At 42.6% G+C, this 72,089-nt stretch overlaps 2 protein-coding genes across 2 annotated transcripts in view; one reads left to right on the top strand and one right to left on the bottom strand.

The window, feature by feature from the left end:
* Positions 1–5,543: 5,543 nt before the first annotated feature.
* Positions 5,544–45,863, bottom strand: LOC311116485 (CASP8 and FADD-like apoptosis regulator; the record flags this gene model as incomplete). Its single annotated transcript, XM_084191564.1, has 11 exons — positions 5,544–5,673; positions 6,003–6,365; positions 6,525–6,714; positions 9,187–9,265; positions 36,791–36,843; positions 36,962–37,028; positions 37,141–37,286; positions 39,547–39,688; positions 44,455–44,560; positions 44,707–45,011; positions 45,750–45,863. 11 exons carry the CDS (start codon positions 45,861–45,863, stop codon positions 5,544–5,546), a joined length of 1,695 nt encoding a protein of 564 aa, XP_084047690.1.
* A 26,163-nt stretch (positions 45,864–72,026) lies between these two features.
* trpm2 (transient receptor potential cation channel, subfamily M, member 2) overlaps positions 72,027–72,089 on the top strand; it is a gene marked incomplete at both ends in the record, with an annotated part of 163,926 nt that continues 163,863 nt past the window's right edge. The window contains one exon of the mRNA XM_084191567.1: positions 72,027–72,089. This exon is cut by the window's right edge and continues 104 nt beyond it. Within this exon, the coding sequence (XP_084047693.1) occupies positions 72,027–72,089 (63 nt within the window).

Below are 72,089 nucleotides of genomic sequence, written 5' to 3' on the forward strand. Positions count from 1 at the left end.
TGATTGGATTTTGGATTGTGCATTTTAACTGTTTTCTTGTATTCTATAAAATGTGTAGATTGTAAAATGCAGGGCTCCCTTGTAAAAGACACCTTGGTCTCAATGGGCCTCCTTGTTGAAATAAAGGTAAAATAAAAATGTCCTGCAGGGCAGTTTAGAGTGGCTCAGTGGTTCCCTTTCTAAACGTATCGCTCTTCTCACCACCATCTACTAGAATCATCTGACTGGGAGTCGACCTGGCAGCAGGAAGAGTGTACAGTCAGCTGAAACAGGGCCAAGGTGTTTATATTTCAGCATCATCCAGTCACACGGGGCATTGAGGAAGTTACTGACTCACTGCATCTTTCAGATGGCTCAGAGTAACGCATGGATCACACCAGGGGTGTCATTGCGTTTTGGTACACCAGAAGTCAATTCATTTCCAATGGAATGCTGCGTTTGCCTTGCAGCATTGCGTTGCAGTTGCAGTACAGTTTGTGTGGTGCAGGTGCATCAAATTGTCTGCACATGTGGTGGATGCAAGTGGGATGCACAGTTGCGTAGCTACGTTAAATGTTAAGCAGCAGTGATGCAATGACGCCCCTGGTGTGATCCAGGCGTAAAACAACCATTCCGGTATGCTTCACAAATTATTTTTTATATTTTACCCAATTCCGATCTTGTCTCAACTCCCCAACGGGCTCCGGAGAGGCGAAGGTCGAGTCATGCGTCCTCCGAAACAACACCCGCCCGCTTAACCCAGAAGCCAGCTGCACCAATGTGTCGGAGGAAACACTGTTCAACTGACGACCGAAGTCAGCCTGCAGGCGCCGGCCCGCCACAAGGAGTCGCTAGAGCGCGATGAGCCAAGTAAAGCCCCCCCGGCCAAACCCTCCCCTAACCCTGACGACGCTGGGCCAAACCCTCCCCTAACCCTGACGACGCTGGGCCAAACCCTCCCCTAACCCGGACGACGCTGGGCCAAACCCTCCCCTAACCCGGACGACGCTGGGCCAAACCCTCCCCTAACCCGGACGACGCTGGGCCAAACCCTCCCCTAACCCGGACGACGCTGGGCCAAACCCTCCCCTAACCCGGACGACGCTGGGCCAAACCCTCCCCTAACCCTGGCGACGCTGGGCCAAACCCTCCCCTAACCCGGACGACGCTGGGCCAAACCCTCCCCTAACCCTGGCGACGCTGGGCCAAACCCTCCCCTAACCCGGACGACGCTGGGCCAAACCCTCCCCTAACCCTGGCGACGCTGGGCCAAACCCTCCCCTAACCCGGACGACGCTGGGCCAAACCCTCCCCTAACCCGGACGACGCTGGGCCAAACCCTCCCCTAACCCTGACGACGCTGGGCCAAACCCTCCCCTAACCCTGGCGACGCTGGGCCAAACCCTCCCCTAACCCGGACGACGCTGGGCCAACCCCTCCCCTAACCCGGACGACGCTGGGCCAAACCCTCCCCTAACCCGGACGACGCTGGGCCAAACCCTCCCCTAACCCTGGCGACGCTGGGCCAAACCCTCCCCTAACCCGGACGACGCTGGGCCAAACCCTCCCCTAACCCTGGCGACGCTGGGCCAAACCCTCCCCTAACCCGGACGACGCTGGGCCAACCCCTCCCCTAACCCGGACGACGCTGGGCCAAACCCTCCCCTAACCCGGACGACGCTGGGCCAAACCCTCCCCTAACCCTGGCGACGCTGGGCCAAACCCTCCCCTAACCCGGACGACGCTGGGCCAAACCCTCCCCTAACCCGGCCAAACCCTCCCCTAACCCGGACGACGCTGGGCCAATGGTTAGCCGCCCTATTGTGACACAGCCTGGGATCGAACCCAGGTCTGTAGTGACGCCTCAAGCACTGAGATGCAGTGCCTTAGACCGCTGCGCCACTCGGGAGCCCCACTTCTCTACTAACGCACAGATAGTTCTGATTGGCCACACCTTGACTGTCTGATGGATGTTCTGATTGGCCACACCTTGACTGTCTGATGGATGTTCTGATTGGCCACACCTTGACTGTCTGATGGATGTTCTGATTGGCCACACCTTGACTGTCTGATGGATGTTCTGATTGGCCACACCTTGACTGTCTGATGGATGTTCTGATTGGCCACACCTTGACTGTCTGATGGATGTTCTGATTGGCCACACCTTGACTGTCTGATGGATGTTCTGATTGGCCACACCTTGACTGTCTGATGGATGTTCTGATTGGCCACACCTTGACTGTCTGATGGATGTTCTGATTGGCCACACCTTGACTGTCTGATGGATGTTCTGATTGGCCACACCTTGACTGTCTGATGGCACCTTCGTTACAGGTTCTGCATTGTCAGTTTGACCAAGGAGGAGGTGGAAGGCTTTTCAAACTGCATAAACCAGCATTGGTGCTATCTGATCAAGGTTTCTGGAGGAGGTGGAAGGCTTTTCAAACTGCATAAACCAGCATTGGTGCTATCTGATCAAGGTTTCTGGAGGAGGTGGAAGGCTTTTCAAACTGCATAAACCAGCATTGGTGCTATCTGATCAAGGTTTCTGGAGGAGGTGGAAGGCTTTTCAAACTGCATAAACCAGCATTGGTGCTATCTGATCAAGGTTTCTGGAGGAGGTGGAAGGCTTTTCAAACTGCATAAACCAGCATTGGTGCTATCTGATCAAGGTTTCTGGAGGTGGAAGGCTTTTCAAACTGCATAAACCAGCATTGGTGCTATCTGATCAAGGTTTCTGGAGGAGGTGGAAGGCTATTCAAACTGCATAAACCAGCATTGGTGCTATCTGATCATCAACAAGAGAGACAGTCATTCAACCATAACATTGAAATGGATTGTCTGACATTGGCATGCTGTGTGTGTGAATAAACCACTGGTTTTACATTTAACACCCACAATGCAATACTGTGGTCCTCTTGTCCATGTCTCTCACGTCATACTTTTGCATAAACAAATAGGGAAAGAAAAAACATCCATGTAACAAGAACATTAGTTAGCTACATGACATGAATCAGGGCGTGTCAGACATGTGGTTGAAACAAATAACTAGCCTATTCTATAACTTTGGGATCTCTTCCTTTTAACTTTTCCAAATGTCATTTGGACAACTTCCAAAATAAATCACGTCTCGTGGCCGACACCAGTCAAAACTATTTTAATCGATTGGCCTTAATATGTGTGTGGAATAGGCTACTTATGATTTGTAATTGAGAAGATAATTAGCAGCCTTGTCCTCCACAAGGCTAGCCACCGTAGCTAATGTGTGCGGAGACCGGAGAGAGTCGCCTACCTTCGGAGAGTTCCAGCTCTAGCTCCGCCAGTTTCTCCCGAACCTCCGCCGGGAGTGTCATTGCGATAGCCGGGGTCGGTTCCAACATCATCAGTAATCCGGTAGAATTCCTCTCAGCCATGATGTTCCAGTCCGGTCCGATTGGGCAGAGACTCCCGTCAGAGGACAGAGCGATGTGCAAAATCTCCTCAGGCTGCTTGCGGGGTGTAACGTTAGCAGGTGGTGGCTAGCTACTGCAGACAGATGTGCGGAAAAAGCCCTACCTCACGCTGGCACCAGACTGTCATTAGCTCGTTAGCTAATAGCTAGCTAACCCTGCTGGTCACGTTGAGGCTAAATCACGAAACACTTACGAATTCGGTTGATCCGGACAGAGGTGGGTTTCCTATCCACGTTGTCTGTGTCGAGCGGCTTGGACTGATAACTCATTAAACTCTGTCACACGTCCACAGCACCGCCGCCATTGTATCATAGTAACAGCAGCCCGAAGATGAAGCCCGTTCACGGTGCATGCATGATCACCTACATACCGGTACGTTTTGCATATTGGCTACACATTTTTCCTGCCTCTCTGTCATCACATGTAAAACCACGGAGGTTGGAATATTCTGGGGGGGAAATAACATCACAGACAGACTACAATACTTTTTGGCCAAACCTCTGAGAAATCTGACTGGCTGACACCAAAATTAACCTGGATAGCCATCTAGCGGTGGGGTGTAGGATAACGTTCTTCTTCTTCGATTAAATGTAACGGTGGTTGCATCCAATAAATGTTGCATTACCGCCACCTACTAGACTGGAGTAGAACTCCCTTATACTTTGCTTAAAAATAAATATCAATAAATCAACAAATACCCTACCATCTAACCCTACCCTCACTAAAACCCACCACCCTACTCCACTATTTAAATACCCTTCCATCTAACACTACACTCACTAAAACCCACCACCCTACTCCACTATTTAAATACCCTTCCATCTAACCCTACACTCACTAAAACCCACCACCCTACTCCACTATTTAAATACCCTTCCATCTAACCCTACACTCACTAAAACCCACCACCCTACTCCACTATTTAAATACCCTACCATCTAACCCTACCCTCACTAAAACCCACCACCCTACTACATTATTTTAATCTATGTATTCCTACTTCAGGCCAACAGTCTGAAAGGATGGGACACCACCACTCAACACACCCTGTAACTCTTCTGATGTCAAGTCTCGCACATCCAAAAACCTCTCTGCAGCTGCCACCACTACATCTATTTTCTGCGACTTACATTCCATCCCTGAAGTACAGTTGATAAATATTGCTATAAATGCTAAAAATCCAATCTTACTGAAACATTAATCACTTGTTGGTTTATCCCTCTGTACTGGTACAGATCTACTACTCCCACCACTCCTCTCAGGATCCCTCCCCCTTGACCCATCTTCCTCTACTTTCTTCACTGCCTCAGCATATGACAACTTCTGCACTACTCTAACCCTGGAAACCTCAACCTGCCTCTCTCGCATGGGACATTTCTGATCCCCAGCCCCCTGGGCACCCCTGCAATTAACACATACCATTACTTTCCCCCAAATGCTACACATTCCTTTGTCTCATGCCCTTCTGCACACTTTTCACACCTAGGAACCTCCCTCCTACACACTGCTGCCACATGCCCATAAGCTTGACACCTGTAACATCGTAATGTATTAGGCACAAAAGCTTGTACAGGATAACGTATACACTACCAGTCAAAAGTTTAGACACACCTACTCATTCAAGGGTTTTTCTTTATTTTTACTATTTTTTTTACATTGTAGAATAATAGTGAAGACATCAAAACTATGAAATAACACATATGGAACCATATAGTACCAAAAAAGTGTTAAACAAATCAAAATATTTGTTATATTTGAGATTCTTCAAATAGCCACATTTTGCCTTGATGACAAGCCCTTTGCCTAGGCTTGGATTCATTTAAAAATGCACAGATCTGAATTCACATTATTTTCTCAAATCATTCATCCATCCTTCAGTAAAAAGAAAAACATATGGCTTGAATAAATACATAGTAAAAAATACTTCATGTTTTTTTAGTGCACTACTTGCATGTTAGCTTCCCTGTGTGATGCGAGACAGTTGTCAAAGCTGCCAGTAGAGGGTGCTGTTGTAGTTGTCAAAGCTGCCAGGAGTGGGTGCTGTTGTATACTGTGCAATAGAATGTAGTTCTGCTCAGTGGTTATACAGTAGAGCAAACTATTTTCTGGCTCCTATAACATGTAGAGATTCTTCCTGAGTGTGTGTCTCAGATTAATGTTGTATCTGGCTCCTGGATTCCTTCTGTTGTGGTTGAAGATCACCCCATTCATCTCTGTATGGACATCCACTAGATGGGTTCTCCTGTAAGAAAAGCAAAGGAACCGTTACGTTCATGATTACACTATGGGCATTACTTTATTCAATGCAATACAAGCACATTTGAAATGTAATCTTTTATGCTTTTTTTGTCCAAATATTGTACCATTAAACATACTGCAAAAACAGAAGGCTGAAACCATAGAGATATTTTCAACCAGTTTTGCTCACTGGGCTGGAACAACAGGATGGCTCCTGTTCAATACCTCTGGCTGAAACATCTCTGTTTTCCTGTTCAATACCTCTGGCTGAAACATCTCTGTTTTCCTGTTCAATACCTCTGGCTGAAACATCTACCATGTTCTAGTTAGTACCTCCTCTGCCCTCTCAGAACCGCCTCTCTCAGGGCCTGCAGGTAGACAGACTGGTGGTGCTTCTCATCCAGCTGGCCCTCATCTGTCCAACAGTGGCTCCAGAAGACGTCTGCGTCGGTGGGGACTGACTCCACGCTGGGATACCCCTCACCCCCATCTGTCTCCACACTGAGAGGTTCCCCACCCCCGTCTGTCTCCAGATCCTCCTCCCTGTGAGCAAGGTGTCCCGTGGGCCTGGAGGAGCAGTCCTGGGGGTCTGACACGCTATAGGTCTGGATGAAGAACAGTTTGGGCTTGCCAGCTAGCCTGGGACAGCAGTCAGGGGTGAAGAGGTGTCGGACGGTGTCCAGACGCAGCCCGAGCCTGTCAAATAAAATGTACAAGAATTATAATAAGATATGCCATTTAGCAGACGCTTTTATCCAAAATTACTTACAGTCATGTGTGCATGAATTATTTCGTATGGGTGGCCCCAGTGGGAATCAAACCCACAACCCTGGTGTTGCAAGTCCCATGCCCTACCTGTGGGAGTCTGTAGCCAGCAGGTCGGTGGCAGTACCACGGCTGATGATGCAGCAGGCGAAGGCATCAACATCCTGGTTCTCCCTCTGTTGGGCAGCCTGCCTGAGGAGAGACAGGGTATCCCCCACACCCAGCCACTTAACCAGGGTCACCTTGAAGTGGAGCCAGCTGAACATCTCCTCCAACATGTCTGGAGGGAAGAAGAACATCATCACTGTTACTGACACACATCATCACTGTTACTGACACACATCATCCCTGTTACTGACACACATCATCACTGTTACTGACACACATCATCACTGTTACTGACACACATCATCCCTGTTACATCATCACTGTTACTGACACACATCATCACTGTTACTGACACACATCATCACTGTTACATCATCACTGTTACTGACACACATCATCACTGTTACTGACACACATCATCACTGTTACTGACACACATCATCACTGTTACTGACACACATCATCACTGTTACTGACACACATCATCACTGTTACTGACACACATCATCACTGTTACTGACACACATCATCACTGTTACTGACACACATCATCACTGTTACTGACACACATCATCACTGTTACTGACACACATCATCACTGTTACTGACACACATCATCACTGTTACTGACACACATCATCACTGTTACTGACACACATCATCACTGTTACTGACACACATCATCACTGTTACTGACACACATCTTCACTGTTACTGACACACATCATCACTGTTACTGACACACATCATCCCTGTTACTGACACACATCATCACTGTTACTGACACACATCATCAGTGTTACTGACACACATCATCCCTGTTACTGACACACATCATCACTGTTACTGACACACATCATCAGTGTTACTGACACACATCATCACTGTTACTGACACACATCATCACTGTTACTGACACACATCATCAGTGTTACTGACACACATCATCACTGTTACTGACACACATCATCACTGTTACTGACACACATCATCACTGTTACTGACACACATCATCACTGTTACTGACACACATCATCACTGTTACTGACACACATCATCACTTCTGTGTATTAATGGACCTAACCTCTGATCACAAGTGGAGTGAGTGATGTATCACGCTGTCAATGCAGATCACAGACAGCATGTACCATCTGTCTCTACAGTAGACCCAGTATGTACCATCTGTCTCTACACTAGACCCAGCATGTACCATCTGTCTCTACACTAGACCCAGTATGTACCATCTGTCTCTACACTAGACCCAGCATGTACCATCTGTCTCTACACTAGACCCAGTATGTACCATCTGTCTCTACACTAGACCCAGTATGTACCATCTGTCTCTACACTAGACCCAGTATGTACCATCTGTCTCTACACTAGACCCAGCATGTACCATCTGTCTCTACACTAGACCCAGCATGTACCATCTGTCTCTACACTAGACCCAGTATGTACCATCTGTCTCTACACTAGACCCAGCATGTACCATCTGTCTCTACACTAGACCCAGCATGTACCATATGTCTCTACACTAGACCCAGTATGTACCATCTGTCTCTACACTAGACCCAGCATGTACCATCTGTCTCTACACTAGACCCAGCATGTACCATCTGTCTCTACACTAGACCCAGTATGTACCATCTGTCTCTACACTAGACCCAGCATGTACCATCTGTCTCTACACTAGACCCAGCATGTACCATATGTCTCTACACTAGACCCAGTATGTACCATCTGTCTCTACACTAGACCCAGTATGTACCATCTGTCTCTACACTAGACCCAGTATGTACCATCTGTCTCTACACTAGACCCAGTATGTACCATCTGTCTCTACACTAGACCCAGCATGTACCATCTGTCTCTACACTAGACACAGTATGTACCATATGTCTCTACACTAGACCCAGTATGTACCATCTGTCTCTACACTAGACCCAGTATGTACCATATGTCTCTACACTAGACCCAGCATGTACCATCTGTCTCTACACTAGACCCAGTATGTACCATCTGTCTCTACACTAGACCCAGCATGTACCATCTGTCTCTACACTAGACCCAGTATGTACCATCTGTCTCTACACTAGACCCAGCATGTACCATCTGTCTCTACACTAGACCCAGTATGTACCATCTGTCTCTACACTAGACCCAGTATGTACCATCTGTCTCTACACTAGACCCAGTATGTACCATCTGTCTCTACACTAGACCCAGTATGTACCATCTGTCTCTACACTAGACCCAGTATGTACCATCTGTCTCTACACTAGACCCAGTATGTACCATCTGTCTCTACACTAGACCCAGTATGTACCATCTGTCTCTACACTAGACCCAGTATGTACCATCTGTCTCTACACTAGACCCAGTATGTACCATCTGTCTCTACACTAGACCCAGCATGTACCATCTGTCTCTACACTAGACCCAGTATGTACCATCTGTCTCTACACTAGACCCAGTATGTACCATCTGTCTCTACACTAGACCCAGTATGTACCATCTGTCTCTACACTAGACCCAGCATGTACCATCTGTCTCTACACTAGACCCAGTATGTACCATCTGTCTCTACACTAGACCCAGTATGTACCATCTGTCTCTACACTAGACCCAGTATGTGGACTCTCACCTCCATCACTGCCAACACAGTCTATGATGAGACATTCACCCCGGGGGTCTGACTGCAGCCTGTACTCCTCCACTGGGCTCTACAGAACAGAGGGGCAGGCACAGTATTGGAAATGCAGCATGTATGTAAAGGCAGCGTCCCAAATGGCACCCTATTCCCTATTTAGTGCACTACTTTAGACCAGAGAATGGCACCCTATTCCCTATATAGTGCACTACTTTTAACCAGAGCCCTCTGGGCCCTAGTATATGATATATATAATATATATAGTCCCTCTGGGCCCAGCTCTAAAGTAGTGCACTAAATAGGGAATAGGGTGCCATTCTCTAGTCTAAAGTAGTGCACTATATAGGGAATAGGGTACCATTCTCTGGTCTAAAGTAGTGCACTATATAGGGAATAGGGTACCATTCTCTGGTCTAAAGTAGTGCACTATATAGGGAATAGGGTACCATTCTCTGGTCTAAAGTAGTGCACTATATAAGGAATAGGGTACCATTATCTGGTCTAAAGTAGTGCACTAAATAGGGAATAGGGTACCATTCTCTGGTCTAAAGTAGTACACTATATAGGGAATAGGGTGCCATTCTCTAGTCTAAAGTAGTGCACTATATAGGGAATAGGGTACCATTCTCTGGTCTAAAGTAGTGCACTATATAAGGAATAGGGTACCATTCTCTGGTCTAAAGTAGTGCACTAAATAGGGAATAGGGTACCATTCTCTGGTCTAAAGTAGTGTACTATATAGGGAATAGGGTACCATTCTCTGGTCTAAAGTAGTGCACTATATAAGGAATAGGGTACCATTCTCTGGTCTAAAGTAGTGCACTATATAGGGAATAGGGTGCCATTCTCTGGTCTAAAGTAGTGCACTATATAAGGAATAGGGTACCATTCTCTGGTCTAAAGTAGTGCACTATATAGGGAATAGGGTGCCATTCTCTGGTCTAAAGTAGTGCACTATATAGGGAATAGGGTGCCATTTGGGATGCAATGTACGTGTGTGCATGTTACACACTAAAAGAAAACCATGGGCACATAATTAAACAACATTTATGAGAATTTCACCCCCCAAAAATACAGTATGTACAGTTGAAGTCGGAAGTTTACATACAGGTTGGAGTCATTAAAACTAATTTTTTTAACCACTCCACAAATTTCTTGTTAGCAAACTATAGTTTTGGCAAGTCGGTTAGGACATCTACTTTGTGCATGACACAAGTAATTTTTCCAACAATTGTTTACAGACAGATTATTTCACTTATAATTCACTGTATCACAATTCCAGTGGGTCAGAAGTTTACATACACTAAGTTGACTGTGCCTTTAAACAGTTATGTCACGGCTTTAGAAGCTTCTAATAGGCTAATTGACATCATTTGAGTCAATTGGAGGTGTACCTGTGGATGTATTTCAAGGCCTAACTTCAAACTCAGTGCCTCTTTGCTTGACATCATGGGAAAATCAAAAGAAATCAGCCACGACCTCAGAAAAAGAATTGTAGACCTCCACAAGTCTGGTTCATCCTTGGGAGCAATTTCCAAACGCCTGAAGGTACCACGTTCATCTGTACAAACAATAGTATGCAAGTATAAACACCATGGGACCACGCAGCCGTCATACCGCTCAGGAAGGAGACGTGTTCTGTCTCCTAGAAATTAACATACTTTGGTGTGAAAAGTGCAAATCAATCCCAGAACAACAGCAAAGGACCTTGTGAAGATGCTGGAGGAAACAGGTACAAAAGTATCTATATCCACAGTAAAACAAGTCCTATATCGACATAACCTGCAAGGCCGCTCAGCAAGGAAGAAGCCACTGCTCCAAAACCACCATAGAAAAGCCAGACTACGGTTTGCAACTGCACATGGGGACAACGATCTTACTTTTTGGAGAAATGTCCTCTGGTCTGATTAAACAAAAATAGAACTGTTTGGCCATAATTACCATCGTAATGTTTGAAGGAAAAAGAGGGTGGCTTGCAAGCCGAAGAACACCATCCCAACCGTGAAGCACAGGGGTGGCAGCATCATGCTCTGGGGGTGCTTTGCTGCAGGAGGGACTGGTGCACTTCACAAAATAGATGGTATCATGAGGAAGGAAAATTATGTGGATATATTGAAGCAACATCTCAAGACATCAGTCAGGAAGTTAAAGCTTGGTCGCAAATGGGTCTTCCAAATGGACAATGACCCCAAGCATACTTCCAAAGTTGTGGCAAAATGGCTTAAGGACAACAAAGTCAAGGTATTGGAGTCAATCACAAAGCCCTGACCTCAATCCTATAGACAATTTGTGGGCAGAACTGAAAAAGCGTGTGCGAGCAAGGAGGCCTACAAACCTGACTCAGTTACACCAGCTCTGTCAGGAGGAATGGGCCAAAATTCACCCAACTTATTGTGGGAAGCTTGTGGAAGGCTACCCGAAACGTTTGACCCAAGTTAAACAATTTAAAGGCAATGCTACCAAATACTAATTGAGTGTATGTAAACTTCTGACCCACTGGGAATGTGATGAAAGAAATAAAAGCTGAAATAAATCATTCTCTCTACTATTATTCTGACATTTCACATTCTTAAAATAAAGTGGTGATCCTAACTGACCTAAGACAGGGAATTTTTACTAGGATTAAATGTCAGGAATTGTGAAAAACTGAGTTTAAATGTATTTGGCTAAGGTGTATGTAAACTTCCGACTTCAACTGTATATTACCTGGTAGAACACTATGTATATTACCTGGTAGAACACTATGTATATTACCTGGTAGAACACTATGTATATTACCTGGTAGAACACTATGTATATTACCTGGTAGAACACTATGTATATTACCTGGTAGAACACTATGTATATTACCTGGTAGAACACTATGTATATTACCTGGTAGAACACTATGTATATTACCTGGTAGAACACTATGTATATTACCTGGTAGGACACTATGTATATTACCTGGTAGAACACTATGTATATTACCTGGTAGAACACTATGTATATTACCTGGTAGAACACTATGTATATTACCTGGTAGGACAGTATGTATATTACCTGGTAGAACACTATGTATATTACCTGGTAGAACACTATGTATATTACCTGGTAGAACACTATGTATATTACCTGGTAGGACACTATGTATATTACCTGGTAGAACACTATGTATATTACCTGGTAGAACACTATGTATATTACCTGGTAGGACAGTATGTATATTACCTGGTAGAACACTATGTATATTACCTGGTAGGACACTATGTATATTACCTGGTAGGACAGTATGTATATTACCTGGTAGAACACTATGTATATTACCTGGTAGGACAGTATGTATATTACCTGGTAGGACACTATGTATATTACCTGGTAGGACACTATGTATATTACCTGGTAGAACACTATGTATATTACCTGGTAGGACACTATGTATATTACCTGGTAGGACAGTATGTATATTACCTGGTAGGACACTATGTATATTACCTGGTAGAACACTATGTATATTACCTGGTAGAACACTATGTATATTACCTGGTAGGACACTATGTATATTACCTGGTAGAACACTATGTATATTACCTGGTAGGACAGTATGTATATTACCTGGTAGGACACTATGTATATTACCTGGTAGGACACTATGTATATTACCTGGTAGGACAGTATGTATATTACCTGGTAGAACACTATGTATATTACCTGGTAGAACACTATGTATATTACCTGGTAGGACAGTATGTATATTACCTGGTAGAACACTATGTATATTACCTGGTAGGACAGTATGTATATTACCTGGTAGGACACTATGTATATTACCTGGTAGAACACTATGTATATTACCTGGTAGAACACTATGTATATTACCTGGTAGAACACTATGTATATTACCTGGTAGAACACTATGTATATTACCTGGTAGGACACTATGTATATTACCTGGTAGAACACTATGTATATTACCTGGTAGGACACTATGTATATTACCTGGTAGGACACTATGTATATTACCTGGTAGAACACTATGTATATTACCTGGTAGGACACTATGTATATTACCTGGTAGAACACTATGTATATTACCTGGTAGGACACTATGTATATTACCTGGTAGAACACTATGTATATTACCTGGTAGAACAGTATGTATATTACCTGGTAGGACAGTATGTATATTACCTGGTAGGACACTATGTATATTACCTGGTAGAACACTATGTATATTACCTGGTAGAACACTTGTATATTACCTGGTAGAACACTATGTATATTACCTGGTAGGACAGTATGTATATTACCTGGTAGGACAGTATGTATATTACCTGGTAGAACACTATGTATATTACCTGGTAGAACACTATGTATATTACCTGGTAGGACAGTATGTATATTACCTGGTAGGACAGTATGTATATTACCTGGTAGGACACTATGTATATTACCTGGTAGAACACTATGTATATTACCTGGTAGGACACTATGTATATTACCTGGTAGGACAGTATGTATATTACCTGGTAGAACACTATGTATATTACCTGGTAGAACACTATGTATATTACCTGGTAGGACAGTATGTATATTACCTGGTAGGACAGTATGTATATTACCTGGTAGGACAGTATGTATATTACCTGGTAGAACACTATATATATTACCTGGTAGGACACTATGTATATTACCTGGTAGAACACTATGTATATTACCTGGTAGGACACTATGTATATTACCTGGTAGAACAGTATGTATATTACCTGGTAGAACACTATGTATATTACCTGGTAGGACACTATGTATATTACCTGGTAGGACACTATGTATATTACCTGGTAGGACAGTATGTATATTACCTGGTAGGACACTATGTATATTACCTGGTAGGACACTATGTATATTACCTGGTAGAACACTATGTATATTACCTGGTAGAACACTATGTATATTACCTGGTAGAACACTATGTATATTACCTGGTAGAACAGTATGTATATTACCTGGTAGGACAGTATGTATATTACCTGGTAGGACACTATGTATATTACCTGGTAGAACACTATGTATATTACCTGGTAGAACACTATATATATTACCTGGTAGAACACTATGTATATTACCTGGTAGAACAGTATGTATATTACCTGGTAGGACAGTATGTATATTACCTGGTAGGACACTATGTATATTACCTGGTAGAACACTATGTATATTACCTGGTAGAACACTTGTATATTACCTGGTAGAACACTATGTATATTACCTGGTAGGACAGTATGTATATTACCTGGTAGGACAGTATGTATATTACCTGGTAGAACACTATGTATATTACCTGGTAGAACACTATGTATATTACCTGGTAGGACAGTATGTATATTACCTGGTAGGACAGTATGTATATTACCTGGTAGGACACTATGTATATTACCTGGTAGAACACTATGTATATTACCTGGTAGGACACTATGTATATTACCTGGTAGGACAGTATGTATATTACCTGGTAGAACACTATGTATATTACCTGGTAGAACACTATGTATATTACCTGGTAGGACAGTATGTATATTACCTGGTAGGACAGTATGTATATTACCTGGTAGGACAGTATGTATATTACCTGGTAGAACACTATATATATTACCTGGTAGGACACTATGTATATTACCTGGTAGAACACTATGTATATTACCTGGTAGAACAGTATGTATATTACCTGGTAGAACACTATGTATATTACCTGGTAGGACACTATGTATATTACCTGGTAGGACACTATGTATATTACCTGGTAGGACAGTATGTATATTACCTGGTAGGACACTATGTATATTACCTGGTAGGACACTATGTATATTACCTGGTAGAACACTATGTATATTACCTGGTAGAACACTATGTATATTACCTGGTAGAACACTATGTATATTACCTGGTAGAACAGTATGTATATTACCTGGTAGGACAGTATGTATATTACCTGGTAGGACACTATGTATATTACCTGGTAGAACACTATGTATATTACCTGGTAGAACACTATATATATTACCTGGTAGAACAGTATGTATATTACCAGGTAGAACACTATGTATATTACCTGGTAGGACACTATGTATATTACCTGGTAGGACAGTATGTATATTACCTGGTAGAACACTATGTATATTACCTGGTAGGACACTATGTATATTACCTGGTAGAACAGTATGTATATTACCTGGTAGAACACTATGTATATTACCTGGTAGGACACTATGTATATTACCTGGTAGGACAGTATGTATATTACCTGGTAGAACACTATGTATATTACCTGGTAGAACACTATGTATATTACCTGGTAGGACAGTATGTATATTACCTGGTAGGACAGTATGTATATTACCTGGTAGGACAGTATGTATATTACCTGGTAGAACACTATATATATTACCTGGTAGGACACTATGTATATTACCTGGTAGAACACTATGTATATTACCTGGTAGGACACTATGTATATTACCTGGTAGAACAGTATGTATATTACCTGGTAGAACACTATGTATATTACCTGGTAGGACACTATGTATATTACCTGGTAGGACACTATGTATATTACCTGGTAGGACAGTATGTATATTACCTGGTAGGACACTATGTATATTACCTGGTAGGACACTATGTATATTACCTGGTAGAACACTATGTATATTACCTGGTAGAACACTATGTATATTACCTGGTAGAACACTATGTATATTACCTGGTAGAACAGTATGTATATTACCTGGTAGGACAGTATGTATATTACCTGGTAGGACACTATGTATATTACCTGGTAGAACACTATGTATATTACCTGGTAGAACACTATATATATTACCTGGTAGAACAGTATGTATATTACCAGGTAGAACACTATGTATATTACCTGGTAGGACACTATGTATATTACCTGGTAGGACAGTATGTATATTACCTGGTAGAACACTATGTATATTACCTGGTAGGACACTATGTATATTACCTGGTAGAACAGTATGTATATTACCTGGTAGAACACTATGTATATTACCTGGTAGGACAGTATGTATATTACCTGGTAGAACACTATGTATATTACCTGGTAGAACACTATGTATATTACCTGGTAGAACACTATGTATATTACCTGGTAGGACAGTATGTATATTACCTGGTAGAACACTATGTATATTACCTGGTAGGACAGTATGTATATTACCTGGTAGAACACTATGTATATTACCTGGTAGAACACTATGTATATTACCTGGTAGAACACTATGTATATTACCTGGTAGAACACTATGTATATTACCTGGTAGAACACTATGTATATTACCTGGTAGGACAGTATGTATATTACCTGGTAGAACACTATGTATATTACCTGGTAGAACACTATGTATATTACCTGGTAGGACACTATGTATATTACCTGGTAGAACACTATGTATATTACCTGGTAGAACACTATGTATATTACCTGGTAGGACAGTATGTATATTACCTGGTAGAACACTATGTATATTACCTGGTAGGACACTATGTATATTACCTGGTAGGACAGTATGTATATTACCTGGTAGAACACTATGTATATTACCTGGTAGAACACTATGTATATTACCTGGTAGGACAGTATGTATATTACCTGGTAGGACACTATATATATTACCTGGTAGAACACTATGTATATTACCTGGTAGGACACTATGTATATTACCTGGTAGGACACTATGTATATTACCTGGTAGAACACTATGTATATTACCTGGTAGAATACTATGTATATTACCTGGTAGGACAGTATGTATATTACCTGGTAGGACACTATGTATATTACCTGGTAGAACACTATGTATATTACCTGGTAGGACACTATGTATATTACCTGGTAGGACAGTATGTATATTACCTGGTAGAACACTATGTATATTACCTGGTAGGACACTATGTATATTACCTGGTAGAACACTATGTATATTACCTGGTAGAACACTATGTATATTACCTGGTAGAACACTATGTATATTACCTGGTAGGACACTATGTATATTACCTGGTAGAACACTATGTATATTACCTGGTAGAACACTATGTATATTACCTGGTAGAACACTATGTATATTACCTGGTAGAACACTATGTATATTACCTGGTAGGACACTATGTATATTACCTGGTAGAACACTATGTATATTACCTGGTAGAACACTATGTATATTACCTGGTAGAACACTATGTATATTACCTGGTAGAACACTATGTATATTACCTGGTAGAACACTATGTATATTACCTGGTAGAACACTATGTATATTACCTGGTAGGACACTATGTATATTACCTGGTAGAACACTATGTATATTACCTGGTAGGACAGTATGTATATTACCTGGTAGAACACTATGTGTATTACCTGGTAGAACACTATGTATATTACCTGGTAGGACAGTATGTATATTACCTGGTAGAACACTATGTATATTACCTGGTAGAACACTATGTATATTACCTGGTAGAACACTATGTATATTACCTGGTAGAACACTATGTATATTACCTGGTAGAACACTATGTATATTACCTGGTAGAACACTATGTATATTACCTGGTAGAACACTATGTATATTACCTGGTAGAACACTATGTATATTACCTGGTAGAACACTATGTATATTACCTGGTAGGACAGTATGTATATTACCTGGTAGAACACTATGTATATTACCTGGTAGGACACTATGTATATTACCTGGTAGAACACTATGTATATTACCTGGTAGGACAGTATGTATATTACCTGGTAGAACACTATGTATATTACCTGGTAGGACAGTATGTATATTACCTGGTAGAACACTATGTATATTACCTGGTGGAACACTATGTATATTACCTGGTAGAACACTATGTATATTACCTGGTAGAACACTATGTACACTGCTCAAAAAAATAAAGGGAACACTTAAACAACACAATGTAACTCCAAGTCAATCACACTTCTGTGAAATCAAACTGTCCACTTAGGAAGCAACACTGATTGACAATTCATTTCACATGCTGTTGTGCAAATGGAATAGACAACAGGTGGAAATTATAGGCAATTAGCAAGACACCCCCAATAAAGGACTGCTTTGCAGGTGGTGACCACAGACCACTTCTCAGTTCCTATGCTTCCTGGCTGATGTTTTGGTCACTTTTGAATGCTGGCGGTGCTTTCACTCTAGTGGTAGCATGAGACAGAGTCTACAACCCACACAAGTGGCTCAGGTAGTGCAGCTCATCCAGGATGGCACATCAATGCGAGCTGTGGCAAGAAGGTTTGCTGTGTCTGTCAGCGTAGTGTCCAGAGCATGGAGGCGCTACCAGGAGACAGGCCAGTACATCAGGAGACGTGGAGGAGGCCGTAGGAGGGCAACAACCCAGCAGCAGGACTGCTACCTCCGCCTTTGTGCAAGGAGGAGCAGGAGGAGCACTGCCAGAGCCCTGCAAAATGACCTCCAGCAGGCCACAAATGTGCATGTGTCTGCTCAAACGGTCAGAAACAGACTCCATGAGGGTGGTATGAGGGCCCGACGTCCACAGATGGGGGTTGTGCTTACAGCCCAACACCGTGCAGGACGTTTGGCATTTGCCAGAGAACACCAAGATTGGCAAATTCGCCACTGGCGCGCTGTGCTCTTCACAGATGAAAGCAGGTTCACATTGAGCACATGTGACAGACGTGACAGAGTCTGGAGACGCCGTGGAGAACGTTCTGCTGCCTGCAACATCCTCCAGCATGACCGGTTTGGTGGTGGGTCAGTTATGGTGTGGGGTGGCATTTCTTTGGGGGGCCGCACAGCCCTCCATGTGCTCACCAGAGGTAGCCTGACTGCCATTAGGTACCGAGATGAGATCCTCAGACCCCTTGTGAGACCATATGCTGGTGCGGTTGGCCCTGGGTTCCTCCTAATGCAAGACAATGCTAGACCTCATGTCAGTGTGTCAGCAGTTCCTGCAAGAGGAAGGCATTGATGCTATGGACTGGCCCGCCCGTTCCCCAGACCTGAATCCAATTGAGCACATCTGGGACATCATGTCTCGCTCCATCCACCAACGCCACGTTGCACCACAGACTGTCCAGGAGTTGGCGGATGCTTTAGTCCAGGTCTGGGAGGAGATCCCTCAGGAGACCATCCGCCACCTCATCAGGAGCATGCCCAGGTGTTGTAGGGAGGTCATACAGGCACGTGGAGGCCACACACACTACTGAGCCTCATTTTGACTTGTTTTAAGGACATTACATCAAAGTTGGATCAGCCTGTAGTGTGGTTTTCCACTTTAATTTTGAGGGTTACTCCAAATCCAGACCTCCATGGGTTGATACATTTGATTTCCATTGATAATTTTTGTGTGATTTTGTTGTCAGCACATTCAACTATGTAAAGAAAAAAGTATTTAATAAGATTATTTCATTCATTCATATCTAGGATGTGTTATTTTAGTGTTCCCTTTATTTTTTTGAGCAGTGTATATTACCTGGTAGAACACAATGTATATTACCTGGTAGAACAGTATGTATATTACCTGGTAGAACACTATGTATATTACCTGGTAGGACAGTATGTATATTACCTGGTAGAACACTATGTATATTACCTGGTAGGACACTATGTATATTACCTGGTAGGACAGTATGTATATTACCTGGTAGAACACTATGTATATTACCTGGTAGAACACTATGTATATTACCTGGTAGAACACTATGTATATTACCTGGTAGGACACTATGTATATTACCTGGTAGAACACTATGTATATTACCTGGTAGGACACTATGTATATTACCTGGTAGTGTCATGAGCCTCTCACTCCACCGGGTTACCACCTTAATCTTCTTCCACTCTGCTCACCACTCTCTCTACTCAGCCTAACTAGCTCCACCTGTCCCTGCTCTGCTCTGCTCTAATTACTCTGCCAGCTGCGCTGCATTACCCACTACCTCTCCCAGTATTTAAGGCCCTGTCTTTCAGTTCTCCGGTGTCAGATCGTCTGCAAAGCTCACACCCGGAACCTGTTTGCTCGCGCTTCTGGCTCACCCTGGTTTTGTGACCCCGGACCTGCCTGATTTTTGGATACTCTTCTGCCCCAGGAGATCCAGACCTGCTTCTGCCATAACGACTCCTGACTACTCTTCAATCCCGGTAACTCTGACCAGCCTTCTGCCTTGCTACTACGTATTTGGATTTCCCTTGAACTGTACTGCTGCCTTGTTTCATTCCGCCCTGTTGTGTCTGTGTCTCCCCCCCCCCAGGACTTCTGGACCACCCACCACCGGCTTCATAGGACGCATCGCTGCCACTGGGGGGGGCACAGACCCAGCACATTGGACGGGATCCCTGTTACCCCTGGAGCCTTCATTCACTCCCTACTTCCCTTTTCCCTTAAGTTTTAATAAACTTTCTGGTGTGACGCAATTGTGGTCCTCTGGTCGTCTGTCTGAACCGTGACAGTACGATCTGACCATTATGGACTCAGCGCACACTTTCCCCGACATGGAGACCGATGAGCATGAGCAGCAGTTCCAGCAGCAGCAACAACAACTCGCCATGATCATTCAACTCCTCACCAACCTTACCCCAGCCAGTCTGCCCACCAGCCCTGCCCCCGAGTTACCTGCCCCGGTCATTGCAGCCGCTGCTCCGGAACCCAAGATTGGAAACCCCGAGCGGTTCAACGGCGACTCAACCCAGGTCCGGCCATTCCTGACTAGCTGCCGACTTCAGTTCTCCTTGCAGCCAAGGACCTTCGCCACGGAGGGGGCTAAAGTTGGGTATGCCATCACTCACCTGACGGGCCGAGCTCGACTCTGGGGAACAGCAGAGTTCGAACGTCAAACCCCCGCATGTGCAACCTTCGACCTGTTTGCTGAGGAGATGCTGAAGGTGTTTGACCTGGATTCACCAACCGCAGAGGCGTCTCGTGAACTGTTCAGTATTCGACAAGGCAGACGTACAGTCGCAGACCATTCCATCGACTTCCGAACCCTGGCTAGACGAAGTTCTTGGAACACACCATCGTTGGTGGACGCGTTCTTCCATAGTTTGGCTGACTATATCAAGGACGAGTTGGTCTCCCATGAACTGCCTTCCACTCTTGATGAAGCCATCGCACTGACTGTCAGGATCGACAGAAGGATACAGACCCGTCGTCGTGAGAGGGGGCGCCAAGGTCCACCTACTACCGGCATTCGGAGAGATCCGACTGGGCTCCTGTCATCTACTGCCACTCACCCAGGTCAGTTTGATCAGTCTGAGCCTATGGAGATTGGGCGAGCCTCTCTCACTCCTGCAGAGCGCCAGCGCCGCTTCACCTCAAACCTCTGCCTCTATTGTGGAGGTGATGGACATCGTGTGGTAACCTGCCCTTTAAAGGGCCGAAGCTCACCGGGCATAGGGGGAGTCCGGTTGAGTTCTATGACCATCCAGTCCTCCGACCGCAAACCCCTGCTGCAAGTTCACCTCCGCCTCTCTGACTCAACTCACACCCTGGCTGCTCTGGTGGATTCTGGCGCCGAAGCCAACATAATGGACATCAAGCTGGCACGCCAACTGGGACTGGAGAACCTCCGTTTGACACCTCCTATTCCTGCCCGGGCACTGGACGGACACTTACTCGGATCGGTCACTCATGTCACGGCCCCGGTCTCGATGGGTCTGTCCGGAAACCATCAAGAAACTATCCAGTTTCACCTGCTCCCCTCTCCAGGCCAACCCCTCATCCTGGGTTACCCATGGCTCCGCCGGCACAACCCTCAGCTCGACTGGGTGACCGGGGTGATCAGGGAGTGGGGAGAGGACTGCCACCGAACCTGCCTGCTTGCTGCCGCACTACCCCCTCGGCCAGTACCTACTAACTCCGCTCCTGACCTCTCCAATGTCCCAGAATGCTACCATGGTCTCAGAGAGGTGTTTAACAAAGCAAGAGCCACATCTCTGCCCCCTCACCGACCGTACGACTGTGCCATCGACCTCCTCCCTGGAACAGCCCCTCCAAAGGGTCGTCTTTATTCATTGTCTGCTCCTGAAAGAAAGTCCATGGAGGACTACATCAATGGCTCTCTGTCCGCAGGATTAATCCGTTCATCTTCATCTCCTGCTGGTGCTGGCTTCTTCTTTGTGGGGAAGAAGGACGGATCTCTTCGCCCCTGCATCGACTACAGGGGACTCAACGACATCACAGTGAAAAACCGTTACCCTCTGCCTCTGCTCACCTCTGCTTTTGAGTTGCTCCAGGGAGCCACTGTTTTTACCAAGTTGGATCTCAGAAACGCTTACCACCTAGTGCGGATCCGGGAGGGAGATGAATGGAAAACCGCATTCAATACACCAACAGGCCACTACGAGTATCTGGTTATGCCTTTTGGCCTCACCAATGCTCCTGCTGTGTTCCAGGCTCTAGTGAATGATGTACTGCGGGACATGTTAAACAAGTTTGTCTTCGTTTACCTGGATGACATCCTAATCTACTCCAGAAACCTGTCTGAACACACCCGCCATGTCCAGCAAGTCCTTCATCGTCTTCTGGAGAATTCCCTCTACGCCAAGGCAGAGAAATGTGAGTTTCACGTCAAGACAGTGGCCTTCCTGGGGTACATAGTGGCAGAGGGAAGTATCCAAATGGATCCTGCCAAAGTATCAGCAGTCACTTCATGGCCAGTTCCGGAGAACAGAAAGAAGCTGCAACAGTTTCTGGGGTTTGCTAACTTCTACAGAAAGTTTATCCGGAACTACAGTACCGTTGCTGCCCCTCTCACTGCTCTAACCAGCACCAAGCAACCCTTCACCTGGACCCCAGCAGCCGACAAAGCCTTCAGTACCCTCAAGGTGAGGTTCACCTCCGCTCCCATCCTCCAGATGCCTGATGTGGACCGGCAATTCATTGTGGAGGTGGACGCCTCGGATGTGGGAGTTGGTGCTGTGATTTCTCAGTGGGCTGCGGAGGATAGGAAGCTCCATCCCTGTGCCTTTTTCTCACGTCGGTTGTCCCCCTCTGAGTGCAATTACGACATAGGGAACCGTGAGCTGCTGGCTGTGAAGCTTGCCTTGGAGGAGTGGCGTCACTGGCTGGAGGGGTCCACCATTCCATTTCTCGTTTGGACCGATCATAAGAACTTGGAGTACATCCGCACGGCCAAACGGTTGAACTCCAGGCAGTCCCGCTGGGCCCTGTTCTTCACCAGGTTTAATTTCACTCTGTCATACCGGCCTGGATCACGCAACACCAAGCCAGACGCCCTCTCCCGTCAATTCCAGAAGGATGACACCCCCTCCAAGGACCCTGTGTCGATTCTGCCAAGTCCCTGCATCGTTGCAGCTCTGACCTGGGCTGTTGAGGAACAGGTGCTGGAGGCTCTCCGTAACCAGCCAGGTCCCAGCACTTGCCCAGCTGACCGCCTTTTTGTCCCCGAAGACCTGAGGTCCCAGGTCGTTCAGTGGGGACATGACTCCCGCCTAGCTTGTCACCCTGGCTCCACCCGCACTTACAACCTGCTCGCCCAGAGGTTCTGGTGGCCCTCTCTGAGAAGGGATGTACGGGAATTCGTCCAAGCCTGCCCCATCTGCAACCAACACAAGTCGTCCTGCCAGCCCCCAGCCGGATTGCTGCAGCCCCTGCCTGTGCCCAGACGTCCCTGGTCTCACATCGCCCTTGACTTTGTCACGGGGCTGCCCCCTTCAAGTGGCATGACCGTCATTCTCACCATTGTTGACCGTTTCAGCAAGATGGCACACTTCAGTACCCTCCCCAAGCTCCCAACCGCCAAGGAGACCGCCCAGGTGGTCCTGGAACACGTCTTCCGGATCCACGGACTGCCTAAGGATGTAGTGTCTGACCGTGGTCCACAATTCTCCTCCGCTTTTTGGAAGGAGTTCTGTCACCTGCTGGGAGCCACAGTCAGTCTGACTTCCGGATTCCATCCCCAATCCAATGGGCAGTCAGAGCGGGCTAATCAGGAGCTCGAGAAGGCACTGCGATGCATGACTTCACGCAACCCCCACTCCTGGTCGCAGCAATTGACATGGGTGGAGTACGCACACAATTCTCTGACCTGCTCTGCCATCGGTATGTCCCCTTTCCAATGTGTTTACGGATACCAGCCTCCTCTATTTGCCAGCCAGGAAGAGGAGGTTACTTGCCCATCTGCACTTGCTTTTGCCCGTCGATGTCGCCGCACCTGGTCACAAGCCCGAGCCACACTCCTCAGATCCGTTGCCAGCTACACTACCGGGGCCAACCGTCGGAGAATTCCTGCTCCCACCTACCATGTTGGTCAAAGGGTGTGGTTGTCATCGAAGAACCTGCCACTCAGGGTGGAGTCGCAGAAGCTGGCACCTCGGTTCATTGGCCCATTCCCTATCATAAGAGTGATTAGCCCAACTGCTGTCCGGCTCCAACTGCCTAATTCCCTGAGGGTGCACCCCACTTTCCATGTGTCTAAGATTAAGCCCATCCATGAGAGTCCGCTGGTCCCTGCTGCGCCTTGTCCTCCTCCTCCACGGCTCATCGATGGTGGTCTGGTTTACACCGTCCGCCGCCTGCTTCGGTCCAGACGGAGGGGTAGGGGTCTCCAGTACCTCATTGACTGGGAGGGCTATGGACCTGAGGAAAGGACCTGGGTGCCAGCTAGTCGGATTGTGGATAGGACTCTCATCACCGCTTTCCACCAACGGCATCCTGATCAACCTGCAATCCGTAGGGGCCGCCCCAGAGGGGTCCCTAACCGTCCTGCCCGCTCGGCTTCCTGTCCTGTGCCTGATCCTGTCTCGGGACCTGTCCCATCTCCCGACCACGGCCCTCCGGCTTCCTCCGAGGATGAGGACGTTCACTCGGACCGTTCGGAGGAGTTCTAGCCCTCCTCCGGCTCCCCTCCTCCCGCCCGGCGTGGTGTTGCTCTTGGGACTTCTGGGGCCGTCCCTTGGGGGGGGGGTTCTGTCATGAGCCTCTCACTCCACCGGGTTACCACCTTAATCTTCTTCCACTCTGCTCACCACTCTCTCTACTCAGCCTAACTAGCTCCACCTGTCCCTGCTCTGCTCTGCTCTAATTACTCTGCCAGCTGCGCTGCATTACCCACTACCTCTCCCAGTATTTAAGGCCCTGTCTTTCAGTTCTCCGGTGTCAGATCGTCTGCAAAGCTCACACCCGGAACCTGTTTGCTCGCGCTTCTGGCTCACCCTGGTTTTGTGACCCCGGACCTGCCTGATTTTTGGATACTCTTCTGCCCCAGGAGATCCAGACCTGCTTCTGCCATAACGACTCCTGACTACTCTTCAATCCCGGTAACTCTGACCAGCCTTCTGCCTTGCTACTACGTATTTGGATTTCCCTTGAACTGTACTGCTGCCTTGTTTCATTCCGCCCTGTTGTGTCTGTGTCTCCCCCCCCCCAGGACTTCTGGACCACCCACCACCGGCTTCATAGGACGCATCGCTGCCACTGGGGGGGGCACAGACCCAGCACATTGGACGGGATCCCTGTTACCCCTGGAGCCTTCATTCACTCCCTACTTCCCTTTTCCCTTAAGTTTTAATAAACTTTCTGGTGTGACGCAATTGTGGTCCTCTGGTCGTCTGTCTGAACCGTGACAGGTAGGACACTATGTATATTACCTGGTAGAACACTATGTATATTACCTGGTAGGACACTATGTATATTACCTGGTAGAACACTATGTATATTACCTGGTAGAACACTATGTATATTACCTGGTAGGACAGTATGTATATTACCTGGTAGAACACTATGTATATTACCTGGTAGAACACTATGTATATTACCTGGTAGAACACTATGTATATTACCTGGTAGGACACTATGTATATTACCTGGTAGAACACTATGTATATTACCTGGTAGGACACTATGTATATTACCTGGTAGAACACTATGTATATTACCTGGTAGGACAGTATGTATATTACCTGGTAGGACACTATGTATATTACCTGGTAGAACACTATGTATATTACCTGGTAGAACACTATGTATATTACCTGGTAGAACACTATGTATATTACCTGGTAGAACACTATGTATATTACCTGGTAGAACACTATGTATATTACCTGGTAGAACACTATGTATATTACCTGGTAGGACAGTATGTATATTACCTGGTAGAACACTATGTATATTACCTGGTAGAACACTATATATATTACCTGGTAGAACACTATGTATATTACCTGGTAGAACACTATGTATATTACCTGGTAGAACACTATATATATTACCTGGTAGAACAGTATATATATTACCTGGTAGGACAGTATGTATATTACCAGGTAGAACACTATGTATATTACCTGGTAGGACAGTATGTATATTACCTGGTAGGACAGTATGTATATTACCAGGTAGAACACTATGTATATTACCTGGTAGAACACTATGTATATTACCTGGTAGAACACTATATATATTACCTGGTAGAACACTATGTATATTACCTGGTAGAACACTATATATATTACCTGGTAGGACAGTATGTATATTACCTGGTAGGACACTATGTATATTACCTGGTAGAACACTATGTATATTACCAGGTAGAACACTATGTATATTACCTGGTAGGACAGTATGTATATTACCTGGTAGAACACTATGTATATTACCTGGTAGAACACTATATATATTACCTGGTAGAACAGTATGTATATTACCAGGTAGAACACTATGTATATTACCTGGTAGAACACTATGTATATTACCTGGTAGAACACTATGTATATTACCTGGTAGGACAGTATGTATATTACCTGGTAGAACACTATGTATATTACCTGGTAGAACACTATATATATTACCTGGTAGAACAGTATGTATATTACCAGGTAGAACACTATGTATATTACCTGGTAGAACACTATGTATATTACCTGGTAGAACACTATGTATATTACCTGGTAGAACACTATGTATATTACCTGGTAGGACACTATGTATATTACCTGGTAGAACACTATGTATATTACCTGGTAGAACACTATGTATATTACCTGGTAGAACACTATGTATATTACCTGGTAGAACACTATGTATATTACCTGGTAGAACACTATGTATATTACCTGGTAGGACACTATGTATATTACCTGGTAGAACACTATGTATATTACCTGGTAGAACACTATGTATATTACCTGGTAGAACACTATGTATATTACCAGGTAGAACACTATGTATATTACCAGGTAGAACACTATGTATATTACCTGGTAGGACACTATGTATATTACCTGGTAGGACACTATGTATATTACCTGGTAGAACAGTATGTATATTACCTGGTAGAACACTATGTATATTACCTGGTAGAACACTATGTATATTACCTGGTAGGACACTATGTATATTACCTGGTAGAACACTATGTATATTACCTGGTAGGACACTATGTATATTACCTGGTAGAACACTATGTATATTACCTGGTAGGACACTATGTATATTACCTGGTAGGACAGTATGTATATTACCTGGTAGAACACTATGTATATTACCTGGTAGAACACTATGTATATTACCTGGTAGAACACTATGTATATTACCTGGTAGAACACTATGTATATTACCAAGTAGAACACTATGTATATTACCTGGTAGAACAGTATGTATATTAGCTGGTAGAACACTATGTATATTACCTGGTAGGACAGTATGTATATTACCTGGTAGGACACTATGTATATTACCTGGTAGAACACTATGTATATTACCTGGTAGAACACTATGTATATTACCTGGTAGAACACTATGTATATTACCTGGTAGGACAGTATGTATATTACCTGGTAGGACACTATGTATATTACCTGGTAGAACACTATGTATATTACCTGGTAGAACACTATGTATATTACCTGGTAGGACAGTATGTATATTACCTGGTAGGACACTATGTATATTACCTGGTAGAACACTATGTATATTACCTGGTAGGACAGTATGTATATTACCTGGTAGGACACTATGTATATTACCTGGTAGGACACTATGTATATTACCTGGTAGAACACTATGTATATTACCTGGTAGAACACTATGTATATTACCTGGTAGAACACTATGTATATTACCTGGTAGGACAGTATGTATATTACCTGGTAGGACACTATGTATATTACCTGGTAGAACACTATATATATTACCTGGTAGAACAGTATGTATATTACCAGGTAGAACACTATGTATATTACCTGGTAGAACACTATGTATATTACCTGGTAGAACACTATGTATATTACCTGGTAGAACACTATGTATATTACCTGGTAGAACACTATGTATATTACCTGGTAGAACACTATGTATATTACCTGGTAGGACACTATGTATATTACCTGGTAGAACACTATGTATATTACCTGGTAGAACACTATGTATATTACCTGGTAGAACACTATGTATATTACCAGGTAGAACACTATGTATATTACCAGGTAGAACACTATGTATATTACCTTGTAGGACACTATGTATATTACCTGGTAGGACACTATGTATATTACCTGGTAGAACAGTATGTATATTACCTGGTAGAACACTATGTATATTACCTGGTAGAACACTATGTATATTACCTGGTAGGACAGTATGTATATTACCTGGTAGAACACTATGTATATTACCAGGTAGAACACTATGTATATTACCTGGTAGAACATAATGTATATTACCTGGTAGAACACTATGTATATTACCTGGTAGGACAGTATGTATATTACCTGGTAGAACACTATGTATATTACCTGGTAGGACACTATGTATATTACATTGTAGAACACTATGTATATTACCTGGTAGAACACTATGTATATTACCTGGTAGGACACTATGTATATTACCTGGTAGGACACTATGTATATTACCTGGTACAACACTATGTATATTACCTGGTAGAACACTATGTATATTACCTGGTAGAACACTATGTATATTACCTGGTAGGACAGTATGTATATTACCTGGTAGGACACTATGTATATTACCTGGTAGAACACTATGTATATTACCTGGTAGAACACTATGTATATTACCTGGTAGGACAGTATGTATATTACCTGGTAGGACACTATGTATATTACCTGGTAGAACACTATGTATATTACCTGGTAGGACAGTATGTATATTATCTGGTAGGACACTATGTATATTACCTGGTAGGACACTATGTATATTACCTGGTAGAACACTATGTATATTACCTGGTAGAACACTATGTATATTACCTGGTAGAACACTATGTATATTACCTGGTAGGACACTATGTATATTACCTGGTAGGACACTATGTATATTACCTGGTAGAACACTATGTATATTACCTGGTAGAACACTATGTATATTACCTGGTAGGACACTATGTATATTACCTGGTAGAACACTATGTATATTACCTGGTAGAACACTATGTATATTACCTGGTAGAACACTCTGTATATTACCTGGTAGGACACTATGTATATTACCTGGTAGAACACTATGTATATTACCTGGTAGAACACTATGTATATTACCTGGTAGGACAGTATGTATATTACCTGGTAGGACACTATGTATATTACCTGGTAGGACACTATGTATATTACCTGGTAGAACACTATGTATATTACCTGGTAGAACACTATGTATATTACCTGGTAGGACAGTATGTATATTACCTGGTAGAACACTATGTATATTACCTGGTAGGACACTATGTATATTACCTGGTAGGACACTATGTATATTACCTGGTAGAACACTATGTATATTACCTGGTAGAACACTATGTATATTACCTGGTAGGACACTATGTATATTACCTGGTAGAACACTATGTATATTACCTGGTAGGACAGTATGTATATTACCTGGTAGAACAGTATGTATATTACCTGGTAGAACACTATGTATATTACCTGGTAGGACAGTATGTATATTACCTGGTAGAACACTATGTATATTACCTGGTAGAACACTATGTATATTACCTGGTAGAACACTATGTATATTACCTGGTAGAACACTATGTATATTACCTGGTAGAACACTATGTATATTACCTGGTAGAACACTATGTATATTACCTGGTAGAACACTATGTATATTACCAGGTAGAACACTATGTATATTACCAGGTAGAACACTATGTATATTACCTGGTAGGACACTATGTATATTACCTGGTAGGACACTATGTATATTACCTGGTAGAACAGTATGTATATTACCTGGTAGAACACTATGTATATTACCTGGTAGAACACTATGTATATTACCTGGTAGGACAGTATGTATATTACCTGGTAGAACACTATGTATATTACCAGGTAGAACACTATGTATATTACCTGGTAGAACAGTATGTATATTACCTGGTAGGACACTATGTATATTACCTGGTAGGACACTATGTATATTACCTGGTAGAACAGTATGTATATTACCTGGTAGAACACTATGTATATTACCTGGTAGAACACTATGTATATTACCTGGTAGGACAGTATGTATATTACCTGGTAGAACACTATGTATATTACCAGGTAGAACACTATGTATATTACCTGGTAGAACAGTATGTATATTACCTGGTAGAACACTATGTATATTACCTGGTAGGACAGTATGTATATTACCTGGTAGAACACTATGTATATTACCTGGTAGGACACTATGTATATTACCTTGTAGAACACTATGTATATTACCTGGTAGAACACTATGTATATTACCTGGTAGGACACTATGTATATTACCTGGTAGGACACTATGTATATTACCTGGTAGAACACTATGTATATTACCTGGTAGAACACTATGTATATTACCTGGTAGAACACTATGTATATTACCTGGTAGGACAGTATGTATATTACCTGGTAGGACACTATGTATATTACCTGGTAGAACACTATGTATATTACCTGGTAGAACACTATGTATATTACCTGGTAGAACACTATGTATATTACCTGGTAGGACAGTATGTATATTACCTGGTAGGACACTATGTATATTACCTGGTAGAACACTATGTATATTACCTGGTAGGACAGTATGTATATTACCTGGTAGGACACTATGTATATTACCTGGTAGGACACTATGTATATTACCTGGTAGAACACTATGTATATTACCTGGTAGAACACTATGTATATTACCTGGTAGAACACTATGTATATTACCTGGTAGGACACTATGTATATTACCTGGTAGGACACTATGTATATTACCTGGTAGAACACTATGTATATTACCTGGTAGAACACTATGTATATTACCTGGTAGGACACTATGTATATTACCTGGTAGGACACTATGTATATTACCTGGTAGAACACTATGTATATTACCTGGTAGAACACTATGTATATTACCTGGTAGGACACTATGTATATTACCTGATAGAACACTATGTATATTACCTGGTAGAACACTATGTATATTACCTGGTAGGACAGTATGTATATTACCTGGTAGGACACTATGTATATTACCTGGTAGGACACTATGTATATTACCTGGTAGAACACTATGTATATTACCTGGTAGAACACTATGTATATTACCTGGTAGGACAGTATGTATATTACCTGGTAGAACAATATGTATATTACCTGGTAGGACACTATGTATATTACCTGGTAGAACACTATGTATATTACCTGGTAGAACACTATGTATATTACCTGGTAGAACACTATGTATATTACCTGGTAGGACACTATGTATATTACCTGGTAGAACACTATGTATATTACCTGGTAGGACAGTATGTATATTACCTGGTAGAACAGTATGTATATTACCTGGTAGAACACTATGTATATTACCTGGTAGGACAGTATGTATATTACCTGGTAGAACACTATGTATATTACCTGGTAGAACACTATGTATATTACCTGGTAGAACACTATGTATATTACCTGGTAGAACACTATGTATATTACCTGGTAGAACACTATGTATATTACCTGGTAGAACACTATGTATATTACCTGGTAGAACACTATGTATATTACCTGGTAGGACACTATGTATATTACCTGGTAGAACACTATGTATATTACCTGGTAGGACACTATGTATATTACCTGGTAGGACAGTATGTATATTACCTGGTAGGACACTATGTATATTACCTGGTAGAACACTATGTATATTACCTGGTAGAACACTTGTATATTACCTGGTAGAACTCTATGTATATTACCTGGTAGAACACTATGTATATTACCTGGTAGAACACTATGTATATTACCTGGTAGAACACTATGTATATTACCTGGTAGAACACTATGTATATTACCTGGTAGAACACTATGTATATTACCTGGTAGGACAGTATGTATATTACCTGGTAGGACACTATGTATATTACCTGGTAGAACACTATGTATATTACCTGGTAGAACACTATGTATATTACCTGGTAGAACACTATGTATATTACCTGGTAGAACACTATGTATATTACCTGGTAGAACACTATGTATATTACCTGGTAGGACAGTATGTATATTACCTGGTAGGACAGTATGTATATTACCTGGTAGGACACTATGTATATTACCTGGTAGAACACTATGTATATTACCTGGTAGGACACTATGTATATTACCTGGTAGGACAGTATGTATATTACCTGGTAGGACAGTATGTATATTACCTGGTAGGACACTATGTATATTACCTGGTAGGACAGTATGTATATTACCTGGTAGGACACTATGTATATTACCTGGTAGAACACTATGTATATTACCTGGTAGAACACTATGTATATTACCTGGTAGAACACTATGTATATTACCTGGTAGAACACTATGTATATTACCTGGTAGGACACTATGTATATTACCTGGTAGGACACTATGTATATTACCTGGTAGAACACTATGTATATTACCTGGTAGGACACTATGTATATTACCTGGTAGAACACTATGTATATTACCTGGTAGAACACTATGTATATTACCTGGTAGAACACTATGTATATTACCTGGTAGGACACTATGTATATTACCTGGTAGAACACTATGTATATTACCTGGTAGGACAGTATGTATATTACCTGGTAGGACACTATGTATATTACCTGGTAGAACACTATGTATATTACCTGGTAGGACACTATGTATATTACCTGGTAGGACACTATGTATATTACCTGGTAGGACACTATGTATATTACCTGGTAGGACAGTATGTATATTACCTGGTAGAACAGTATTTATATTACCTGGTAGAACACTATGTATATTACCTGGTAGAACACTATGTATATTACCTGGTAGGACAGTATGTATATTACCTGGTAGAACACTATGTATATTACCTGGTAGAACAGTATGTATATTACCTGGTAGAACACTATGTATATTACCTGGTAGAACACTATGTATATTACCTGGTAGAACACTATGTATATTACCTGGTAGAACACTATGTATATTACCTGGTAGGACAGTATGTATATTACCTGGTAGAACACTATGTATATTACCTGGTAGAATACTATGTATATTACCTGGTAGAACACTATGTATATTACCTGGTAGGACAGTATGTATATTACCTGGTAGGACAGTATGTATATTACCTGGTAGGACACTATGTATATTACCTGGTAGGACACTATGTATATTACCTGGTAGGAAAGTATGTATATTACCTGGTAGAACAGTATGTATATTACCTGGTAGAACACTATGTATATTACCTGGTAGGACAGTATGTATATTACCTGGTAGAACACTATGTATATTACCAGGTAGAACACTATGTATATTACCTGGTAGGACAGTATGTATATTACCTGGTAGAACACTATGTATATTACCTGGTAGAACACTATGTATATTACCTGGTAGGACAGTATGTATATTACCTGGTAGAACACTATGTATATTACCTGGTAGAACACTATGTATATTACCTGGTAGAACAGTATGTATATTACCTGGTAGAACACTATGTATATTACCTGGTAGGACAGTATGTATATTACCTGGTAGAACACTATGTATATTACCAGGTAGAACACTATGTATATTACCTGGTAGGACAGTATGTATATTACCTGGTAGAACACTATGTATATTACCTGGTAGAACACTATGTATATTACCTGGTAGGACACTATGTATATTACCTGGTAGGACAGTATGTATATTACCTGGTAGAACACTATGTATATTACCTGGTAGAACACTATGTATATTACCTGGTAGAACACTATGTATATTACCTGGTAGAACACTATGTATATTACCTGGTAGAACACTATGTATATTACCTGGTAGAACACTATGTATATTACCTGGTAGAACAGTATGTATATTACCTGGTAGAACACTATGTATATTACCTGGTAGGACAGTATGTATATTACCTGGTAGAACACTATGTATATTACCAGGTAGAACACTATGTATATTACCTGGTAGGACAGTATGTATATTACCTGGTAGAACACTATGTATATTACCTGGTAGAACACTATGTATATTACCTGGTAGGACACTATGTATATTACCTGGTAGGACAGTATGTATATTACCTGGTAGAACACTATGTATATTACCTGGTAGAACACTATGTATATTACCTGGTAGAACACTATGTATATTACCTGGTAGAACACTATGTATATTACCTGGTAGAACACTATGTATATTACCTGGTAGGACACTATGTATATTACCTGGTAGGACATTATGTATATTACCTGGTAGAACACTATGTATATTACCTGGTAGAACACTATGTATATTACCTGGTAGAACACTATGTATATTACCTGGTAGAACACTATGTATATTACCTGGTAGAACACTATGTATATTACCTGGTAGAACACTATGTATATTACCTGGTAGGACAGTATGTATATTACCTGGTAGGACAGTATGTATATTACCTGGTAGGACACTATGTATATTACCTGGTAGAACACTATGTATATTACCTGGTAGGACACTATGTATATTACCTGGTAGGACAGTATGTATATTACCTGGTAGGACAGTATGTATATTACCTGGTAGGACACTATGTATATTACCTGTTAGGACAGTATGTATATTACCTGGTAGGACACTATGTATATTACCTGGTAGAACACTATGTATATTACCTGGTAGAACACTATGTATATTACCTGGTAGGACACTATGTATATTACCTGGTAGAACACTATGTATATTACCTGGTAGAACACTATGTATATTACCTGGTAGAACACTATGTATATTACCTGGTAGGACACTATGTATATTACCTGGTAGGACACTATGTATATTACCTGGTAGGACACTATCTATATTACCTGGTAGGACACTATGTATATTACCTGGTAGAACAGTATGTATATTACCTGGTAGAACACTATGTATATTACCTGGTAGGACACTATGTATATTACCTGGTAGAACACTATGTATATTACCTGGTAGAACACTATGTATATTACCTGGTAGAACACTATGTATATTACCTGGTAGAACACTATGTATATTACCTGGTAGAACACTATGTATATTACCTGGTAGGACACTATGTATATTACCTGGTAGGACAGTATGTATATTACCTGGTAGGACAGTATGTATATTACCTGGTAGAACACTATGTATATTACCTGGTAGGACAGTATGTATATTACCTGGTAGGACACTATGTATATTACCTGGTAGGACACTATGTATATTACCTGGTAGGACAGTATGTATATTACCTGGTAGAACACTATGTATATTACCTGGTAGAACACTATGTATATTACCTGGTAGAACACTATGTATATTACCTGGTAGGACAGTATGTATATTACCTGGTAGAACACTATGTATATTACCTGGTAGAACACTATGTATATTACCTGTTAGGACAGTATGTATATTACCTGGTAGAACAGTATGTATATTACCTGGTAGAACACTATGTATATTACCTGGTAGAACACTATGTATATTACCTGGTAGGACACTATGTATATTACCTGGTAGAACACTATGTATATTACCTGGTAGAACACTATGTATATTACCTGGTAGAACAGTATGTATATTACCTGGTAGGACACTATGTATATTACCTGGTAGGACAGTATGTATATTACCTGGTAGAACACTATGTATATTACCTGGTAGGACAGTATGTATATTACCTGGTAGGACAGTATGTATATTACCTGGTAGGACATTATGTATATTACCTGGTAGAACACTATGTATATTACCTGGTAGAACACTATGTATATTACCTGGTAGGACACTATGTATATTACCTGGTAGGACACTATGTATATTACCTGGTAGAACACTATGTATATTACCTGGTAGAACACTATGTATATTACCTGGTAGGACACTATGTATATTACCTGGTAGGACAGTATGTATATTACCTGGTAGGACACTATGTATATTACCTGGTAGGACACTATGTATATTACCTGGTAGGACACTATGTATATTACCTGGTAGGACACTATGTATATTACCTGGTAGAACACTATGTATATTACCTGGTAGGACACTATGTATATTACCTGGTAGAACAGCCTTCTTCTTTCAGGCTCTGCAATGTTTTCGTTCTCTGGAGCTGGAATGACAGAATGACAGCTGCTTTCTACAGAGGATATCATTTTTTAATTAACGCTAATCATGATAAACAGTTGCTAATTGAAGGAAACCTCTCCTGAGGAATGAAAGTAACTTACTGTTCTGTGTGGACTGCTCCTGTCTTGAATGGCATGCTATAGGGAAGGCAGTGGGCATGGGATTGGACTGAGAGACAGAAATCACTGTTAGAGAAACATCAAACCTTTACAGAAAGCTGTGGTAGAGAGGAGGGGAGTTTTCCCTGCCTCACAAGGAGGTAGTGTAGTGATGCACTCACTGGAGTCCTGGTCCACTGCTGCTGGACTAGGTGAGTCATCACCACTGGTCTATGTTGTGGCAGGACCAGGTGAGTCATCACCACTGGTCTATGTTGTGGCAGGACCAGGTGATTCATCACCACTGGTCTATGTTGTGGTGTTCCAACTACAACAAGGTGCACAGGAAGAAGTATTTCCAAACAGGATGTAACAGAAGTGGTTCAGATTGAGAACAGGGGCCATATTACTATCAAGCATCTCAGAGTAGTAGTTCTGATTTACAGCGCATTCGGAAAGTATTCAGACCCCCTTGACTTTTTCCACATTTTGTTACGTTACAGCCTTATTCTAAAATGGATTACATTGTTTTCCCCCTCATCAATCTACACACAATAATAATAATGACAAAGCAAAAACAGGTTAGAAATTGTAGCATTTTTATTTATTTTTATACTGAAAAAATCACATTTACAGAAGTATTAAGACCCTTTACTCAGTACTTTGTTGAGGCACCTTTGGCAGCGATTACAGCCTTGAGTCTTCTTGGGTATGAAGCTACAAGCTTGGCACACCTGTATTTGGGGAGTTTCTCCCATTCTTCTCTGCAGATCCACTCAAGCTCTATCAGGTTGGATGGGGAGCGTCGCTGCACAGCTATTTTCAGGTCTCTCCAGAGATGTTCGATCGGGTTCAAGTCCGGGCTCTGGCTGGGTCACTCAAGGACATTCAGAGACTTGTCCCGAAGCCACTCATGCGTTGTCTTGGCTGTGTGCTAAGGGTCGTTGTCCTGCTGGAAGGTGAACCTTCGCCCCAGTCTGAGGTCCTGAGCGCTCTGGAGCAGGTTTTCATCAAGGATCTCTCTGTACTTTGCTCCGTTCATCTTTCCCTTGATCCTGACTAGTCTCCCAGTCCCTGCCACTGAAAAACATCCCCACGGTATGATGCTGCCACAACCATGCTTCACTGTAGGGATGGTGCCAGGTTTCCTCCAGACGTGACGCTTGGCATTCAGACCAAAGATTTCAATATTGGTTTCATCAGACCAGAGAATCTTGTTTCTTATGGTCTGAGAGTCCTTTAGGTGCCTTTTTTTCAAACTTCAAGCGGGCTGTCATGTGCCTTTTATTGAGGAGTTGCTTCCGTCTGGCCACTCTACCATAAAGGCCTGATTGGTGGAGTGCTGCAGAGATGGTTGTTCTTCTGGAAGGTTCTCCCATTTCCACAGAGGATGGAACTCTGAAGCTCTGTCAGACTGGTTCTTGGTCACCTCCCTGACCAAGGCCCTTCTCCCCCGATTGCTCAGTTTGGTTAGGCAGCCAGCTCTAGGAAGAGTCTTGGTGGTTCCAAACTTCTTCCATTTAAGAACGATGGAGGCCACTGTGTTCTTGGGGACCTTCAATGCTGCAGAAATGTTTTGGTACCGTTCCCCAGATCTGTGCCTCAACACAATCCTGTCTCGGAGCTCTACGGACAATTCCTTCGACCTCATGGCATGGTTTTTGCTCTGACATGCACTGTCAACTGCGGGACCTTATATAGACAGGTGTGTGCCTTTCCAAATCATGTCCAATCAATTGAATTTACCACAGGGTCTAAAAACATTTCTTTTTTGTGCAAACATTTTTAAAAACCTGTTTTGGCTTTGTCATTATGGGGTATTGGGTCGTTATGGGGTATTGGGTCATTATGGGGTATTGGGTCGTTATGGGGTATTGGGTCATTATGGGGTATTGGGTCATTATGGGGTATTGGGTCGTTATGGGGTATTGGGTCATTATGGGGTATTGGGTCATTATGGGGTATTGGGTCGTTATGGGGTATTGGGTCATTATGGGGTATTGGGTCATTATGGGGTATTGGGTCATTATGGGGTATTGGGTCATTATGGGGTATTGGGTCGTTATGGGGTATTGGGTCATTATGGGGTATTGGGTCATTATGGGGTATTGGGTCATTATGGGGTATTGGGTCATTATGGGGTATTGGGTCATTATGGGGTATTGGGTCATTATGGGGTATTGGGTCATTATGGGGTATTGGGTCGTTATGGGGTATTGGGTCGTTATGGGGTATTGGGTCGTTATGGGGTATTGGGTCATTATGGGGTATTGGGTCATTATGGGGTATTGGGTCATTATGGGGTATTGGGTCATTATGGGGTATTGGGTCGTTATGGGGTATTGTGTGTAGATTGATGAGGCTGTAATGTAGGCTGTAACATAACAAAATGTGGAAAAAGTCAAAGGGTCTGAATACTTTCCGAATGCACTGTAGGATCCATTTAGCCTCTTAGATCACAATGAATGAGATTATGTGGACAGGGGGATCCTAGATCAGCACTCCTAATCTGAGAGGCTTGATACACACGGCCCCAGATATCCATAAATCCTCCAGAGTGCCAAGGTGGGCCCTTTCCTAATTCTCACCTGATGTCAGGTTCTGGTACCCTTTGACCTTCCTGGCCAGGTCAACCCTGCTGATGTCCTTCAGACATTGTTCTATCAGCTCCACTCTCTCAGACGACACTCTGTCCAGCTTCTCCAGTTCAACTATGACGTCCAGGAAACTCTGTCACACAGAGAGAGGAGATGAAATGGTTCAATGGTTAAGAAACATTACAGAACATCTGTTTCTGTATCTTCTGGACAGAGACTGATTATGAACGCCTATTGTTGTTGTACCTGTCTAATTGTTGTCATGTCTTACTTCAGCTATATCCTGTTGTTGTCATGTCTTACTTCAGCTATATCCTGTTGTTGTCATGTCTTACTTCAGCTATATCCTGTTGTTGTCATGTCTTACTTCAGCTATATCCTGTTGTTGTCATGTCATACTTCAGCTATATCCTGTTGTTGTCATGTCTTACTTCAGCTATATCCTGTTGTTGTCATGTCTTACTTCAGCTATATCCTGTTGTTGTCATGTCTTACTTCAGCTATATCCTGTTATTGTCATGTCTTACTTCAGCTATATCCTGTTGTTGTCATGTCTTACTTCAGCTATATCCTGTTGTTGTCATGTCTTACTTCAGCTATATCCTGTTGTTGTCATGTCTTACTTCAGCTATATCCTGTTGTTGTCATGTCTTACTTCAGCTATATCCTGTTGTTGTCATGTCTTACTTCAGCTATATCCTGTTGTTGTCATGTCTTACTTCAGTTGTATCCTGTTGTTGTCATGTCTTACTTAAGTAATATAAAATTGTTGTCATGTCTTAAGTAATATCATATTGTTGTCATGTCTTACTTAAGTAACATCATATTGTAGTCATGTCTTACTTAAGCAATATCCTATTGTTGTCACGTTTTACTTAAGTAATATCCTAATGTTGTCAAGTCTTACTTAAGTAATATCCTATTGTTGTCAAGTCTTACTTAAGAAATATCCTATTGTTGTCACGTTTTACTTAAGTAATATCCTAATGTTGTCAAGTCTTACTTAAGCAATATCCTATTGTTGTCACGTTTTACTTAAGTAATATCCTATTGTTGTCAAGTCTTACTTAAGTAATGTCCTATTGTTCTCATGTCTTGCTTAAGTAATACCCTATTGTTGTCATGTCTTACTTAAGTAATATCCTATTGTTGTCATGTCTTAATAAGTAATATCCTATTGTTGTCATGTCTTACTTAAGTAATATCATATTGTAGTTAAGTCTTACTTAAGTAATATCCTATTGTTGTCATGTCTTAATTAATATCCTATTGTTGTCATGTCTTGCTTAAGTAATATCATATTGTAGTTAAGTCTTACTTAAGTGTTATCCTATTGTTGGCATGTCTTGCTACAGCAAAACTTCATTTATATGTCTGGTAGCTCGGTTGTGTGTTGTACTAAATTGTAAAAGAAAACCATTAAAATACAGTGAGGGAAAAAAGTATTTGATCCCCTGCTGATTTTGTATGTTTGCCCACTGACAAAGAAATGATCAGTCTATAATTTTAATGGTAGGTTTATTTGAACAGTGAGAGACAGAATAACAACAAAAAAATCCAGAAAAACTTGATTTGCATTTTAATGAGGGAAATAAGTATTTGACCCCCTCTCAATCAGAAGAATTTCTGGCTCCCAGGTGTCTTTTATACAGGTAACGAGCTGAGATTAGGAGCACACTCTTAAAGGGAGTGCTCCTAATCTCAGCTTGTTACCTGTATAAAAGACACCTGTCCACAGAAGCAATCAATCAATCAGATTCCAAACTCTCCACCATGGCCAAGACCAAAGAGCTCTCCAAGGATGTCAGGGACAAGATTGTAGACCTACACAAGGCTGGAATGGGCTACAAGACCATCGCCAAGCAGCTTGATGAGAAGGTGACAACAGTTGGTGTTATTATTCGCAAATGGAAGAAACACAAAAGCACTGTCAATCTCCCTCGGCCTGGGGCTCCATGCAAGATCTCACCTCGTGGAGTTGCAATGATCATGAGAACGGTCATGAGGAATCAGCCCAGAACTACACGGGACGATCTTGTCAATGATCTCAAGGCAGCTAGGACCATAGTCACCAAGAAAACAATTGGTAACACACTACGCCTTGAAGGACTGAAATCCTGCAGCGCCCGCAAGGTCCCCCTGCTCAAGAAAGCACATACAGTGGGGGAAAAAAGTATTTAGTCAGCCACCAATTGTGCAAGTTCTCCCACTTAAAAAGATGAGAGAGGCCTGTAATTTTCATCATAGGTACACGTCAACTATGACAGACAAAATGAGGAAAAAAAATCCAGAAAATCACATTGTAGGATTTTTAATGAATATATTAGCAAATTATGGTGGAAAATAAGTATTTGGTCAATAACAAAAGTTTTTCAATACTTTGTTATATACCCTTTGTTGGCAATGACACAGGTCAAACGTTTTCTGTAAGTCTTCACAAGGTTTTCACACACTGTTGCTGGTATTTTGGCCCATTCCTCCATGCAGATCTCCTCTAGAGCAGTGATGTTTTGGGGCTGTCGCTGGGCATCACGGACTTTCAACTTCCTCCAAAGATTTTCTATGGGGTTGAGATCTGGAGACTGGCTAGGCCACTCCAGGACCTTGAAATGCTTCTTACGAAGCCACTCCTTCGTTGCCCGGGCGGTGTGTTTGGGATCATTGTCATGCTGAAAGACCCAGCCACATTTCATGTTCAATGCCCTTGCTGATGGAAGGAGGTTTTCACCCAAAATCTCACGATACATGGCCCCATTCATTCTTTCCTTTACACGGATCAGTCGTCCTGGTCCCTTTGCAGAAAAACAGCCCCAAAGCATGATGTTTCCACCCCCATGCTTCACAGTAGGTATGGTGTTCTTTGGATGCAACTCAGCATTCTTTGTCCTCCAAACACGACGAGTTGAGTTTTTACCAAAAAGTTATATTTTGGTTTCATCTGACCATATGACATTCTCCCAATCCTCTTCTGGATCATCCAAATGCACTCTAGCAAACTTCAGACGGGCCTGGACATGTACTGGCTTAAGCAGGGGGACACGTCTTGCACTGCAGGATTTGAGTCCCTGGCGGCGTAGTGTGTTACTGATGGTAGGCTTTGTTACTTTGGTCCCAGCTCTCTGCAGGTCATTCACTAGGTCCCCCCGTGTGGTTCTGGGATTTTTGCTCACCGTTCTTGTGATCATTTTGACCCCACAGGGTGAGATCTTGCGTGGAGCCCCAGATCGAGGGAGATTATCAGTGGTCTTGTATGTCTTCCATTTCCTAATAATTGCTCCCACAGTTGATTTCTTCAAACCAAGCTGCTTACCTATTGCAGATTCAGTCTTCCCAGCCTGGTGCAGGTCTACAATTTTGTTTCTGGTGTCCTTTGACAGCTCTTTGGTCTTGGTCATAGTGGAGTTTGGAGTGTGACTGTTTGAGGTTGTGGACAGGTGTCTTTTATACTGATAACAAGTTCAAACAGGTGCCATTAATAAAGGTAATGAGTGGAGGACAGAGGAGCCTCTTAAAGAAGAAGTTACAGGTCTGTGAGAGCCAGAAATCTTGCTTGTTTGTAGGTGACCAAATACTTATTTTCCACCATAATTTGCAAATAAATTCATAAAAAATCCTACAATGTAATTTTCTGGATTTTTTTTCTTCTCAATTTGTCTGTCATAGTTGACGTGTACCTATGATGAAAATGACAGGCCTCTCTCATCTTTTTAAGTGGGAGAACTTGCACAATTGGTGGCTGACTAAATACTTTTTTTCCCCACTGTATACAGGCGCGTCTGAAGTTTGCCAATGAACATCTGAATGATTCAGAGGAGAACTGGGTGAAAGTGTTGTGGTCAGATGAGACCAAAATTGAGCTCTTTGGCATCAATTCAACTCGCCGTGTTTGGAGGAGGAGGAATGCTGCCTATGACCCCAAGAACACCATCCCCACCGTCAAACATGGAGGTGGAAACATTATGCTTTGGGGGTGTTTTTCTGCTAAGGGGACAGGACAACTTCACCGCATCAAAGGGACGATGGACGGGGCCATGTACCGTCAAATCTTGGGTGAGAACCTCCTTCCCTCAGCCAGGGCATTGAAAATGGGTCGTGGATGGGTATTCCAGCATGACAATGACCCAAAACACACAGCCAAGGCAACAAAGGAGTGGCTCAAGAAGAAGCACTTTAAGGTCCTGGAGTGGCCTAGCCAGTCTCCAGACCTTAATCCCATAGAAAATCTGTGGAGGGAGCTGAAGGTTTGAGTTGCCAAACGTCAGCCTCGAAACCTTAATGACTTGGAGAAGATCTGCAAAGAGGAGTGGGACAAAATCCCTCATGAGATGTGTGCAAACCTGGTGGCCAACTACAAGAAACGTCTGACCTCTGTGATTGCCAACAAGGGTTTTGCCACCAAGTACTAAGTCATGTTTTGCAGTGGGGTCAAATACTTATTTCCCTCATTAAAATGCAAATAACATTTTTGACATGCGTTTTTCTGGATTTTGTTGTTGTTGTTCTGTCTCTCACTGTTCAAATAAACCTACCATTAAAATTATAGACTGATCATTTCTTTGTCAGTGGGCAAACGTACAAAATCAGCAGGGGATCAAATACTTTTTTCCCTCACTGTATGTATATATATATTTTTAAACATTCCATAACAACTAGGAAACATACCACAGAGGAAGATGAATGTTCTCACAATAATACACAGTACATTACAGCATATCTAGTGGTATTTTAATTTCAGAAATCCCCCACCTACACAATGCAGAAATATTTCATGACATAATCGGATCAGGCTTGTCTGAACCAACAGAGAGTAATGACTCAGTGAACCCTATAGGTCCTGGACTAAAGTAGTGTACCATATAGGGAATAGGGTGCCATTTGGGAGACAGATCTGGCCTTTACCTTGGCTCTGGCCAGCCTCTCTCTGGGTAAAGAACCACTCAACAGGAACTTGAGAGATTCCAGATCCTCTGTCCCCATGTCTTCACTCACATCAGACATCAACACTCTGTAACCAGGAAACAGAAAAGCTTCAGAGACAGAACTCCATGGGATATATATTTACTAATGAAGACCGTGATGAATGAGACTGTAAAGAGATGTTTGTTGTGTGTTGTTATCCTTGAAAAGACAATCATAAGGAATACATCTCACCTGTACTCTGACAAAGCTCGGTCCTGTCCCAGAATCCCCTCCACCTCCTGTTTACTGATGTGAAACAGCTTCTTCAGGAGATCAAAGCAACTCAGCCTGAACAGAAGCTCCACCAGGTGCAGGTGATCCACCCTTCCTCTGCTCAGCCATGAAGTCAACACCTCTCTCACATGATCAGAACCACAGCTGTCAGTGTCCAGGGATCCACACAGGTACAGGAGCCTCCTGCACTCACCTGAGCTCAGGTCCTCACATATCCTGCTGATCATCTGACATAACTGTCCGTTAGCCATAGAACTCCTCCTCTGAAAGGGGAAAACAGGGATTGATTTTATGGATAGAAAATAATGTAAACTTAATTCTTTCTAAATGGGTATTTGCATCATAGATCTATGGCCCATTTGAAATGAAAAGCAACTTGAATTGGCAAATATGATGTGTAGACTACTACTTACTCTAGTAGTAATGTCGTTCCCAGACTCAGGCTGTGCGCAATAGCCTGGGAATGACGTTACTGTGATAGTAGCAGGAATAGAACCTTAGTTATTATCTTAGGCATATTTTACTATTACTGAACCTGCACGTGGCCAATAGGTCAAAATATACAGCACGTACATGATAAGGAGAACGATGGAAAATGACAGTTAGACGAGGCATGAGACCTCCAACCAGAAATGAATTATTCCAAGGTTAATAAAACACCAATGTTTCAGAGAAAATTAACAATATATGTCGGTTGTATCGGAAATGACAAATATGATTACCTTTTAGAGTAGGACAAAGCGGGGTCTGTTGCCTGAAGACTAAGAAATTAGATGCTTATAATGACGAATTGAAGTTTCGCGCATTACTAAATGGAAAGCGCAAAAGGGGAAGACATGCTACAAAATCTGTGTAACCACCCACGCGGGAAAATACACTTTAATTTCGGTCTGGCTGGCGGAAACACGGAAATTACACAATATTGGTCATAAAGTATTTTAATGAATTAGTCACTGATTAAAAATTTGCTAAAACCTGCTCAGAGCGAAAGTGAAAGTTACCACGACCTCAGGCTCCCCTGCATAGACACATGCCTGCATCCAGATGGTACTTGCTGCTGCCAGCACTATCCTTCTTCTGACACCAGTGTAGCGAATTGTAGTTTGGTGGTACATCTTAGAAAGGCTCCTGTTGGTCTCTCTGGTAGATCTATCATTGTTTAGTCACACATCTTGTCCTGCCCTGTAAGAGGGATCAGGGCTCTGTAAGGTCTGTGGACCAGCAGGGGGGAGAGGGCTCAGCGCTCTCCCTGTAAGGTCTGTGGACCAGCAGGGGGGAGACGGCTCAGGGCTCTGTAAGGTCTGTGGACCAGCAGGGGGGAGACGGCTCAGGGCTCTGTAAGGTCTGTGGATCAGCAGGGGGGAGAGGGTTCAGGGCTCTGTAATGTCTGTGGACCAGCAGGGGGGAGAGGGCTCAGGGCTCTGTAAGGTCTGTGGACCAGCAGGGGGGAGACGGCTCAGGGCTCTGTAAGGTCTGTGGACCAGCAGGGGGGAGAGGGCTCAGGGCTCTGTAAGGTCTGTGGACCAGCAGGGGGGAGACGGCTCAGGGCTCTGTAATGTCTGTGGACCAGCAGGGGGGAGAGGGCTCAGGGCTCTGTAATGTCTGTGGACCAGCAGGGGGGAGAGGGCTCAGGGCTCTGTAAGGTCTGTGGACCAGCAGGGGGGAGACGGCTCAGGGCTCTGTAAGGTCTGTGGACCAGCAGGGGGGAGAGGGCTCAGGGCTCTGTAAGGTCTGTGGACCAGAAGGGGGGAGACGGCTCAGCGCTCTCCCTGTAAGGTCTGTGGACCAGAAGGGGAGCGAGGGCTCAGGGTTACAGGGAGCTGTTTGGCCGTAAATGACAGTCAGCCTTTTCAAGTTCCTTTAATTGTTATAATTCTGCATGTCAGTGTAACAGGGTTGGTTATGTTTCCACTTTACACTCCTGTCCTGTATAGTGTCCTACTGTAGCTGCCTCCTGTCCTGTATAGTAGTCTACTGTAGCTGCCTCCTGTCCTGTATAGTAGTCTACTGTAGCTGCCTCCTGTCCTGTATAGTGTCCTACTGTAGCTGCCTCCTGTCCTGTATAGTAGTCTACTCTAGCTGCCTCCTGTCCTGTATAGTAGTCTACTCTAGCAGCCTCCTGTCCTGTATGGTAGTCTACTGTAGCTGCCTCCTGTCCTGTATAGTAGTCTACTCTAGCTGCCTCCTGTCCTGTATAGTAGTCTACTGTAGCTGCCTCCTGTCCTGTATAGTAGTCTACTGTAGCTGCCCCCTGTCCTGTATAGTGTCCTACTGTAGCTGCCTCCTGTCCTGTATAGTAGTCTACTGTAGCTGCCTCCTGTCCTGTATAGTAGTCTACTGTAGCTGCCTCCTGTCCTGTATAGTAGTATACTGTAGCTGTCTCCTGTCCTGTATAGTGTCCTACTGTAGCTGCCTCCTGTCCTGTATAGTAGTCTACTGTAGCTGCCTCCTGTCCTGTATAGTAGTCTACTGTAGCTGCCCCCTGTCCTGTATAGTGTCCTACTGTAGCTGCCTCCTGTCCTGTATAGTAGTCTACTGTAGCTGCCTCCTGTCCTGTATAGTAGTCTACTGTAGCTGCCCCCTGTCCTGTATAGTGTCCTACTGTAGCTGCCTCCTGTCCTGTATAGTAGTCTACTGTAGCTGCCTCCTGTCCTGTATAGTAGTCTACTGTAGCTGCCTCCTGTCCTGTATAGTAGTCTACTGTAGCTGCCTCCTGTCCTGTATAGTGTCCTACTGTAGCTGCCTCCTGTCCTGTATAGTAGTCTACTGTAGCTGCCTCCTGTCCTGTATAGTAGTCTACTGTAGCTGCCTCCTGTCCTGTATAGTAGTCTACTGTAGCTGCCTCCTGTCCTGTATAGTAGTCTACTGTAGCTGTCTCCTGTCCTGTATAGTGTCCTACTGTAGCTGCCTCCTGTCCTGTATAGTAGTCTACTGTAGCTGCCTCCTGTCCTGTATAGTGTCCTACTGTAGCTGCCTCCTGTCCTGTATAGTAGTCTACTGTAGCTGCCTCCTGTCCTGTATAGTAGTCTACTGTAGCTGCCTCCTGTCCTGTATAGTGTCCTACTGTAGCTGCCTCCTGTCCTGTATAGTAGTCTACTGTAGCTGCCTCCTGTCCTGTATAGTAGTCTACTGTAGCTGCCTCCTGTCCTGTATAGTAGTCTACTGTAGCTGCCTCCTGTCCTGTATAGTAGTCTACTGTAGCTGCCTCCTGTCCTGTATAGTGTCCTACTGTAGCTGCCTCCTGTCCTGTATAGTAGTCTACTGTAGCTGCCTCCTGTCCTGTATAGTGTCCTACTGTAGCTGCCTCCTGTCCTGTATAGTAGTCTACTGTAGCTGCCTCCTGTCCTGTATAGTAGTCTACTGTAGCTGCCTCCTGTCCTGTATAGTGTCCTACTGTAGCTGCCTCCTGTCCTGTATAGTGTCCTACTGTAGCTGCCTCCTGTCCTGTATAGTAGTCTACTGTAGCTGCCTCCTGTCCTGTATGGTAGTCTACTGTAGCTGCCTCCTGTCCTGTATAGTAGTCTACTGTAGCTGCCTCCTGTCCTGTATAGTAGTCTACTGTAGCTGCCTCCTGTCCTGTATAGTAGTCTACTGTAGCTGCCTCCTGTCCTGTATAGTGTCCTACTGTAGCTGCCTCCTGTCCTGTATAGTAGTATACTGTAGCTGTCTCCTGTCCTGTATAGTGTCCTACTGTAGCTGCCTCCTGTCCTGTATAGTAGTCTACTGTAGCTGCCTCCTGTCCTGTATAGTGTCCTACTGTAGCTTCCTCCTGTCCTGTATAGTAGTCTACTGTAGCTGCCTCCTGTCCTGTATAGTAGTCTACTGTAGCTGCCTCCTGTCCTGTATAGTATCCTACTGTAGCTGCCTCCTGTCCTGTATAGTAGTCTACTGTAGCTGCCTCCTGTCCTGTATAGTAGTCTACTGTAGCTGCCTCCTGTCCTGTATAGTAGTCTACTGTAGCTGCCTCCTGTCCTGTATAGTAGTCTACTGTAGCTGCCTCCTGTCCTGTATAGTGTCCTACTGTAGCTGCCTCCTGTCCTGTATAGTAGTCTACTGTAGCTGCCTCCTGTCCTGTATAGTGTCCTACTGTAGCTGCCTCCTGTCCTGTATAGTAGTCTACTGTAGCTGCCTCCTGTCCTGTATAGTAGTCTTTTGTAGCTGCCTCCTGTCCTGTATAGTGTCCTACTGTAGCTGCCTCCTGTCCTGTATAGTGTCCTACTGTAGCTGCCTCCTGTCCTGTATAGTAGTCTACTGTAGCTGCCTCCTGTCCTGTATAGTGTCCTACTGTAGCTGCCTCCTGTCCTGTATAGTAGTCTACTGTAGCTGCCTCCTGTCCTGTATAGTAGTCTACTGTAGCTGCCTCCTGTCCTGTATAGTAGTCTACTGTAGCTGCCTCCTGTCCTGTATAGTAGTCTACTGTAGCTGCCTCCTGTCCTGTATAGTGTCCTACTGTAGCTGCCTCCTGTCCTGTATAGTTGTCTACTGTAGCTGCCTCCTGTCCTGTATAGTAGTATACTGTAGCTGTCTCCTGTCCTGTATAGTGTCCTACTGTAGCTGCCTCCTGTCCTGTATAGTAGTCTACTGTAGCTGCCTCCTGTCCTGTATAGTGTCCTACTGTAGCTTCCTCCTGTCCTGTATAGTAGTCTACTGTAGCTGCCTCCTGTCCTGTATAGTAGTCTACTGTAGCTGCCTCCTGTCCTGTATAGTATCCTACTGTAGCTGCCTCCTGTCCTGTATAGTAGTCTACTGTAGCTGCCTCCTGTCCTGTATAGTAGTCTACTGTAGCTGCCTCCTGTCCTGTATAGTAGTCTACTGTAGCTGCCTCCTGTCCTGTATAGTAGTCTACTGTAGCTGCCTCCTGTCCTGTATAGTGTCCTACTGTAGCTGCCTCCTGTCCTGTATAGTAGTCTACTGTAGCTGCCTCCTGTCCTGTATAGTGTCCTACTGTAGCTGCCTCCTGTCCTGTATAGTAGTCTACTGTAGCTGCCTCCTGTCCTGTATAGTAGTCTTTTGTAGCTGCCTCCTGTCCTGTATAGTGTCCTACTGTAGCTGCCTCCTGTCCTGTATAGTGTCCTACTGTAGCTGCCTCCTGTCCTGTATAGTAGTCTACTGTAGCTGCCTCCTGTCCTGTATAGTGTCCTACTGTAGCTGCCTCCTGTCCTGTATAGTAGTCTACTGTAGCTGCCTCCTGTCCTGTATAGTAGTCTACTGTAGCTGCCTCCTGTCCTGTATAGTAGTCTACTGTAGCTGCCTCCTGTCCTGTATAGTAGTCTACTGTAGCTGCCTCCTGTCCTGTATAGTGTCCTACTGTAGCTGCCTCCTGTCCTGTATAGTAGTCTACTGTAGCTGCCTCCTGTCCTGTATAGTGTCCTACTGTAGCTGCCTCCTGTCCCGTATAGTAGTCTACTGTAGCTGCCTCCTGTCCTGTATTGTGTCCTACTGTAGCTGCCTCCTGTCCTGTATAGTGTCCTACTGTAGCTGCCTCCTGTCCTGTATAGTGTCCTACTGTAGCTGCCTCCTGTCCTGTATAGTAGTCTACTGTAGCTGCCTCCTGTCCTGTATAGTAGTCTACTGTAGCTGCCTCCTGTCCTGTATAGTGTCCTACTGTAGCTGCCTCCTGTCCTGTATAGTGTCCTACTGTAGCTGCCTCCTGTCCTGTATAGTAGTCTACTGTAGCTGCCTCCTGTCCTGTATAGTGTCCTACTGTAGCTGCCTCCTGTCCTGTATAGTAGTCTACTGTAGCTGCCTCCTGTCCTGTATAGTAGTCTACTGTAGCTGCCTCCTGTCCTGTATAGTAGTCTACTGTAGCTGCCTCCTGTCCTGTATAGTAGTCTACTGTAGCTGCCTCCTGTCCTGTATTGTAGTCTACTGTAGCTGCTTCCTGTCCTGTATAGTAGTCTACTGTAGCTAACCTCCTGTCCTGTATAGTAGTCTACTGTAGCTGCCTCCTGTCCTGTATAGTGTCCTACTGTAGCTGCCTCCTGTCCTGTATAGTGTCCTACTGTAGCTGCCTCCTGTCCTGTATAGTAGTCTACTGTAGCTGCCTCCTGTCCTGTATAGTAGTCTACTGTAGCTGCCTCCTGTCCTGTATAGTGTCCTACTGTATCTGCCTCCTGTCCTGTATAGTAGTCTACTGTAGCTGCCTCCTGTCCTGTATAGTAGTCTACTGTAGCCGCCTCCTGTCCTGTATAGTGTCCTACTGTAGCTGCCTCCTGTCCTGTATAGTGTCCTACTGTAGCTGCCTCCTGTCCTGTATAGTAGTCTACTGTAGCTGCCTCCTGTCCTGTATAGTGTCCTACTGTAGCTGCCTCCTGTCCTGTATAGTAGTCTACTGTAGCTGCCTCCTGTCCTGTATAGTAGTCTACTGTAGCTGCCTCCTGTCCTGTATAGTAGTCTACTGTAGCTGCCTCCTGTCCTGTATAGTAGTCTACTGTAGCTGCCTCCTGTCCTGTATAGTAGTCTACTGTAGCTGCCTCCTGTCCTGTATAGTAGTCTACTGTAGCTGCCTCCTGTCCTGTATAGTAGTCTACTGTAGCTGCTTCCTGTCCTGTATAGTAGTCTACTGTAGCTGCCTCCTGTCCTGTATAGTAGTCTACTGTAGCTGCCTCCTGTCCTGTATAGTGTCCTACTGTAGCTGCCTCCTGTCCTGTATAGTGTCCTACTGTAGCTGCCTCCTGTCCTGTATAGTAGTCTACTGTAGCTGCCTCCTGTCCTGTATAGTAGTCTACTGTAGCTGCCTCCTGTCCTGTATAGTAGTCTGCTGTAGCTGCCTCCTGTCCTGTATAGTAGTCTACTGTAGCTGCCTCCTGTCCTGTATAGTAGTCTACTGTAGCTGCCTCCTGTCCTGTATAGTAGTCTACTGTAGCTGCCTCCTGTCCTGTATAGTAGTCTACTGTAGCTGCCTCCTGTCCTGTATAGTAGTCTACTGTAGCTGCCTCCTGTCCTGTATAGTGTCCTACTGTAGCTGCCTCCTGTCCTGTATAGTAGTCTACTGTAGCTGCCTCCTGTCCTGTATAGTAGTCTACTGTAGCTGCCTCCTGTCCTGTATAGTAGTCTACTGTAGCTGCCTCCTGTCCTGTATAGTGTCCTACTGTAGCTGCCTCCTGTCCTGTATAGTGTCCTACTGTAGCTGCCTCCTGTCCTGTATAGTAGTCTACTGTAGCTGCCTCCTGTCCTGTATAGTAGTCTACTGTAGCTGCCTCCTGTCCTGTATAGTGTCCTACTGTAGCTGCCTCCTGTCCTGTATAGTAGTCTACTGTAGCTGCCTCCTGTCCTGTATAGTAGTCTACTGTAGCTGCCTCCTGTCCTGTATAGTAGTCTACTGTAGCTGCCTCCTGTCCTGTATAGTAGTCTACTGTAGCTGCCTCCTGTCCTGTATAGTAGTCTACTGTAGCTGCCTCCTGTCCTGTATAGTAGTCTACTGTAGCTGCTTCCTGTCCTGTATAGTAGTCTACTGTAGCTGCCTCCTGTCCTGTATAGTAGTCTACTGTAGCTGCCTCCTGTCCTGTATAGTGTCCTACTGTAGCTGCCTCCTGTCCTGTATAGTGTCCTACTGTAGCTGCCTCCTGTCCTGTATAGTAGTCTACTGTAGCTGCCTCCTGTCCTGTATAGTAGTCTACTGTAGCTGCCTCCTGTCCTGTATAGTAGTCTACTGTAGCTGCCTCCTGTCCTGTATAGTAGTCTACTGTAGCTGCCTCCTGTCCTGTATAGTAGTCTACTGTAGCTGCCTCCTGTCCTGTATAGTAGTCTACTGTAGCTGCCTCCTGTCCTGTATAGTAGTCTACTGTAGCTGCCTCCTGTCCTGTATAGTAGTCTACTGTAGCTGCCTCCTGTCCTGTATAGTGTCCTACTGTAGCTGCCTCCTGTCCTGTATAGTAGTCTACTGTAGCTGCCTCCTGTCCTGTATAGTAGTCTACTGTAGCTGCCTCCTGTCCTGTATAGTAGTCTACTGTAGCTGCCTCCTGTCCTGTATAGTGTCCTACTGTAGCTGCCTCCTGTCCTGTATAGTGTCCTACTGTAGCTGCCTCCTGTCCTGTATAGTAGTCTACTGTAGCTGCCTCCTGTCCTGTATAGTAGTCTACTGTAGCTGCCTCCTGTCCTGTATAGTGTCCTACTGTAGCTGCCTCCTATCCTGTATAGTGTCCTACTGTAGCTGCCTCCTGTCCTGTATAGTAGTCTACTGTAGCTGCCTCCTGTCCTGTATAGTGTCCTACTGTAGCTGCCTCCTGTCCTGTATAGTGTCCTACTGTAGCTGCCTCCTGTCCTGTATAGTAGTCTACTGTAGCTGCCTCCTGTCCTGTATAGTGTCCTACTGTAGCTGCCTCCTGTCCTGTATAGTAGTCTACTGTAGCTGCCTCCTGTCCTGTATAGTAGTCTACTGTAGCTGCCTCCTGTCCTGTATAGTAGTCTACTGTAGCTGCCTCCTGTCCTGTATAGTAGTCTACTGTAGCTGCCTCCTGTCCTGTATAGTAGTCTACTGTAGCTGCTTCCTGTCCTGTATAGTAGTCTACTGTAGCTGCCTCCTGTCCTGTATAGTAGTCTACTGTAGCTGCCTCCTGTCCTGTATAGTGTCCTACTGTAGCTGCCTCCTGTCCTGTATAGTGTCCTACTGTAGCTGCCTCCTGTCCTGTATAGTAGTCTACTGTAGCTGCCTCCTGTCCTGTATAGTAGTCTACTGTAGCTGCCTCCTGTCCTGTATAGTAGTCTACTGTAGCTGCCTCCTGTCCTGTATAGTAGTCTACTGTAGCTGCCTCCTGTCCTGTATAGTAGTCTACTGTAGCTGCCTCCTGTCCTGTATAGTAGTCTACTGTAGCTGCCTCCTGTCCTGTATAGTGTCCTACTGTAGCTACCTCCTGTCCTGTATAGTGTCCTACTGTAGCTGCCTCCTGTCCTGTATAGTAGTCTACTGTAGCTGCCTCCTGTCCTGTATAGTGTCCTACTGTAGCTGCCTCCTGTCCTGTATAGTAGTCTACTGTAGCTGCCTCCTGTCCTGTATAGTAGTCTACTGTAGCTGCCTCCTGTCCTGTATAGTAGCCTACTGTAGCTGCCTCCTGTCCTGTATAGTAGTCTACTGTAGCTGCCTCCTGTCCTGTATAGTAGTCTACTGTAGCTGCCTCCTGTCCTGTATAGTAGTCTACTGTAGCTGCCTCCTGTCCTGTATAGTGTCCTACTGTAGCTGCCTCCTGTCCTGTATAGTAGTTCACTGTAGCTGCCTCCTGTCCTGTATAGTGTGCTACTGTAGCTGCCTCCTGTCCTGTATAGTAGTCTACTGTAGCTGCCTCCTGTCCTGTATAGTAGTCTACTGTAGCTGCCTCCTGTCCTGTATAGTAGTCTACTGTAGCTGCCTCCTGTCCTGTATAGTGTCCTACTGTAGCTACCTCCTGTCCTGTATAGTGTCCTACTGTAGCTGCCTCCTGTCCTGTATAGTAGTCTACTGTAGCTGCCTCCTGTCCTGTATAGTAGTCTACTGTAGCTGCCTCCTGTCCTGTATAGTAGCCTACTGTAGCTGCCTCCTGTCCTGTATAGTAGTCTACTGTAGCTACCTCCTGTCCTGTATAGTAGTCTACTGTAGCTGCCTCCTGTCCTGTATAGTGTCCTACTGTAGCTGCCTCCTGTCCTGTATAGTAGTCTACTGTAGCTGCCTCCTGTCCTGTATAGTGTCCTACTGTAGCTGCCTCCTGTCCTGTATAGTGTCCTACTGTAGCTGCCTCCTGTCCTGTATAGTAGTCTACTGTAGCTGCCTCCTGTCCTGTATAGTGTCCTACTGTAGCTGCCTCCTGTCCTGTATAGTATTCTACTGTAGCTGCCTCCTGTCCTGTATAGTGTCCTACTGTAGCTGCCTCCTGTCTTGTATAATAGCCTACTATAGCTGCTTAATGTAATTATCCTGTATAATACTGTAGCTGCTTGGTGTGATTCCAGCATTATCCTGTATAATACTGTAGCTTTTGTGTGTGATTCCAGCATTATCCTGTATAGTACTGTAGCTGATTGGTGTCATTTTAACATTATCCTCTATAGTACTGTAGCTACTTGGTGTGAATCTAGCATTATCCTGTATAGTACTGTAGCTACTTGGTTTGATTTCAGCATTATCCTGTATAGTACTATAGCTACTTGGTTTGATTTCAGCATTATCCTGTATAGTACTGTAGCTACTTGGTTTGATTTCAGCATTATCCTGTATAGTACTGTAGCTACTTGATTTGATTTCAGCATTATCCTGTATAGTACTCTAGCTACTTGGTTTGATTCCAGCATTATCCTGTATAGTACTCTAGCTACTTGGTTTGATTTCAGCATTATCCTGTATAGTACTGTAGCTACTTGGTTTGATTTCAGCATTATCCTGTATAGTACTGTAGCTACTTGATTTGATTTCAGCATTATCCTGTATAGTACTCTAGCTACTTGGTTTGATTCCAGCATTATCCTGTATAGTACTCTGGCTACTTGGTTTGATTTCAGCATTATCCTGTATAGTACTGTAGCTACTTGGTTTGATTTCAGCATTATCCTGTATAGTACTGTAGCTACTTGGTTTGATTCCAGCATTATCCTGTATAGTACTGTAGCTACTTGGTGTGATTTCAGCATTATCCTGTATAGTACTGTAGCTACTTGGTTTGATTCCAGCATTATCCTGTATAGTACTGTAGCTACTTGGTGTGATTTCAGCATTATCCTGTATAGTACTGTAGCTACTTGGTTTGATTCCAGCATTATCCTGTATAGTACTGTAGCTACTTGGTTTGATTCCAGCATTATCCTGTATAGTACTGTAGCTACTTGGTTTGATTTCAGCATTATCCTGTATAGTACTGTAGCTACTTGATTTGATTCCAGCATTATCCTGTATAGTACTGTAGCTACTTGGTTTGATTCCAGCATTATCCTGTATAGTACTGTAGCTGATTGGTTTGATTCCAGCATTATCCTGTATAGTACTGTAGCTACTTGGTTTGATTCCAGCATTATCCTGTATAGTACTGTAGCTACTTGATTTGATTCCAGCATTATCCTGTATAGTACTGTAGCTACTTGGTTTGATTTCAGCATTATCCTGTATAGTACTGTAGCTACTTGATTTGATTCCAGCATTATCCTGTATAGTACTGTAGCTACTTGGTTTGATTTCAGCATTATCCTGTATAGTACTCTAGCTACTTGGTGTGATTCCAGCATTATCCTGTATAGTACTGTAGCTACTTGGTTTGATTTCAGCATTATCCTGTATAGTACTGTAGCTACTTGGTTTGATTTCAGCATTATCCTGTATAGTACTCTAGCTACTTGGTGTGATTGCAGCATTATCCTGTATAGTACTGTAGCTACTTGGTTTGATTTCAGCATTATCCTGTATAGTACTGTAGCTACTTGGTTTGATTTCAGCATTATCCTGTATAGTACTGTAGCTACTTGGTTTGATTCCAGCATTATCCTGTATAGTACTGTAGCTACTTGGTTTGATTTCAGCATTATCCTGTATAGTACTCTAGCTACTTGGTGTGATTCCAGCATTATCCTGTATAGTACTCTAGCTACTTGGTGTGATTCCAGCATTATCCTGTATAGTACTCTAGCTACTTGGTGTGATTCCAGCATTATCCTGTATAGTACTCTAGCTACTTGGTGTGATTCCAGCATTATCCTGTATAGTACTCTAGCTACTTGGTGTGATTTCAGCATTATCCTGTATAGTACTGTAGCTACTTGGTGTGATTCCAGCATTATCCTGTATAGTACTGTAGCTACTTGGTGTGATTCCAGCATTATCCTGTATAGTACTCTAGCTACTTGGTGTGATTTCAGCATTATCCTGTATAGTACTCTAGCTACTTGGTGTGATTCCAGCATTATCCTGTATAGTACTGTAGCTACTTGGTTTGATTTCAGCATTATCCTGTATAGTACTGTAGCTACTTGGTTTGATTTCAGCATTATCCTGTATAGTACTGTAGCTACTTGGTTTGATTCCAGCATTATCCTGTATAGTACTGTAGCTACTTGGTTTGATTTCAGCATTATCCTGTATAGTACTCTAGCTACTTGGTGTGATTCCAGCATTATCCTGTATAGTACTCTAGCTACTTGGTGTGATTCCAGCATTATCCTGTATAGTACTCTAGCTACTTGGTGTGATTCCAGCATTATCCTGTATAGTACTCTAGCTACTTGGTGTGATTCCAGCATTATCCTGTATAGTACTGTAGCTACTTGGTTTGATTCCAGCATTATCCTGTATAGTACTGTAGCTACTTGATTTGATTCCAGCATTATCCTGTATAGTACTCTAGCTACTTGGTTTGATTCCAGCATTATCCTGTATAGTACTCTAGCTACTTGGTTTGATTCCAGCATTATCCTGTATAGTACTGTAGCTACTTGGTTTGATTCCAGCATTATCCTGTATAGTACTGTAGCTACTTGGTTTGATTTCAGCATTATCCTGTATAGTACTCTAGCTACTTGGTTTGATTCCAGCATTATCCTGTATAGTACTGTAGCTACTTGGTTTGATTTCAGCATTATCCTGTATAGTACTGTAGCTACTTGGTTTGATTTCAGCATTATCCTGTATAGTACTGTAGCTACTTGGTTTGATTCCAGCATTATCCTGTATAGTACTGTAGCTACTTGGTGTGATTCCAGCATTATCCTGTATAGTACTGTAGCTACTTGGTTTGATTCCAGCATTATCCTGTATAGTACTCTAGCTACTTGGTTTGATTCCAGCATTATCCTGTATAGTACTCTAGCTACTTGGTTTGATTCCAGCATTATCCTGTATAGTACTGTAGCTACTTGGTTTGATTCCAGCATTATCCTGTATAGTACTGTAGCTACTTGGTTTGATTCCAGCATTATCCTGTATAGTACTGTAGCTACTTGGTTTGATTCCAGCATTATCCTGTATAGTACTGTGGCTACTTGGTTTGATTCCAGCATTATCCTGTATAGTACTGTAGCTACTTGGTTTGATTCCAGCATTATCCTGTATAGTACTGTAGTTACTTGGTTTGATTTCAGCATTATCCTGTATAGTACTCTAGCTACTTGGTTTGATTCCAGCATTATCCTGTATAGTAATGTAGCTACTTGGTTTGATTTCAGCATTATCCTGTATAGTACTGTAGCTACTTGGTTTGATTTCAGCATTATCCTGTATAGTACTGTAGCTACTTGGTGTGATTTCAGCATTATCCTGTATAGTACTGTAGCTACTTGGTGTGATTTCAGCATTATCCTGTATAGTACTGTAGCTACTTGGTGTGATTTCAGCATTATCCTGTATAGTACTGTAGCTACTTGGTTTGATTCCAGCATTATCCTGTATAGTACTGTAGCTACTTGGTTTGATTTCAGCATTATCCTGTATAGTACTGTAGCTACTTGGTTTGATTCCAGCATTATCCTGTATAGTACTGTAGCTACTTGGTTTGATTCCAGCATTATCCTGTATAGTACTGTAGCTACTTGGTTTGATTTCAGCATTATCCTGTATAGTACTCTAGCTACTTGGTTTGATTCCAGCATTATCCTGTATAGTACTGTAGCTACTTGGTTTGATTTCAGCATTATCCTGTATAGTACTGTAGCTACTTGGTTTGATTTCAGCATTATCCTGTATAGTACTGTAGCTACTTGGTTTGATTCCAGCATTATCCTGTATAGTACTGTAGCTACTTGGTGTGATTCCAGCATTATCCTGTATAGTACTGTAGCTACTTGGTTTGATTCCAGCATTATCCTGTATAGTACTCTAGCTACTTGGTTTGATTCCAGCATTATCCTGTATAGTACTCTAGCTACTTGGTTTGATTCCAGCATTATCCTGTATAGTACTGTAGCTACTTGGTTTGATTCCAGCATTATCCTGTATAGTACTGTAGCTACTTGGTTTGATTCCAGCATTATCCTGTATAGTACTGTAGCTACTTGGTTTGATTCCAGCATTATCCTGTATAGTACTGTAGCTACTTGGTTTGATTCCAGCATTATCCTGTATAGTACTGTGGCTACTTGGTTTGATTCCAGCATTATCCTGTATAGTACTGTAGCTACTTGGTTTGATTCCAGCATTATCCTGTATAGTACTGTAGTTACTTGGTTTGATTTCAGCATTATCCTGTATAGTACTCTAGCTACTTGGTTTGATTCCAGCATTATCCTGTATAGTAATGTAGCTACTTGGTTTGATTTCAGCATTATCCTGTATAGTACTGTAGCTACTTGGTTTGATTTCAGCATTATCCTGTATAGTACTGTAGCTACTTGGTGTGATTTCAGCATTATCCTGTATAGTACTGTAGCTACTTGGTGTGATTTCAGCATTATCCTGTATAGTACTGTAGCTACTTGGTGTGATTTCAGCATTATCCTGTATAGTACTGTAGCTACTTGGTTTGATTCCAGCATTATCCTGTATAGTACTGTAGCTACTTGGTTTGATTCCAGCATTATCCTGTATAGTACTGTAGCTACTTGGTTTGATTTCAGCATTATCCTGTATAGTACTGTAGCTACTTGGTGTGATTTCAGCATTATCCTGTATAGTACTGTAGCTACTTGGTGTGATTCCAGCATTATCCTGTATAGTACTGTAGCTACTTGGTTTGATTCCAGCATTATCCTGTATAGTACTGTAGCTACTTGGTGTGATTTCAGCATTATCCTGTATAGTACTGTAGCTACTTGGTGTGATTTCAGCATTATCCTGTATAGTACTGTAGCTACTTGGTGTGATTTCAGCATTATCCTGTATAGTACTGTAGCTACTTGGTGTGATTTCAGCATTATCCTGTATAGTACTGTAGCTACTTGGTGTGATTTCAGCATTATCCTGTATAGTACTGTAGCTACTTGGTTTGATTCCAGCATTATCCTGTATAGTACTGTAGCTACTTGGTTTGATTCCAGCATTATCCTGTATAGTACTGTAGCTACTTGGTTTGATTTCAGCATTATCCTGTATAGTACTCTAGCTACTTGGTTTGATTCCAGCATTATCCTGTATAGTACTGTAGCTACTTGGTTTGATTTCAGCATTATCCTGTATAGTACTGTAGCTACTTGGTTTGATTCCAGCATTATCCTGTATAGTACTGTAGCTACTTGGTTTGATTTCAGCATTATCCTGTATAGTACTGTAGCTACTTGGTGTGATTCCAGCATTATCCTGTATAGTACTGTAGCTACTTGGTGTGATTCCAGCATTATCCTGTATAGTACTGTAGCTGATTGGTGTGATTTCAGCATTATCCTGTATAGTACTGTAGCTACTTGGTTTGATTTCAGCATTATCCTGTATAGTACTGTAGCTACTTGGTGTGATTCCAGCATTATCCTGTATAGTACTGTAGCTACTTGGTGTGATTCCAGCATTATCCTGTATAGTACTGTAGCTACTTGTTGTGATTCCAGCATTATCCTGTATAGTACTGTAGCTGATTGGTGTGATTTCAGCATTATCCTGTATAGTACTGTAGCTACTTGGTGTGATTCCAGCATTATCCTGTATAGTACTGTAGCTACTTGGTTTGATTTCAGCATTATCCTGTATAGTACTGTAGCTACTTGGTGTGATTCCAGCATTATCCTGTATAGTACTGTAGCTACTTGGTGTGATTCCAGCATTATCCTGTATAGTACTGTAGCTACTTGGTGTGATTCCAGCATTATCCTGTATAGTACTGTAGCTGATTGGTGTGATTTCAGCATTATCCTGTATAGTACTGTAGCTACTTGGTGTGATTCCAGCATTATCCTGTATAGTACTGTAGCTGATTGGTGTGATTTCAGCATTATCCTGTATAGTACTGTAGCTACTTGGTGTGATTCCAGCATTATCCTGTATAGTACTGTAGCTGATTGGTGTGATTTCAGCATTATCCTGTATAGTACTGTAGCTACTTGGTTTGATTTCAGCATTATCCTGTATAGTACTGTAGCTACTTGGTGTGATTCCAGCATTATCCTGTATAGTACTGTAGCTACTTGGTGTGATTCCAGCATTATCCTGTATAGTACTGTAGCTACTTGGTGTGATTCCAGCATTATCCTGTATAGTACTGTAGCTGATTGGTGTGATTTCAGCATTATCCTGTATAGTACTGTAGCTACTTGGTGTGATTCCAGCATTATCCTGTATAGTACTGTAGCTACTTGGTTTGATTTCAGCATTATCCTGTATAGTACTGTAGCTACTTGGTGTGATTCCAGCATTATCCTGTATAGTACTGTAGCTACTTGGTGTGATTCCAGCATTATCCTGTATAGTACTGTAGCTACTTGGTGTGATTCCAGCATTATCCTGTATAGTACTGTAGCTGATTGGTGTTATTTTAGCATTATCCTGTATAGTACTGTAGCTGATTGGTGTGATTTCAGCATTATCCTGTATAGTACTGTAGCTACTTGGTGTGATTCCAGCATTATCCTGTATAGTACTGTAGCTGATTGGTGTGATTTCAGCATTATCCTGTATAGTACTGTAGCTACTTGGTTTGATTTCAGCATTATCCTGTATAGTACTGTAGCTACTTGGTGTGATTCCAGCATTATCCTGTATAGTACTGTAGCTACTTGGTGTGATTCCAGCATTATCCTGTATAGTACTGTAGCTACTTGGTGTGATTCCAGCATTATCCTGTATAGTACTGTAGCTGATTGGTGTGATTTCAGCATTATCCTGTATAGTACTGTAGCTACTTGGTGTGATTCCAGCATTATCCTGTATAGTACTGTAGCTACTTGGTTTGATTTCAGCATTATCCTGTATAGTACTGTAGCTACTTGGTGTGATTCCAGCATTATCCTGTATAGTACTGTAGCTACTTGGTGTGATTCCAGCATTATCCTGTATAGTACTGTAGCTACTTGGTGTGATTCCAGCATTATCCTGTATAGTACTGTAGCTGATTGGTGTTATTTAGCATTATCCTGTATAGTACTGTAGCTACTTGGTTTGATTCCAGCATTATCCTGTATAGTACTGTAGCTACTTGGTGTGATTCCAGCATTATCCTGTATAGTACTGTAGCTACTTGGTTTGATTCCAGCATTATCCTGTATAGTACTGTAGCTACTTGGTTTGATTTCAGCATTATCCTGTATAGTACTCTAGCTACTTGGTTTGATTTCAGCATTATCCTGTATAGTACTGTAGCTACTTGGTTTGATTCCAGCATTATCCTGTATAGTACTGTAGCTACTTGGTTTGATTCCAGCATTATCCTGTATAGTACTGTAGCTACTTGGTGTGATTCCAGCATTATCCTGTATAGTACTGTAGCTACTTGGTGTGATTCCAGCATTATCCTGTATAGTACTGTAGCTACTTGGTGTGATTCCAGCATTATCCTGTATAGTACTGTAGCTACTTGGTGTGATTCCAGCATTATCCTGTATAGTACTGTAGCTACTTGGTTTGATTCCAGCATTATCCTGTATAGTACTGTAGCTACTTGGTGTGATTCCAGCATTATCCTGTATAGTACTGTAGCTACTTGGTTTGATTCCAGCATTATCCTGTATAGTACTGTAGCTGATTGGTGTGATTTCAGCATTATCCTGTATAGTACTGTAGCTACTTGGTTTGATTCCAGCATTATCCTGTATAGTACTGTAGCTACTTGGTGTGATTCCAGCATTATCCTGTATAGTACTGTAGCTACTTGGTTTGATTCCAGCATTATCCTGTATAGTACTGTAGCTACTTGGTTTGATTCCAGCATTATCCTGTATAGTACTGTAGCTACTTGGTTTGATTTCAGCATTATCCTGTATAGTACTCTAGCTACTTGGTGTGATTCCAGCATTATCCTGTATAGTACTCTAGCTACTTGGTGTGATTCCAGCATTATCCTGTATAGTACTGTAGCTGATTGGTGTGATTTTAGCATTATCCTGTATAGTACTGTAGCTACTTGGTTTGATTCCAGCATTATCCTGTATAGTACTGTAGCTACTTGGTGTGATTCCAGCATTATCCTGTATAGTACTGTAGCTACTTGGTTTGATTCCAGCATTATCCTGTATAGTACTGTAGCTACTTGGTTTGATTTCAGCATTATCCTGTATAGTACTCTAGCTACTTGGTTTGATTTCAGCATTATCCTGTATAGTACTGTAGCTACTTGGTTTGATTCCAGCATTATCCTGTATAGTACTGTAGCTACTTGGTTTGATTCCAGCATTATCCTGTATAGTACTGTAGCTACTTGGTGTGATTCCAGCATTATCCTGTATAGTACTGTAGCTACTTGGTGTGATTCCAGCATTATCCTGTATAGTACTGTAGCTACTTGGTGTGATTCCAGCATTATCCTGTATAGTACTGTAGCTACTTGGTGTGATTCCAGCATTATCCTGTATAGTACTGTAGCTACTTGGTTTGATTCCAGCATTATCCTGTATAGTACTGTAGCTACTTGGTGTGATTCCAGCATTATCCTGTATAGTACTGTAGCTACTTGGTTTGATTCCAGCATTATCCTGTATAGTACTGTAGCTGATTGGTGTGATTTCAGCATTATCCTGTATAGTACTGTAGCTACTTGGTTTGATTCCAGCATTATCCTGTATAGTACTGTAGCTACTTGGTGTGATTCCAGCATTATCCTGTATAGTACTGTAGCTACTTGGTTTGATTCCAGCATTATCCTGTATAGTACTGTAGCTACTTGGTTTGATTCCAGCATTATCCTGTATAGTACTGTAGCTACTTGGTTTGATTTCAGCATTATCCTGTATAGTACTCTAGCTACTTGGTGTGATTTCAGCATTATCCTGTATAGTACTCTAGCTACTTGGTGTGATTCCAGCATTATCCTGTATAGTACTCTAGCTACTTGGTGTGATTCCAGCATTATCCTGTATAGTACTCTAGCTACTTGGTGTGATTCCAGCATTAACCTGTATAGTACTGTAGCTACTTGGTTTGATTCCAGCATTATCCTGTATAGTAATGTAGCTACTTGATTTGATTCCAGCATTATCCTGTATAGTACTCTAGCTACTTGGTTTGATTCCAGCATTATCCTGTATAGTACTCTAGCTACTTGGTTTGATTCCAGCATTATCCTGTATAGTACTGTAGCTACTTGGTTTGATTCCAGCATTATCCTGTATAGTACTGTAGCTACTTGGTTTGATTCCAGCATTATCCTGTATAGTACTGTAGCTACTTGGTTTGATTTCAGCATTATCCTGTATAGTACTCTAGCTACTTGGTTTGATTCCAGCATTATCCTGTATAGTACTGTAGCTACTTGGTTTGATTTCAGCATTATCCTGTATAGTACTGTGGCTACTTGGTTTGATTTCAGCATTATCCTGTATAGTACTGTAGCTACTTGGTTTGATTCCAGCATTATCCTGTATAGTACTGTAGCTACTTGGTGTGATTCCAGCATTATCCTGTATAGTACTGTAGCTACTTGGTTTGATTCCAGCATTATCCTGTATAGTACTCTAGCTACTTGGTTTGATTCCAGCATTATCCTGTATAGTACTCTAGCTACTTGGTTTGATTCCAGCATTATCCTGTATAGTACTGTAGCTACTTGGTTTGATTCCAGCATTATCCTGTATAGTACTGTAGCTACTTGGTTTGATTCCAGCATTATCCTGTATAGTACTGTAGCTACTTGGTTTGATTCCAGCATTATCCTGTATAGTACTGTAGCTACTTGGTTTGATTCCAGCATTATCCTGTATAGTACTGTGGCTACTTGGTTTGATTCCAGCATTATCCTGTATAGTACTGTAGCTACTTGGTTTGATTCCAGCATTATCCTGTATAGTACTGTAGTTACTTGGTTTGATTTCAGCATTATCCTGTATAGTACTCTAGCTACTTGGTTTGATTCCAGCATTATCCTGTATAGTACTGTAGCTACTTGGTTTGATTTCAGCATTATCCTGTATAGTACTGTAGCTACTTGGTTTGATTTCAGCATTATCCTGTATAGTACTGTAGCTACTTGGTTTGATTCCAGCATTATCCTGTATAGTACTGTAGCTACTTGGTGTGATTCCAGCATTATCCTGTATAGTACTGTAGCTACTTGGTTTGATTCCAGCATTATCCTGTATAGCACTGTAGCTACTTGGTTTGATTCCAGCATTATCCTGTATAGTACTGTAGCTACTTGGTGTGATTTCAGCATTATCCTGTATTGTACTGTAGCTACTTGGTGTGATTTCAGCATTATCCTGTATAGTACTGTAGCTACTTGGTGTGATTTCAGCATTATCCTGTATAGTACTGTAGCTACTTGGTGTGATTTTAGCATTATCCTGTATAGTACTGTAGCTACTTGGTGTGATTTCAGCATTATCCTGTATAGTACTGTAGCTACTTGGTTTGATTCCAGCATTATCCTGTATAGTACTGTAGCTACTTGGTTTGATTCCAGCATTATCCTGTATAGTACTGTAGCTACTTGGTGTGATTCCAGCATTATCCTGTATAGTACTGTAGCTACTTGGTTTGATTCCAGCATTATCCTGTATAGTACTGTAGCTACTTGGTTTGATTCCAGCATTATCCTGTATAGTACTGTAGCTACTTGGTTTGATTTCAGCATTATCCTGTATAGTACTCTAGCTACTTGGTGTGATTCCAGCATTATCCTGTATAGTACTCTAGCTACTTGGTGTGATTCCAGCATTATCCTGTATAGTACTCTAGCTACTTGGTGTGATTCCAGCATTATCCTGTATAGTACTCTAGCTACTTGGTGTGATTCCAGCATTAACCTGTATAGTACTGTAGCTACTTGGTTTGATTCCAGCATTATCCTGTATAGTACTGTAGCTACTTGATTTGATTCCAGCATTATCCTGTATAGTACTCTAGCTACTTGGTTTGATTCCAGCATTATCCTGTATAGTACTCTAGCTACTTGGTTTGATTCCAGCATTATCCTGTATAGTACTGTAGCTACTTGGTTTGATTCCAGCATTATCCTGTATAGTACTGTAGCTACTTGGTGTGATTCCAGCATTATCCTGTATAGTACTGTAGCTACTTGGTTTGATTCCAGCATTATCCTGTATAGTACTCTAGCTACTTGGTTTGATTCCAGCATTATCCTGTATAGTACTCTAGCTACTTGGTTTGATTCCAGCATTATCCTGTATAGTACTGTAGCTACTTGGTTTGATTCCAGCATTATCCTGTATAGTACTGTAGCTACTTGGTTTGATTCCAGCATTATCCTGTATAGTACTGTAGCTACTTGGTTTGATTCCAGCATTATCCTGTATAGTACTGTGGCTACTTGGTTTGATTCCAGCATTATCCTGTATAGTACTGTAGCTACTTGGTTTGATTCCAGCATTATCCTGTATAGTACTGTAGTTACTTGGTTTGATTTCAGCATTATCCTGTATAGTACTCTAGCTACTTGGTTTGATTCCAGCATTATCCTGTATAGTACTGTAGCTACTTGGTTTGATTTCAGCATTATCCTGTATAGTACTGTAGCTACTTGGTTTGATTTCAGCATTATCCTGTATAGTACTGTAGCTACTTGGTTTGATTCCAGCATTATCCTGTATAGTACTGTAGCTACTTGGTGTGATTCCAGCATTATCCTGTATAGTACTGTAGCTACTTGGTTTGATTCCAGCATTATCCTGTATAGCACTGTAGCTACTTGGTTTGATTCCAGCATTATCCTGTATAGTACTGTAGCTACTTGGTGTGATTTCAGCATTATCCTGTATTGTACTGTAGCTACTTGGTGTGATTTCAGCATTATCCTGTATAGTACTGTAGCTACTTGGTGTGATTTCAGCATTATCCTGTATAGTACTGTAGCTACTTGGTGTGATTTTAGCATTATCCTGTATAGTACTGTAGCTACTTGGTGTGATTTCAGCATTATCCTGTATAGTACTGTAGCTACTTGGTTTGATTCCAGCATTATCCTGTATAGTACTGTAGCTACTTGGTTTGATTCCAGCATTATCCTGTATAGTACTGTAGCTACTTGGTTTGATTTCAGCATTATCCTGTATAGTACTGTAGCTACTTGGTGTGATTTCAGCATTATCCTGTATAGTACTGTAGCTACTTGGTGTGATTCCAGCATTATCCTGTATAGTACTGTAGCTACTTGGTTTGATTCCAGCATTATCCTGTATAGTACTGTAGCTACTTGGTGTGATTTCAGCATGATCCTGTATAGTACTGTAGCTACTTGGTGTGATTTCAGCATTATCCTGTATAGTACTGTAGCTACTTGGTGTGATTTCAGCATTATCCTGTATAGTACTGTAGCTACTTGGTGTGATTTCAGCATTATCCTGTATAGTACTGTAGCTACTTGGTGTGATTTCAGCATTATCCTGTATAGTACTGTAGCTACTTGGTTTGATTCCAGCATTATCCTGTATAGTACTGTAGCTACTTGGTTTGATTCCAGCATTATCCTGTATAGTACTGTAGCTACTTGGTTTGATTTCAGCATTATCCTGTATAGTACTCTAGCTACTTGGTTTGATTCCAGCATTATCCTGTATAGTACTGTAGCTACTTGGTTTGATTTCAGCATTATCCTGTATAGTACTGTAGCTACTTGGTTTGATTTCAGCATTATCCTGTATAGTACTGTAGCTACTTGGTTTGATTTCAGCATTATCCTGTATAGTACTGTAGCTACTTGGTGTGATTCCAGCATTATCCTGTATAGTACTGTAGCTACTTGGTGTGATTCCAGCATTATCCTGTATAGTACTGTAGCTACTTGGTGTGATTCCAGCATTATCCTGTATAGTACTGTAGCTGATTGGTGTGATTTCAGCATTATCCTGTATAGTACTGTAGCTACTTGGTTTGATTCCAGCATTATCCTGTATAGTACTGTAGCTACTTGGTTTGATTTCAGCATTATCCTGTATAGTACTGTAGCTACTTGGTGTGATTCCAGTATTATCCTGTATAGTACTGTAGCTACTTGGTGTGATTCCAGCATTATCCTGTATAGTACTGTAGCTACTTGGTGTGATTCCAGCATTATCCTGTATAGTACTGTAGCTGATTGGTGTGATTTCAGCATTATCCTGTATAGTACTGTAGCTACTTGGTTTGATTCCAGCATTATCCTGTATAGTACTGTAGCTACTTGGTGTGATTCCAGCATTATCCTGTATAGTACTGTAGCTACTTGGTTTGATTCCAGCATTATCCTGTATAGTACTGTAGCTACTTGGTTTGATTTCAGCATTATCCTGTATAGTACTCTAGCTACTTGGTTTGATTTCAGCATTATCCTGTATAGTACTGTAGCTACTTGGTTTGATTCCAGCATTATCCTGTATAGTACTGTAGCTGCTTGGTTTGATTCCAGCATTATCCTGTATAGTACTGTAGCTACTTGGTGTGATTCCAGCATTATCCTGTATAGTACTGTAGCTACTTGGTGTGATTCCAGCATTATCCTGTATAGTACTGTAGCTACTTGGTGTGATTCCAGCATTATCCTGTATAGTACTGTAGCTACTTGGTGTGATTCCAGCATTATCCTGTATAGTACTGTAGCTACTTGGTTTGATTCCAGCATTATCCTGTATAGTACTGTAGCTACTTGGTGTGATTCCAGCATTATCCTGTATAGTACTGTAGCTACTTGGTTTGATTCCAGCATTATCCTGTATAGTACTGTAGCTGATTGGTGTGATTTCAATATTATCCTGTATAGTACTGTAGCTACTTGGTTTGATTCCAGCATTATCCTGTATAGTACTGTAGCTACTTGGTGTGATTCCAGCATTATCCTGTATAGTACTGTAGCTACTTGGTTTGATTCCAGCATTATCCTGTATAGTACTGTAGCTACTTGGTTTGATTTCAGCATTATCCTGTATAGTACTCTAGCTACTTGGTTTGATTTCAGCATTATCCTGTATAGTACTGTAGCTACTTGGTTTGATTCCAGCATTATCCTGTATAGTACTGTAGCTACTTGGTGTGATTCCAGCATTATCCTGTATAGTACTGTAGCTACTTGGTGTGATTCCAGCATTATCCTGTATAGTACTGTAGCTACTTGGTGTGATTCCAGCATTATCCTGTATAGTACTGTAGCTACTTGATGTAATTCCAGCATTATCCTGTATAGTACTGTAGCTACTTGGTGTGATTCCAGCATTATCCTGTATAGTACTGTAGCTACTTGGTGTGATTCCAGCATTATCCTGTATAGTACTGTAGCTACTTGGTTTGATTTCAGCATTATCCTGTATAGTACTATAGCTACTTGGTGTGATTTCAGCATTATCCTGTATAGTACTGTAGCTACTTGGTTTGATTCCAGCATTATCCTGTATAGTACTATAGCTATTTGGTGTGATTTCAGCATTATCCTGTATAGTACTATAGCTACTTGGTGTGATTTCAGCATTATCCTGTATAGTACTGTAGCTACTTGGTTTGATTCCAGCATTATCCTGTATAGTACTATAGCTACTTGGTGTGATTTCAGCATTATCCTGTATAGTACTGTAGCTACTTGGTTTGATTCCAGCATTATCCTGTATAGTACTATAGCTACTTGGTGTGATTTCAGCATTATCCTGTATAGTACTATAGCTACTTGGTGTGATTTCAGCATTATCCTGTATAGTACTGTAGCTACTTGGTGTGATTCCAGCATTATCCTGTATAGTACTGTAGCTACTTGATGTGATTCCAGCATTATCCTGTATAGTACTGTAGCTACTTGGTGTGATTCCAGCATTATCCTGTATAGTACTGTAGCTACTTGGTGTGATTCCAGCATTATCCTGTATAGTACTGTAGCTACTTGGTTTGATTTCAGCATTATCCTGTATAGTACTATAGCTACTTGGTGTGATTTCAGCATTATCCTGTATAGTACTGTAGCTACTTGGTTTGATTCCAGCATTATCCTGTATAGTACTATAGCTACTTGGTGTGATTTCAGCATTATCCTGTATAGTACTATAGCTACTTGGTGTGATTTCAGCATTATCCTGTATAGTACTGTAGCTACTTGGTTTGATTCCAGCATTATCCTGTATAGTACTGTAGCTACTTGGTGTGATTCCAGCATTATCCTGTATAGTACTGTAGCTACTTGGTTTGATTTCAGCATTATCCTGTATAGTACTATAGCTACTTGGTGTGATTTCAGCATTATCCTGTATAGTACTGTAGCTACTTGGTTTGATTCCAGCATTATCCTGTATAGTACTATAGCTACTTGGTGTGATTTCAGCATTATCCTGTATAGTACTATAGCTACTTGGTGTGATTTCAGCATTATCCTGTATAGTACTGTAGCTACTTGGTTTGATTCCAGCATTATCCTGTATAGTACTGTAGCTACTTGGTGTGATTCCAGCATTATCCTGTATAGTACTGTAGCTACTTGGTTTGATTTCAGCATTATCCTGTATAGTACTATAGCTACTTGGTGTGATTTCAGCATTATCCTGTATAGTACTGTAGCTACTTGGTTTGATTCCAGCATTATCCTGTATAGTACTATAGCTACTTGGTGTGATTTCAGCATTATCCTGTATAGTACTGTAGCTACTTGGTGTGATTTCAGCATTATCCTCTATAGTACTGTAGCTACTTGGTGTGATTTCAGCATTATCCTGTATAGTACTATAGCTACTTGGTGTGATTTCAGCATTATCCTCTATAGTACTGTAGCTACTTGGTGTGATTTCAGCATTATCCTGTATAGTACTGTAGCTACTTGGTTTGATTCCAGCATTATCCTGTATAGTACTATAGCTACTTGGTGTGATTTCAGCATTATCCTGTATAGTACTGTAGCTACTTGGTGTGATTTCAGCATTATCCTCTATAGTACTATAGCTACTTGGTGTGATTTCAGCATTATCCTGTATAGTACTGTAGCTACTTGGTTTGATTCCAGCATTATCCTGTATAGTACTATAGCTACTTGGTGTGATTTCAGCATTATCCTGTATAGTACTGTAGCTACTTGGTGTGATTTCAGCATTATCCTCTATAGTACTGTAGCTACTTGGTGTGATTTCAGCATTATCCTGTATAGTACTATAGCTACTTGGTGTGATTTCAGCATTATCCTCTATAGTACTGTAGCTACTTGGTGTGATTCCAGCATTATCCTGTATAGTACTATAGCTACTTGGTTTGATTCCAGCATTATCCTCTATAGTACTGTAGCTACTTGGTGTGATTCCAGCATTATCCTGTATAGTACTCTAGCTACTTGGTGTGATTCCAGCATTATCCTCTATAGTACTGTAGCTACTTGGTGTGATTCCAGCATTATCCTGTATAGTACTCTAGCTACTTGGTGTGATTCCAGCATTATCCTGTATAGTACTCTAGCTACTTGGTTTGATTCCAGCATTATCCTGTATAGTACTCTAGCTACTTGGTTTGATTCCAGCATTATCCTGTATAGTACTCTAGCTACTTGGTGTGATTTCAGCTTTACGCAGTGACTGTAGTGACATCACTGATGCAGTGCTGAGAGCTGAGAGCTGGGAGCTGAGAGCTGAGAGCTGAGAGCTGAGAGCTGGGAGCTGGGAGCTGAGAGCTGAGAGCTGAGAGCTGAGAGCTGAGAGCTGGGAGCTGAGAGCTGGGAGCTGGGAGCTGAGAGCTGAGAGCTGAGAGCTGAGAGCTGAGAGCTGAGAGCTGAGAGCTGGGAGCTGAGAGCTGGGAGCTGGGAGCTGAGAGCTGAGAGCTGAGAGCTGAGAGCTGAGAGCTGGGAGCTGAGAGCTGGGAGCTGGGAGCTGAGAGCTGAGAGCTGAGAGCTGAGAGCTGAGAGCTGAGAGCTGAGAGCTGAGAGCTGAGAGCTGGGAGCTGAGAGCTGGGAGCTGAGAGCTGGGAGCTGGGAGCTGAGAGCTGAGAGCTGAGAGCTGAGAGCTGAGAGCTGGGAGCTGAGAGCTGGGAGCTGGGAGCTGAGAGCTGAGAGCTGAGAGCTGAGAGCTGAGAGCTGAGAGCTGAGAGCTGAGAGCTGAGAGCTGAGAGCTGAGAGCTGGGAGCTGAGAGCTGGGAGCTGGGAGCTGAGAGCTGAGAGCTGAGAGCTGAGAGCTGAGAGCTGGGAGCTGAGAGCTGGGAGCTGGGAGCTGAGAGCTGAGAGCTGGGAGCTGAGAGCTGGGAGCTGAGAGCTGAGAGCTGAGAGCTGAGAGCTGAGAGCTGAGAGCTGGGAGCTGGGCTGCAGAAGCTCTTCTCTCTCTCCGACCCCCAGCCCACAGTGAGCTGCTACCCTGCCTAGCTGTCCTTCCTCTCTCTCAGGATGGGGGAGTCTCTGCTGCTGGAGCCCAGCTTGGCTCAGTCTCTGGCTGTCAGCGCAGCTAAA

The sequence above is a fragment of the Coregonus lavaretus genome, assembly GCF_964263955.1.
Source record: "Coregonus lavaretus genome assembly, contig: HAP1_SCAFFOLD_261, whole genome shotgun sequence".
Taxonomy (NCBI): Eukaryota; Metazoa; Chordata; class Actinopteri; order Salmoniformes; family Salmonidae; genus Coregonus; species Coregonus lavaretus.